Genomic DNA, 72,089 nt, shown 5'->3' with positions numbered 1-72,089 from the left:
TATTTTGGATTAATATTGGTCTACATTTTATGCCACGTCGTGAAACAGGAAAAGGGGCCATGTTTCTCTCAAGCCTGTTGTTTACAAATCGTTAAAAAGGTCAAAATGGTGAAATAGTAATGTTTCGTAGCAGACAAATAAAACAAAATGTCCAGTGCACCTCATGAGGCCTCAAGCAGGGCATGCTTCAGTGGGACAGCTACATGTGTAGTGCTTTAGACCAGAGGTGTTTAGGTCCCCAGGGGCTACAAGAGGGGGGCCCACAGAAAATCTGAAAGAAAAGTTTACACAAAATGTACTTTTTTAGCATTGTAAATGTCAATTAATAAAAAACTAAAATAACACAATATCATTTTATTGATCACAGTATTATTTTGTTGATACATTTTTTTTTAAATGTTAAAACCTGGGGGGAAATCATATGGTTGTATATTATTGAGATTAATTGAGATTTTTATTCAATTAACAAACCTAGATTTTAACAGTGAACAGTGATTTTAACAGTTTTTTTTTTCGAATTTACTATAATTACATAACGTATAAAAAATATATATCCTAAAACTTAAAGTTACATAACTTAAGTTAAACTTTTAATATCCAGGATTTCAATGGGGTCTCATAACATTGGTCCTCACTATATTTATGTAAAATAAAATGAAATATACAGACAAAGAGAAAAATAGACAACAGTGGGTAGCTCTTAATGATTTTTTGGGACGTATGAACAGTCAGCAGTGCACATCGAGGTAGGTAACCCAACATAGAGCCACTGACCAAACAAAACTTGTTGCACATGATAGCAGTGAGCACTGGCCCCTTAACCGCTGCCCTTATAAGAAACATATGGAGAATTATGATGATGGGAAAAACAGTGGTGTTTGTTAGTGAGCCATGCTGCAGTGGGGAGGGTGAGCGGGTTTGTCCAGGTGTGAGTCTCTCTATTTCATAGAGCTCAAGAGACTTTTTAGTGAACAGGCTGATTTGATCCTTGCACGGAAAGCAGAGGACAAGGCTCTGTTATAGTGCACTCCTATTCCATTTCCATTTTTGAAAAATACAGTCCACACACGAGAATGGTGATAAAAAGAAGACAGAATGAAGTACAGATTAAGAGGATGTAGTGATAAATGTGGTCACCGAGGTGGGGGTGCAGACATCACATTGCATTCATAAATCCATAGTCAGAGTCACTGACCACTCTATGGACCAGCTGCAATAGCACTCGTTCAAAATTAAACACTTAAACACATACAACAACAATTATAACTTGTGTACTGAAATGTATGCACAGAAATGATCTATGTTCGGAATGGAGTACTAACTTGTAGCTTGAAAATTGCACATGTACATGCAAAGCGCAAAATAAAAGTAGCCTATACCTGTGATGTTGAGAATCTGCTCTCTAAAGTATCTGTGTAGTCTGGCTTCCTATTTAAGTCTACTCTATATCACACAGGCCTTCATGGCAAAAGTGCAAGCAATGATTTTCAGTAATCTAGTTCTACCAAAATTGAACCTATGCTCTTTTTGTTAATCTACCCGAGTCATTCGTGTAAAAATATAATTAGAATGGAAACTCCACTTTTAAGTTTGTTTGACTGTATTTTGGTTTTCGGTCAAAGCAGGAGGAGACCCCGGGGAAGACTTAGGACCCGGCCCCAAGCGGAAGAAGATGGATGGATGGATGGATGGATGTATTTTGGTTTTCGGTCAAAATGCCTTTTGAATGGGAGCGCTAGGGGCACAACAATGAGAGCATCAAAATCGCTATTTTTAAACTAAGGCGGCTCGAAACAACACGAAACTGTGCTTGAGGTATCACCAGGGGATCTACATCTACACATGAACTCGAGCATTGAGAAAATTGTTTGTGTACACAGAGTTTGCTAAAAAGAACGATTTTGAACAACTCACTGTTTCCGTCCGCCGGCATTTTTGTCAGTCAAAAGTAGTCGATCTCCGAATGCAACGTAATGAACTGACTCCATATGAGGAAATGTCATGCACTTGTAATTCCAATGAAAAGGATGATAGCTCATGGCAATATCTAATGGAAACAATCTGAGCTTTCCATCTTTACTCTCCTCATGTTACGTTGCATTCGGAGATCGACTACTTTTGACTGACAAAATTCCAGCCACCGGAAACACTAACTAATAAAGTGAGTCGAACAAAACCTTTCTTTTTAGCAATATTTGTGTACACAAACAATGTTGTCAATGCTCGAGTTCATATGTAGAGCCTCTGGTAATACTTCAAGCACAGTTTCATGTTGTTTCGAGCTGCCTTAGTGTTTAAAAAAATGCGATTTTGATGCTCTCATTGTAGTGCCCCTAGCACTCCCATTCAAAAGGCATTTTGACCGAAAACGAAAATACGGTCAAACTTAAAAGTGGAGTTTCCAGTCTAATTATGAAATAATTAGAAATAAAAAACAAATTTAGTATTTACCAAGTAGGCTAATACACTGAAAGTGTTAAGCAGCAAAGAGTAAAAGGCAAAAAACACACACACACAAAACCCCCACACACTCAATGACTGTATAAATCATTCAGTATTCACCACGCTACATCACACAGATTAAATAACACTTGTACATTTTATTGGAATTAAGCGCATTTAAACGAGTAGCCTATTAAACACTACACTGCAGAAAAACTTTATTTTTTTCTAAAATCATACAGAAACGAATCAGCTATTATAATATAAACAAAGAAGAAGAAACACAAAACAGTGGCGGTTATAGTCTTTTGTAGAATGTCTGTTTATTCATGTTCTTGGTTATACTTTTTTCCCCCACATGAAATAATCAAAGTATCTTAATGGTAATTCTCTTGCTCTAGACACTGCAAACCACACACAACATGTATTACAGATGACAATTCAAGGCACTTAAAAGCTTTATGGTCTCATAATAAAACAGCCCTATCAAATTTAGTGTACTACTAAGGCTCCATGTTGTGGTTACTGATGCTAATTTTAGAGTTCGTGGTTTGTTTCGGGTCCATTTTTCCCAGCATTAGATTTAGAGCTGTGCAAAAGAATCAAATTGTTTTGGTTTTGCTTGTTGTTATAGGTTAAAGATTACGAGCTTTCATTTACACTGACCACAGCAGAGAGAGAGAGAGAGAGAGAGAGAGAGAGAGAGAGAGAGAGAGAGAGAGAGAGAGAGAGAGAGAGAGAGAGAGAGAGAGAGAGAGAGAGAGAGAGAGAGAGAGAGAGAGAGAGAGAAATTGACCATTCACATGCACATCATTTCCTAATTAAGTTCCATACTCTGGTTAAACCTTTCTTCTAAAAACATAGAAGCTCCACAGCTACTGAATTATGGAGATGCATAATCTTCCCTTTTATTGTGATACTTTATAGCATTTTTAAGAAAGAATTTAATATCTCTTAATTCTCATTCATGTATTTAAATATTAACACAAGCATATGTCCAAAAGAAACCAAAATATTGATTTAACCTGTTTTTTGCCATGATTTTAATGCACTTGGATATATTTAAGCGACCATATGAGCCTATTCTGTTTCTGATTCATATTAGAATTTTATTGTGCATGTAAACGCAGTTCCTGGGAATGAAAGTGAGAGAAGACAGAATTATTCCATAAATTTTAGTTACTGGGCCTGTTGACCTCTATGGCAGAGATGCGTAGAGTCCACATCCACAATTATCTTATGGGAAAATCAAGCGAAGACGTGAATAATTCTTTAAGCATATCTCACCTTCATAGTGATTCAATGTATGTATTAAATATTTATTAACTCATTTATTGCTTCATTTTGGAAATGAATAATAATGTAAATAATGCAATAATGCACTGAAGGTGTACATTTTATCAACTTGTGTATTCCCTTGGAGTTGAACCCTTTACCTTAGCATCAGTAAATGCTCCTCACTCATATCTAGGAAACATTATTAGTTTCATGGCTGAGCAGATAAAGAGAGTGAGTTTTCTGGAGCAGAATCAAACTAAAGGCATTTCCTTAGCAGGACTGGGAGCCCATCTGTGAGGTTATTGACATCCCATAGTGGAGTGTGAGCAGGGCGTTCAGGGAACATTAGTGGGACGTTGGAGAAATTTTTCCACTCTATGGGTTTACACAGAAGCACTAGAGTTTGTATATTGTATATCCAAACACTAACACTTGATGGCAGTGTAACTCCATGACAAATCCATGCATCTGCTCTAGACAATTAGACACACACACACACACACACACACGCACACGCACACGCACACACACACACACACGCACACACACACACACACACACACACACACACACACACACACACACACACACACACACACACACACACACACACACACACACACACACACACACACACACACAAAACATTTGTCTAGTTTTGTTTTGTGTAACCTGTTGGTGAGTCTCATGGAACCACTTTGTGTCATGTCGTGTCGGTGCCCGTGTCCGTGAAATCAGCGTTTCTGAAGGATCATGTGACACTAAAGATTGCTAAAAATTCTGCTTTGCCATCACAGGAATAAATTACATTTTAACATTATATAAATATATTAAAAATAGAAAACAATTATTTGAATTTGTAATTATATTGTCACATTTAGGTATAGTAGCCTAGCTGTGTTTATTGGTTGACTGTCTTGATTGTGTGTGTGATATTTTGAAGAATGTGGCTAACCAAACAGTTGCTGGTCCTCGCCATTGACTTTGAAAATATATATGGAAGTCACTGGGGACCAGCAACTGTTTGGTCAGCCACATTCTTCAAAATATCATCTTTTCAACAGAAGAAAGAAACATATCTGGGGTTAAAACAACTTGAGTGAATGACGGCAATTTTCATTTTTGGGGGAATTATCCCTTTAATGTTAATGAAACAACAAAAAAACAAAGAAAATCAATCACTGCTCTGAGAACTTTAATAGTAATTTTAATTTTATAAAGTATCAATGTATAATTCATAGTGAAGTCTACGTAGTGTTTTATTTTTATATTTGTTTCTTTCTTGAATGCTTATTATGCTTATTACATTGCTGAAATAATAATATAATAACAGATTTTTATCTTCGTCACTTTGGCCTAAATATCTGCCATTCTTTTTGTATTTTATATTTTGCTACCTTGTGAGGCTTTGTTTTTAAAATAGGGACATTAGTTGGGCTGTAATGCTCAGTCACTTGCAAAAGAGTAAAACCAACATGAAAAAGAATTGTGATAAAATCGTGATTTTCGTTAAAAATCGCATGATATTTTTGCCATTTCGCCCACCAGTACAAGTGATGGATTTCTCTCGCTCTTGTCACCATATCTCATGGCACTTCTCTTGGAGTGCTCAAACATGAGGTATCTGCTGGCTGACAAGGGCTGAACCCAGAGGGCAACCGGATGCGCATCATGTTTTTAGAGCCATGATAATTTATCTATTTAAGTATCGATAAATGGCAAGCGGAGGTATTAAACCACATCTAGGACACTTCCTATGTCATTTCCTGTCAAATACAATTACAGCTTCTGACTAAACTGATCAAACTGAGTCACCAAAGACCCCAGAAACATCAAACAGAGGTTTTGCAGATTCACAGAGGGAATCTGTTTTATTGTGAGCAGAATGAGCATAAAATCTGTTTCTCAATGGTGATTACTAATGCTGACATAGTTTGAATAGTCTAGCATGGTCTGGAGAGAGTACAAAAAAAAAAGTCTAATTTTGTCTTTTATTGTCGGTCTGAAATAGATTTCTACGAAAATGGCCCCTCGGGCCCTTAAAAAAGGGGGGTGACATGTGATAAGGAAAAAATATTTTCTTCATCTCTCACATCTGCAGTTAGACATAAAGAATAGGGTTGTAAATCCCTACTCTCCCCTGTGAAACAAGGACCATTCTTTGTTTGGCCCTTCAAAACAATCCCAGTCTTCCCCACATGTAACCCCTGTTAAACTAAATGCAGTCCAACTATTGCTTAGAGGGGAAAATAGCAAAACTTATCAACACATCTGTTCGTGCCATAAATACTCTATTTAGCCATAAATACTCTATTTCTACTAGGCTAAATATGACTTTATATGAACACTTTGGAAGCCGTGTGTTTGTAATGGAGGGCCACTGTGACACCTTAATGAGTATTTTGAAATGGTAAATACAGTACTGAGCATCCTCACAACCTTAGTGTGGGATTGTTTTTGGCTCATGTAGCTGAATAGAGCCACCTCTGCTTTTAAGTTAGCCTTCAGACTAACAGCCCACAAGAGCTCTGGAAATAGAAGCATTTAAAAGAATTTGGAGGCTGTCAGATGAGGCCAAAGGCAAAGATCACTTGTAGGTTTGTCACGGTGTCCAGCACTCCCAGAGGAAAGGGAAGACTAATGTTTCTGTTAGCATGGCATCCGCTGATGGTCTCCATTGGGACTCACGGTCAGTGGTCATGATCGATGCTCACAAGTTTTGACTATATCAACAAGGCCCTTGACGGGAACCCATTGCCATATTGGAGAACTGTTTTGGAGATCAGAATGATTGCATTGCAAAGAGTGTATGTTGCTTAGAAACAACAGAGGCTGTTGCTGTGTAAAACCTTAGGCACACTTTGTTTGAGATCCAAAGAGAGAGGTGGCCAAAATACATATTATCATCATGTGTGTTTTTATGTGTCAATGTATGTTTTTTGTCTGTGTATGATTGGACAGTTTATTACTCACCAATTGTCTGTTTTCCTTTTGACCTCTTGGGGCTTGTAAGGAGTGGGATGGAGTTTCAATTAATCTTTGGATAGACTTAATAGTAGAAACCAAGACAGAAAGTCCAATCAAATTCTCTTCAATTCAAACTCTCTTCTAGAAAAAAACTCTTCTGGTTTACAGACACTCAAAAAAACAAAAAATGACAGATTACTTATGCAGACACAGACAGACATGTTGCTGATGTTTTCATAGCTGCAGAATCCATGTGTGTGCATGTCACCAAGATGAATGGCCTATTCAGCTGAGTACTGTGCTTGCACCTCGCACATGTTTCCATGTGCGAGAGAAGGTAATAAGGGTGTAATAAAGATTTTATTATTTTATCTTGGAATCTTTTGTATTGATTGTTGTACAGGGCAGGGGAATAACGATCACACAAGAAGCTTAAAAAATAGGTGTTTTAAAGCATTTTTGTAGTGTTATTGAAGTTAAAATGTATGTTGCAGAATGAGAATTTATAGAACATAATATAGAACATAAAATATTCTAGTGATCTATATGCCATGCAAGTCTAAAAGTCTTTCAAGACTCTCAGTATTTAAAGTTTTATTTAAAGTGCAATGTAATGCTTTGCATAAGCCAATCCTATAACCTTTAGAGCCACGTAATGCACAGTGATGACTTGAGAAACAAAAAAAATGGTCAATGAGCCCTTGTCTGCATAATCAACAATGTGGATTTTTAATAAAAACTGAATGATTGACTTTTTCTGGGCGCTCTCTGCACTTGTCAATCACACAAACACATTCAGACTCTAACTCTCAGGCTCACGGTCAACTGTAAGGGCCTTGAAGTTGTGTAACTAAACTAGACTAAACTAAAAATACGTTTCCATTAAAGGCACAATATGTAAGAATTTTGTATCAAAATATCCAAAAATTATCTTTCAATTATGTACTTACATTATCCCAAATGTTTCTAAGAATTTGTAAATTCAGAGATATTCACAATTTTAAATAGTGCCCGTCCCTTGTCACTTGTTGCCTGTGAATCACGAAATATCCACGTTATCCCTGGTTTCTGCTTGTACTGCCATTGTAACCATGGCGACAGATGTGGACAACTGCATAATGTTTAGCGGCACGCTGTTGCTGTTTCGTTCAAACATTATGGATCATGGCAAGCAGACTTTGGGACAAAAGGAGAACTAAAACGAGGATCAATATACGCGTGGCGTTTTCGAGATGCCGAGAGCTTCGGGACAAACTTCGACTTGACAGAGCTTCACAACTTGATAGAAAATCCGCTCTGGCATGTAGTTTATTAGACAGGTGAGCAAATGTACATAAAACAAATCAATGTTATATAGCTCAAAATTATGACATGTTAGAATATGATCAGTGTTATTCTAATGTTGATCTAGCTTACTGCTAGTCTCATATAGCCAACAAACTAACACTTAATAACATTATAACTTTCAACATATAATATATTCCACCATTTAAACATTATTCAAATAGGCTACTGAGTTACTAAAACAATCTTTGTCAAATAATACACTTGTTTCTTCACAGTTTGAACGTTCTTGTTTCCATTTGTTTCATTTCAAGATCTGAAAATTATCATTTCTTTTACAGCTACAAAGCTGGAGCACCAAATTATATTCAAAGTCACATGACACGCTGTTAACATTAAATAAAGCACATTAAAGGAGAACTCCGGTCAATTTTAACATTGAGCTCAATTTTTAGTAAATTTGGAGTGCTGTCAATACAGAGAACAACGACACAAATCGGTGTTGCCTACACCGTGTTATCCTATTTTTAAAAATTACACCCTATTGACTTGAATGGGGCAAGTTTTAAACTTAACCAGTTCTTAGTCTTATCATCCTTGATGTGTCATTACAAGTGCCCAGCCATGTTGAGTGATTCCTTCAGAGTGAACACGAGTGAATCTGACTGCAGTAGATGTGAAAGATATGAATAAAAATGATGTTATATCAGCCAGCGCACAGACCTGTATTTAGTTCCTGTTTTCGGTCGAAGTCCAAAGTAGTCGATTGTCGAGTTCACGCGCATAGGTTTAGTTACTATGATCACGCGCGTGAACTCGACAATCGACTACTTTGGACTTCCACCGAAAACAGGAACTAAATACAGGTATTTGCGCTGGCTGAATTAACATAATTTTTATTCATATCTTTCACATCTACTGCAGTCAGATTCACTCGTGTTCACTCTGAAGGAATCACTCACATGGCTGGGCACTTGTAATGACACATCAAAGATGTTAAGAGGATAAAAGCAGGTTTAAAACTTGCCCCATTCAAGTCAATAGGGTGCAAATTTTAAAAATAGGATAACACAGTGTAGGCAACACCGATTTTTGTCGTTGTTCTCTGTATTGACTCCAAATTTACTAAAAATTGAGCTCAATGTTAAAATTGACCGGAGTTCTCCTTTAACAGTAGCTAAGATTATCATTGCCACACTTTTGTGTTAGTTGTTCCAGCGCGACGTCACAGAAAAATAGGAACCGTTTCTAAAATCGAGTCATGGAAAAGATACCTTTTATCGTGCGTCGCGGCATCGCGCGTAGTTAGGACACGGTGTTAGTTTTCAGCTTTGAATTAAATCTCAATCTCTCTCTCTCTCTCTCTCTCTCTCTCTCTGTATATCTAATTGAAGACATTTTTATGCTCAGTAAATATTCTCAATTCCCCTGCCATTGTTTGAAGTGGCAAAAAGGTAATTTTGGACTCTGCTTGCCATGTCATGACAAGAACACAACACACTTCTGAATAGATGGATTATTGCATTCCAGTCACATGAACTCATTGTGTAAAGTTCACTGGACTGGGTCTGATCCCAGATCTGATTTTGACCCTGTGCTTCAGTGCAGCAGCAGGCCCAGAGCCTGAACACAAACACACGGATGGGTGGATCTTGTTTTCACTGGCCCGCTGTAGGACAGAACAGAACCAGAATTCAGAACAACACAAAACACTTGCAAAGCTGCAAGACCAGTTACTATGACAACCAAACAGCCCCACTTCTGGCAGTAACAATAAAACCTCTATAAAGAATCTGCACAATTTTCCTTCTAATTTTGTTAAATATCAAGTATCAGAGATTGTTAATATCCAGGAAAGTGTTTTTACTGGAGTCTTTGTTCTTCACACAAGCACACACATTACACAGAGATGCAGTGCCAGTAATGATTGAATTCCTTCCTTGTTAACTATATGCTGTGTTATGGGTAGAAATATCCTAGGGTTGTCAACTGTTCCATATAAATCGAATATCAGATGGTATTTTATTTGGATTATTTCTCATGAATGGAATATGAAAATGTAAATTGTTCATATCACATGTAATTGTATGTTGTTATGTGATTACATGGTCTGTTTTAAACAAAAACATATTATTTCATTTGTATAAGTAGCCCTTTTGTCTTTTTAATCAAACCAAGGATATTTGGATACAAGGATATAAACATTTGTTTATATCCAGAAATGACATACACCATATGGTACAGTATTATTTTTTGGTGTCCCTCATAGTGTCTCTTATTTTCCTATAAAGAGCCAAGACAGTCCCTTATTTCAAGACTTATTATTGGCAACCCTAATCCTACTTTGGAGGTCACATCCTTTTCCTGTGACTTCAACATGAAATAGCAGATGATTCTGCCAAAACTCTCCTCACTTCACTGCATCTGGGACACTATTGTATTAGCTCTATTATACACAACTAAAACTCTTCCACCTAGAGTCTGTTCCTTTGGAAATAACCTTGCTGATGTCACTGTATATTTAATTCAAAACTGCAAACTGGAGAGAAAAACTGTAAGTCTACTTAAAGCTGCACTTTATGTGGGTTTCTATTCAACTTTAAAGGTATAGTTAGATGTCCCAAAAAGATAATTCTTTATAAATCATTATTTTTTCACCAACATTATGTTCCATCCAAACCCATATGCTGTATGGTCTGAACTTCAGGTCTGAAACTGCTGGCCTGAAACTGCTCTCATGTATGGAATTGCAGAACCAATGTCTGGTCGGAAAACTGTTCTGCAGAACCAATGTCTTGTTTGAAACTGCTGTTAAATATGGTTCTGCAGAACCAACTTCAGGTCTGAAACTGCTGGCTAGTGCCATATGACTATATGTTATAGTTTAACATATAGAGACAAATTGTGTTATAAATTCTAAAAAGAACTACAAATAATAATAAACATGCGTTAGTGGACACATGTAATGCATTATTGACCTTCATGACCTAAGATAGTTGTCTTTTACATGTCTCATAAAGCTATCATGAGAAGATAATAAAGTTCAAACTAACAATTCTCTTTCTAAAAAAATGTAGCAAATTAATTAATACACAATACATATTTATTCTCTGGAAGGCGGGCTAAATGAGTAAACACTGTTACTGCATTCCTGACATGGGGTCAGACCCTCAATCTCCTCTCAGATACCAAATACAGACATTGCATATAGATATACATAGATATACACTGAAAACGATTTCCAATTCATTAAAGAAGAGGGATTGTAAGACTCCCTTCACACAAAACAATACAATTCATCAAATACATTGCTAATACTTACTGATGTAATTGTGTTGTTGTTTTCCTACCAAAATGATGTCACATCCTGGAGAATGATGTCATTAAGGATATGGCTTTGGTTAAAGGGATTTTACAAATGACTAACAGGATGGGAAATAAAATTAAGGACATATAAAACCACTGTAACTGATTATTAATTCAAACAAAGTGAAAAACATTAAGAATAGTTACCTGTAATATTTCAATTTCTTTTCATGAAAAGGTTGAAGGAGACTGCAAATGAGAGTAAAAATTAAAATAAAAGTTCTTCAAATTCAAATTTGACAATACACAATCAAATTCAGTAGTTAATGTAAACAGCAACGACATAAATAAATCAAGGTAAGTGCACAGTTGATCCTGTAGAGGTCGCGCATGAGCCACTAGAATCACAAGAAGAGAGTCAGTGCAGCAGCAGTTCAGCACTCAGGGCGACACTGCAACAAACTGCAGTGGAGTAAACATTCCCTGTATGTGTTCAGAGGAAGTTCAGAAGATTGCAATCTACTATTCTTACAGAAGTGGAGAGATGATTATGTGTGCTTCAAATGATTACATGTCTCAAAATAGTATGTGTGAGCGCAAGTGAAGATCTTGTATTTAACTGGAACGTATTTCTCAATGTGTGTGATTCATTGACATTGAAATAAACAATTAGTGGTGACTTTTTAAGTCAGAATATTTCCTAACACAGTAATTAGTTTTGATGACAACATGTCTGAAAAATCCATTAGAAGCAATGCTAAATGAGTCATAGCATAAGATGCTCATGAGTAAATACTGCAGTATCAACAGACATTATGGACAGTAATCCACATTGACTCACAAATGAGAGAAACTGAAGCATTCAAAAATGACAATTCATGTTTTTTTTTTTAATGAAATATTGTAGTATTTATTATTAAATATTTATCAATGCACATTTTCTAACAATCTATGTGCTGGATCAACCTGTCTCCAACTCACATGAGATCACAGCAATAGCAAACCACACCAATCCAATAAATTTATGATGGACAAAATCAAGTCCCACACATTTTGTCTTGTTCAAGAATCTGTTTCTCTTCATCACTATAGGGACTTTAAATGGAGATGTATTTTCTGCAAGTACCAGAGTAGAACAGCAGACGACTCTAATTGCGGTTCATTAGAAGCCTAGACACAGCAGCTCAGTGCCACATACCTGCCCTTGCAGAGCTGACTGGATGTGTGAAGAAGCTTTGAGCTGTTTCACTGAGCAGACACCTTAAGAACAGCAGATTAAATATAAATACAGAGGAGACCTGAACATTCTTGTGAGAAGATGTCATTACCTTGTTATAAAGGTTTGTCGTGGCACATGCTACCCATAATAAGGTCACAAGGCTGCTAAGACCATCCATATGTTGTTGTTTTTTGTAACTATACGAGTCAGTTTGGGGAAAAGTGAACAAATGGCGAATATCTCTGATATCTCATGAAAACCATGATTGCACCTCTGAAAAAACTGAGGCTTCAACAGGATTAGCAATATCTGTAACAAAAAATGGCATGTCCATATAAACAAAGAAGGTTATTTACAAAATTCAAGGATTGATCTGAACTTACTAAATGAAAAACAGAGGATTGCTGCAGAGGAAAATAATAAAACTGCATAATAACACATCAATATCTAAGTTATATAACACTGTAAGCAGTCTCAGGAGGTTTAGCACACATAAGATGGAAGAAATCTTGGAAACAGAAGCTTTTCACAATTCCGTTTCACGACTCCGTTTCCCTCAGAGTTAATAGGCAGAGCTGCTCTCTGAACTTCAGAGCCCTCACAAAAATGCACTTTGTAAAGGTTTAAAGCCAATTCCTTTGTTTGTTTTTTTGTGCACTTCTGGGAACTAGGACAACAAATGCCAAAAAAGCATTACTGGAAGGTTCAGCGCTTCCTACATGTCACATGGTTCAGGTCCGAACACTGATTGCTTGTCCGTGCAGTGCTATGAAATTACAGTTCAAAGTCGGCACACATTCAAATTTAGGATTATAGGTTTTTAATGTCTGGTGTAGAATACACACATAACAGCCCTCTGATCTTTGTTCTAATGCATGTGTGTGATGATTTGACTTGACTCTGCAAATATGGCACTTCCACCTTGAGTAGAAGAGATTGAATGATAGTAGGCCTATCTGTGATTTTATGCTGGTTAAAATGTAATTGCTTCTTTAAAGTGCACAGTTGCACTGGCATGCAATGTTCCTCCATCTGTACTCAGGAAACAAGACCTTTTCTCTCATCAAACTTCCTCTCTCTCCCTTTCATTCATTGCACTATGACAGCTCTCAGTCTGACGCATGGCTTGCTCTCAGCCTTGAGACTGAATCATTCTGCTTCGCTGTTTCGTTCATCCAGAAGAGGGGAATAATGAGCCAGCTTTTCTTCATTCATTCATACATCTGACTTCACTTTTATCTATCAGTAAACACCCATGGTAATCTTGAAAGGACATTTTACAAGAAAACTTCAATTATGGGATGCCACTTTTTTGATGTACACGTTACATCATATAATGTTAATGTTAATAACATTGTTATACCTACTTATTTTAGCTATTAAACCGTTATACCATTGTAACCCTTAAGTCTTAAATTTGCCTCTAGTGACTGTGGTCATTGACACTAAATAATATATATTTTATGTTTCATATTAGTAGTTCTCTTTTTATGATAAATGTCTAAAAGCAAACTTTTTTTTTACACAAGTTAATATATTTTTGTAAAAGTATTGTCTATTTGTCATCCATTTTACTTACATTTTTTGGGAATCCCTTTGTAACCTTTTTTTAATATTTTCAGTAAATTAACTTATTCATTATTTTATAAATGTATTGTCTTTTTAAATATATATTTTATGCAATAATGATAAATTACAGTTAATTATTTAGTCGGAATATTTTTTGCCATTTTACATTACCGGTCATTTTAAAATGCTGAGAATGTTTACAGTATATGGCCATATAGTCAGACTTCAGTGCAGACTTCAGACACATAAAAGTATGTACACAGTAACTGTATAATTTGAACCATTAGATTCTACCCAGAAACTACAGACTGTCTCCCTGTGCAGCTAATTATGCACAATCATGATAATTACAAACATTTACTGGACTCCTAAAACATTGGCCTCTGATTCATAGGATTTTTTTTATTATCAAAATCAATTTCCTTGTAATAATCAAACAGATTCCGTGCTTAACGATGCATGCTTCCAAAAATATTCTTTTGGCGCTTTGATTGGTCTAAATTTCAAATGAAGATTACTGAAATGATGAGTTTGATTGCAGCAGTGCCATTACTAGCTAAATGTAACTGCACTGAGTCATGTTACTCAATGAATCACACGCAACTGGAGAGACACCAGGCTAAACCGGCAGTGTCCGATGCAAAAACTCACTTTCCAGGCCTATATACGACCTCTTGCTGGGAAGGAATCATGTTTATTTCCTGATGTAACAGGTATAGAAAGTGTACTGTTAAATATGTATTGTTAATTAGAATTCTCACAAAATTGTTCATTTACATACACCTAATGACTGCCTAAGTGAAGTGATTACCTTTCCCCTTTAATTGATGTGACGTCATGAGTCAATATAATTTCCTGTTCTGTCCCCTCCTCTTCCTCTTGGCATTGTTAATGCACTGGAGAGGTGAGTTATTTTGGGCTCTGGTTAATCTTAATTAATCTTTATTTTAATTGTTGCTTTTATGTCTGTATTTTCACTCTAATTTATGTATATAATATTATTTGATCTATCTCTGTGGTTATTTTTGTCATTTCATCTTGTTTAAGTTATATTTTTGCATCTGGGCCTAAATGTGATATGAGAGCACATGTGATAAGTGTACATCACATTTGTTTTATAGAGTAACCGAGGGTGATTCTCACTAAGAGGCTGATTTTGTTTTGTTTGTACATCAGGTATGTTTTCTGTTACATGTATTTTATTCAATGTGATTTATTCCTCTTGGCATTGTTAATGCACTGGAGAGAGTAACCGAGGGTGATTCTCACTAAGAGGCTGATTTTGTTTTGTTTGTACATCAGATAAAAGATCCAGCAAAACTGCCGCCTGCTGTCCCGTGTCTGTCTCGACAAAGCTACAACGCAGACAATTGCATAACTGGTGTCGCGAGCCACCGGTTACACTGAGAAACTTCCTTATTTCAGCTTTATTTCTCAAAAACATTTGTAATTATTTTCTTAGTTAGCCAGAGAAGGACTGAGGGGTATCATCAGCTCAGTGCTGATCAACGAAGAGACATTTTCTTAAATGAAGCAAGATCATCTGTGGAGGGAACAAAATCATGAATGAGCACAGAGAAAGTAAAGAAAAAAAAGACACTATGAAAGATCAGAGATGTAGGAACAACCTGGGATCATTTCAACAATTTTTGCTTTTGTTTCAGAAAATGTTTTGAGATTTGAACTTAAATGTCTTATGCATGTTAGCGGAAATTACATTTATAATTTAACTAAGTATTTATTAGTATTCAGAAATACAATTTAAAGACATTGATTAAGGACAAAGTTACATTCATAACATCCACTGTATAAAGGCAAAATTGCTTTGTGATCACTTTAAATGAAAAAACTATATTTATATTATGTTAACTATATAGTCCAAACTGATGTTAGTCAAGACACAACATCTTCAAACACTTGCCATATCTATTTAATTATTGAAGGATGTGCTTTAACAGTGAGTGATGATAAGGGAAACTAGACACTGTCTTGGATGGATGCTACTGTATGGGATACATCAGTGTATCTTGTGTCTGAAGCATGTGTGAAAACACTCCAATCTGATTGGTTGGCCACAGCCCATGACGTTATTAGCGGAGCGCCCGGAAGTATAAGAGGGTGCACGTGGCACACGTCATTAACTTCATTGTTTGAAGGAGACGTGCAGTCAGACCCAAGGTCATGGCAATGAGAGACAGTGTTTCGTACGTTCCCTTTGCGAACGGGAACTCTAGATTGCATCTTGGATTGACGCTATGTGGGTATAACAAATACCCACTCCGCCATGCCGCGGGGCATGAAAATATGCACAAACATTGCATACATTGACTCAACAGATTACTTATCCAGAGTCAGTGTCCATGTGGTGCACATAGACAGACCGTCTGGTAGCATTCCCTTAGCCATTATCTTCCTTAAAAATAGAAGATCCCTTAGCTTCAATGTCTCTATTGCAGGGGAAGTCCCAGCCTCACTGGAACCTTCCTACTTTATCCCAAAGGCAGAGCTCTACGGAAAAATTGCCAGGCTGTGACAGCCTTTTCTCATCTGACACACTTCCGGGAAACGCCTGCTACAGGGAGTCTTTTTTTGTATTCCACTATCAATCTAGGCAGTACCACTACTTCTGTGGAAAATGCACCTCAATTTTCATATAGTAGGCAATACCTCTCCTCACAAACCTGGATAACTGAGATAAAGGAGGGCAAGGCACCCTTAATTACCCAAAATAGATGGGGAGGGACAACTCATTCAATCCCATGGCTCCAAAGGCAGCTTATAAGATAAGCCCCTTTCACACAGAGATTCCGGAAAATACACGGATAAAGTGACCCGGGTTCGTTTGAAAATGGTTCATTCACACTGCCAGTGATTTGCCGGAATCAGAGAGCGCGTTCACACACAACCCAGGTATGTCCCGGATAGACGCGTGACGTTATGATGTGACGTATAAGGTGGCGAACGATCTCAGCTTCGGCGCGGATTGCAAGGAGCTCTCGGGTCTCTGCTTCAGTCCAGTTTGCAGACATCTTTTCGTTCTTTCTTGTATCGATGACGAACACAAACTTTCTTCTAACAGAGTAACAGAGTCGCACGATAACTACGTCATTGCGAAGGCTCGTGCATCATCACTACGACACACCCCTTACGGCATTTGTCCTGGCTTTTGTTCACACAGCGCGCGTTCCGGGTCTGAACACGGCAATGTTACTAGGTCCCCAACCCGGCATCGATCCCGGCATTAAACCCGGGTCGTGTTTGCGTTCACACAGAAGGCGTACCGGCAATTTGCCGGCAATTTGCCGGGTTCAAAGTGCTGTGTGAATGGGGCTTAAGAGATAGATAACAAGGAGGGTGCCCCCCCTTAGACGAACTTCAAACAAACGGAAGTATAAAAGAAACAAATCTGTTAAGCTCTCTCTCTCACACACACACACACACGCATAAAAACAATTTCCAGAGAAACCTTACTGTCCCTGACTCGCTCTGTCGCAGGTGTTCTTTCATTTCATGTGTGCAAAGACGTCACACATGCCCCTTGTGCGCGTGAACACACAGTTTATTGCTGTTGATGTATCAGCATTTTAGGCACATAAAGGACTTTCTGTAAACCAGGATTTTCATTTCTCATCATTTCGATCGCTTAGTGAATCTATTATTCTCTCTTTTCATTCCCTCGTCTGTTCTCTGCCCAAAGCCTTTTGTGTCTTTGTACAAAATTGCCATGTCCTATCTTTTTAGTCACAGAAGAGGAAAATAAAAACATGCACGTCAGCAACAAAAAGTAGAATAATAATTAAAATGAACACAGTGAAAAAACAAACAATTAAAACAGCTGGTAAAGTTGTGTTTCATTTATTGAGGAAAGGAAAATAAACCAAAATAATCTCCAGTTCCTATGAGAAACCTTTTTGGTTCTGCTATGATAAAGTGCACTTACAGTTATCACACTTTCCATTAGAGTTTGAGTCCTGGTATTTCTCTCTCAGACACACAAACACACATTGTACATTTCTTTTGCGGACCTAAAAAAAAAAATACACACAATAAAAGAGGACAAAACAGACAAGTGTGTTTTTGCATACAAGGTGTGTAACTGTGAAAAGTGACAGTCTAATAGGTTCTCAACGTATCCAGATGTTCATGTATGTGTGTGTGGGGATTCAATCCACAGTAGTAAGGAGTTACAGTACTTAGTTTAGTCTACTCTACAGAACAAACTTAAAAATGATCCAGGTCTCCAAAAGGGACCTGGTTGAAATCATAAAATCTCCCAACAAACCGTAATCGGCTTGGAATTTCTTCATTTGCAACCATGACTTCCCCATGCGAATAATAGGTCCTTTTTAATAGAATCATTTAGTGTTTTAAAAATATAATTTATTTCTAACCAATATGTCTACATAATAGTTATGTACAGTTTCAAGACAGAGATATCTCTTTCGTTTTTCAGTTTAAAGGACTGTGAGAGTTTCCCATAACAATTTTGGCACATTTCTGTTCATTTTGATCCCTAATGAACCAAAAGAACAGGCATGGGACAAGAAACATGGTCTCAGTACCACTAAAACATCTTCAAACAACCACATATGCTCCTCTTTTTGAGAAACAGCATTCTGCTAGTGTCACTGGGGAACTGCGTATGAAAAATCTACCAGCCAAATAATCACTCTGCATCTGTCGTGCCGCGGGAAACAACAGGGCAAGCACAAACACTGCATAGTCAATCTCACATTGTGTTGTTACAGTGTTCATACAACTATATTGCATGTAGTGTGGCATTAACATATAATTACATATTATAATGATATTTGAGGAGTGTGAAAGTACAAGTACCACAGATGTAGAATGGGCAGAACACATGTGAAGCTATGGATGAATCTAGATAACACTAGAAAACCTTTTTTTTTCTAATCACTTATTCTACTATTACACTGAACGAGCTTTAAACGGACAGAAAAAGGCAAATCATGTATTTTAGTTGTGGACTGCTTTTCCTCAGAGAACCATCTTACAGTATTTCTCAGAGAATAAAACAGTAAATGACTATAAAACATGAATCTAAATCAAACAAAAACATTAAAAAGCTATACACTGAAGAAGCGGGAGTACCGATCAGTTGTTAGTGTTTCTGTGAACTAGAGTAGTAGAAATGTCGGTGTAAAACGAGCGTGGAATGTTCATCTTGTCCCTGTATTGCACCTTGTTTCCCTTCGGTGACTGAAGTCACTCTCTCCCATTTATATACAAAATTAAGGATTATCAGTACATTTCCCTACTGTCTTCGATAAAGTTTCCCATTTATTCGAAGACAGATGCTCTTGTAAGTATATTAAATAGTAAAAGCCCTCTCAGATAAAATGCCACTCACCACAAAGTTGAAATAATTGTGCGCATTGTCTTATCGTAACAGCGACGTCGTATCAGATCCTTCGATAAAAGCTAAAGCTGAACTTTACAGGTCACAATGAAATAATATCAAGGCTGCTGCTGTTGCATTTCATATCTGTGGCCCAGACTTTCATGTATTAACACCTCAAAGTAATGATAAAATGAAATGCCACGTCATCCAACTTCTAATAAATGACCAGGGACCAAGTTATCTATTTAGGAGAAAAAAGATGGAGTTAAATCATGAATTCAACCAAACTGACTAAATCAGGAATTAAATCTATGTAAGGCCATTACCTACAACGGAAGTTAGGTAACAACAGTGTTCGATAAGAATGCAAGGGAGACAAAAGCAGCATTTCAGCCTTGCAATTCTGCCCTTTTTTTTGTTACTGGAAGAGATTTCAACAGGACGACTTTTGAAAACTCTCTTGGTAACAAGACTGCAACTATTTCTGGATGAAAAGCAAAGTCACTTCAGAGCAGCTGCCTGCATTTACTGTCTAAATGCACACACACACAAATACACTCACTCATGTAACAGACTGCTCAGAATCATAATCCCACAACATGGTGAAATCCATGGAGTACAAGGACTCATTGCTCCGTTTGTAGCTTTTTGATTCCTTCAAGTTTTCACAAGTATTGTAGTATATGTTGTGATTTTTTCATTGTGTTGCTTTTGTGTTACTTATTGTTGTTTTTGTTTATAAAGTGCCTTCCAGATGCAGGTGACTGACTTGAGGGTCAGATTTGAAGATGTGTTTTATTCCCCCAGTGTGCAGCGAGTTTGGGAGAAAGGGACTTCTGGAAAATGTCATATTGGCAAATGGGACTACAGAGGGCTTTTGGCACTCAGTCTCAGCTGGAGACCCTGAGTATGAGATGAGGAAAAGGAGAAGGATGTGGAAAAGTAATCTAGTGGACGTCATCTTCATGTATACCCTTCCTTTTGATTTCTTCTCGTGTTCCTCCTCTGCTCTTCATTTGTCCCCCCTCTGCTCTTTCATTCTCTGGACTGATAGAACAGGATGTATCCCGACTCCGAGTTCTTGGAAATGTCAGAGGTCAAACCGTAAAACTCCTCTATCGCCTGTGCATCAATTTTCTGTGAGAGAAATTAAATGAATTTGAATAGAGAAAATGTGGTGAGAGAGAGCAGGAAAGAGGAACGTTATATTCTGCATGTATTAGGGTTTATATTTTGCATTTACCCGTATATACCCGAATATAAGACAAGGTTTTTGTCCTAAAAATAGGCTGAAAAATGGGGGGTCGTCTTATATTCGCGATATAGACAAAATCACGGGGGGAAAGGGAGAAAGAACAACGGAATTAATATGAAATAGTGACTGAAACGCGACCCATTAACACAAAACCAGCTTTCCCTTCCAAGATGTTAATCTGCACAAAAATCCTGATAATAGAGCCGTCGTCTGATGAAATCAAATACACATAAGATAAAAACAATATCTGTGCTGTGATTTCGGCTATCCTTGCATGTAAAATTAGAGAAGCAACATAATATGTGTTTAACTGAATTAAGACGCGCGCGAGAGAGAGAGAGAGAGAGAGAGAGAGAGAGAGAGAGAGAGAGAGAGAGAGAGAGAGAGAGAGAGAGAGAGAGAGAGAGAGAGAGAGAGAGAGAGAGAGAGAGAGAGAGAGAGAGAGAGAGATGCACGCGCGTGCTGGAAGAGAGAGAATTAATTATCAGTGCAATTTTCAAATAAAATTATTTTCTTCAAAAATCGTCTTATATTCAGGGTCGTCTTATATTCGGGTATATACGGTGTACAAAAGGCCCGGATGCCCTTAAATGTCCCGTATTATCCTGGCCAATCACAGCGCACATTGTTACCATGGCATCACCTGCGTTAAAGCAGAACCGCGTTGGGATACAGAAAAGGAATGCAGCGCATGACAGAGAGCAAAGTTTGGGCAGCTCCATTAGTTCATCCATAGTTGTTCGAGTATTATTCAGTTGGAGTATATATTGAGTTGCTGTGTGCGTACATGTCAAGTAAGTTGATATTTCCTGATGATATCAAGAGACTCGTAGTTTGTTTATCAGCCTAGACAGTAACCGATTAGCATCATTCTGACTGGATTACTCTTTCTAGTCAGTGTATTTTGGACTGACTTTTTTCTGTTATTACTACTGTTATTTTGAAGTTAGAAGTTTATGTATTGGACATTATTATTAATGAATGCACGCGCTAATTTAGAGACTATTATCACACGGTGATCAGCTGTTTATCACATGCGTAATGCATGCCCAGTTGAGCGGCATTTATGTGCGACTAGCGCCTTCTTGTGGCGATGTCCAGAATAATTCTTCAACATTGTCCAATATTGCTTTATTGATGTGATTGTTGTATAAGCCTAAATACTGATAATTGTTGAAATGTTATGTTGTAGAATATATATATATACATATATATTAATGTTTATTTCTCTTGTATAATTTGTTATAGAACCATGCATGCAACTCAACCAGCCCTTCAGTAAATTAAGTGAAACTTATACCCTGCTTGGTGTGTCATTTCAACTAAGAGTCAACTCATACAGTTCTGACCGACTGCCTGCTGTGTTTCACATCCATCCAAATTAGTCTACATTCGAACCTCTTCATTTTAAATGGTCCTTCGAGCCGGATTGTGAATCACAGCAGAGAGATGACATCCCATTCTGAGCCAGATCCTACTGTTGTCCGGCCCCGACGACAAATAAGGCTACCTGCACATCTAGCAGATTATCAAGTTTCTGATTCAAACCAAGTGAAGAGAACATTATCTCTGTTTCCGCCCACGGCGGAGAGCGTGTCACGATCATCTTCTCCAGAAAGTCAGTCGCCGTATGATGATGATCTACTACTACAAGATGTATGGCCAGATCCAGCTGGAAATGTGTCGCCAGAGTATAATGAGCTCCACCTCCAAGACCAGCAGCTGTTTGATATTAAATCTATGTGGACTGAAATGAAAAGAAACAGCAATGAGCTTAACAGTCATATTCTACCTGAGATTCTGTCAACACTGCGAGGGCTCCAGGCAGAGAATGCTATGTTAAAGCAGGAGATTCAGCAGATAGCCACAGGAAGAGAGACTCCTCATCAACCAGTAACACCAGTTCCAGCCCCTCGCACCCATGTGCCACCGTCCGTCCATAGACAGAGAGATTCTGCAGTGTATGCTGGTGAGGTTCTCCAGGACCGAAATGTCCAGTGTGAGCAGCTGACAAAGCAGATGGGAGACTTCACGTTTTCGCCCAGGCCAGAGCACCCATATGCGGAAAAGAGTCGCCACTATACCTGTTCAGGTCGGCCTGTAGCAGCAGTACAGTATGATGATGAAACACCTATTCCCAGACGCAGTCGTCGTCAGAGCGATAGAGACTTCGGTCTGTCCCCATGCCCAGAATTGGCACCTAGAGCGGAAATGCAGCATGTCCATGAGCCGATATACCGAGGCCCTAAGCCTACCATCCCACGTCTGACAGCAGCTGATCCCAGACAGTTTTCAAGACTACGGATGGCGCTAGAGAACCTTCTGCCTGTGAATGCGAGCGAACGTTTCAAGTATCAGATCCTGACTGATCATTTAGAGCTAGAAGAGGCCCTACTAGTAGCAGATTCCTACTGTAACTCTGTGAGACCCTATACAGACACTATGCGAGCCCTTGTTAAGATGTATGGCCAACCCCACAAGCTTGTGCTGCGGAATATCGCTGAAGTACTAGAAGGTCCTAATCTCAAGCCAGGTGACGTTAAAGCATTCAAGTTCTTCGCTCTCCGTGTACGCTCATTAGTGAGTATGTTGGAACAGTTGGGGTCTGAGGGAGCATCTGAATTAGAATGCGGCTCACATGTGTCCAGACTCCAAGGCAAGCTTCCCCACGAGCTCCAGATCAGCTTTAAGAGATATGTCCATCCGTCCAGAATCACAGTCCCCACCCTTATCGACTTTGCAGACTGGTTAGAGTATGAGCTCCAGGTCCAGGACGACACCGCCAGGACATCTACGTATGCTCCACCCTTAACTACCAAGAAGCGAGATGGTCGTTACGACCCCAATCCTCCCGGGAGATCTACGAGTTTCCTGTTGGGTACAGAGAAGCCTGCTGTAGACAGTGAACGCAGAGTGTCCGCTCCAGAGTCCCGGTCCAGCTCCGCCAGGTACAAAGAGAAGTTGCGTGCCTACTGCCCTTATTGTGATAATGCCAGTCATTTCCTTAATGGATGCCATAACTTCAAAGAGTTGACTAAGGACCAGAAAGAGGCCTGGATTCGTAATAATAATCGATGTTGGAGATGCGGTCGTAATCATCACGCTTCCAGATGCACACTGAAAGCCTTGTGTAAGACCTGCAACAGGAAACACCTCCTTATATTGCACGATCTGAACGAGAGAGCTGTGACTGCCAGTACAGCGCCCAAACCCCCAGAGAACTGTCTTGTGAGTACCACGAAAGATATCCTGTACGTTGACCGTTCTTTCAGCAGCCGTAGAGTCATGCTAAAAGTGAGTAAGGTGATAATCACGAATGGAGATGCATCGTTAGAGACATATGCAGTGCTCGATGACGGGTCTGAGAGGACAATCCTCCTTCAAGCAGCCGCACAGCAACTGGACCTCAGAGGACAGCCAGAAGACTTGATACTGAGAACAGTAAGACAGGATCAGCAGGTGCTTCATGGGGCGGCCGTCTCCTTCACAGTATCATCTGTGTCTCATCCCCACAAGAAATACCTCATCCAACATGCCTTTACAGCTGAAAGACTAGGTCTTGCTGAACACACCTACTCTGTGGCTTCCTTAAAGAAGAGATACCGACACCTAACTGGCCTTCCGTTGCAGCAAATGAACAAAGTGCAGCCGATGTTGCTGATCGGGTCAGATTGCCCACACCTCATCACGCCTGTTGAACCTGTCCGGTTAGGTCCACCAGGTGGACCCGCAGCAGTCAAGACCCGCCTGGGATGGACTCTTCAAGGCCCTACGCATGAGATTCGTCATGAGATTAACACGCACCAGTGTTTTTTCACATCTATCCTTCCCAACGCAGACCTGTTTGCTCACGTTGAAAGATTATGGCAGATGGATGTGATTCCATACCGCAACGAAAAGGTAGTGACGAGATCCAAGCTAGACCAAGAAGCTGTAAGATTCCTGCAGGAGAAGACTATGAGAGTGGAGGTAGAAGGGACGATGCGGTATGCTACGCCGCTCCTTCGGAGGCAGAGCATGCCACAGCTGACCATGACCAAAGAAGCCGTTCTCCCTCAGCTAAGGAGTGTTGAGAGGAGACTGCTTAAGAATCCAGATCAGGCTTCGGCTTACCAGGCTGAGATCACTAGGCTGAAGGAAGCTGGATACATAGCCAAGCTGGAACCGAGAGAGGTTGAGAGCTCTACAGAGTCATGGTACATTCCCCACCATATGGTGCAGCATAATAACAAGAATCGGGTCGTCTATAATTGCTCCTTCCAATATGAAGGTCACAGCCTCAACGAGTTCCTTCTTCCAGGACCCACGCTAGGCTCATCACTGCTAGCAGCTCTGCTCCGCTTCCGAGAGCACCCGGTAGCCATAAGCAGTGATATTCGAGGTATGTTTCACCAGGTGAGGCTGCTCCCTGATGACATGCCCTTACTCAGATTCCTGTGGCGTGACCTAAAGCCGGAGCAACCTCCTGACGTGTATCAGTGGCAAGTTCTCCCCTTTGGTACCACATGCAGCCCCTGCTGTGCCACTTACGCCCTTCAGAGGCACGTCATAGACCACAGCCAGTCTGGAGACCCAGTCAGAGAGGTAATCGAGAAATCATTCTATGTTGATAATTGTCTACATAGTCTTCACTCCCCCCGAGAGGCCCGTGACCTAGTTGATCAACTATGTTCTCTCTTAACCACCGGAGGCTTTGAGCTTCGACAATGGGCCAGCAATTGCCCGTCAGTAATTACTCACCTCCCTTCTGAATCGAGATCTAATACCTGCGACCTCTGGCTTAGTCAAGGCCAGCAAGACGTCCATGAGTCTACACTCGGATTACACTGGCATTGTCAGTCCGACACCCTACGATACAAGCACAGAGCTAGTCGCTGCTCCACTGTGACAATGCGCAACATCTACCATGTACTGGCCAGCCAATATGACCCCCTCGGTTATATTGTCCCTTTTACCACCAGAGCGAAGATATTGGTACAGCGTTTATGGGATAAGAAGCGCGACTGGGATGATCCGCAGTTACCTGAGGAACTCCTTACTTCATGGTCTGAGTGGGAGAAAGAGTTGAGTGGATTAGAGAAGATATCTCTACCCCGATGCTATACCAGCTCACAGATGGATCACCCATCCTGTAGATATGATGTCCACGTTTTCTGTGACGCATCGGAGCAGGCATACGGTTCGGTGGCATATCTTCGGACAGAAGACAAAGAAGGTCAAGTAGAAGTCATCTTTATTGCCGCCAGATCCCGCGTTGCGCCCCGTAAGCAACAATCTATACCCCGACTAGAGCTGTGTGCCGCTCTTACTGGAGCGCAACTCTCCCAGCTCCTGACTACAGAGCTTACAATTCCTATTCACTCCACCACACTCTGGTCAGACTCCACCACCGTGCTCACTTGGCTGACTTCCAGTTCATGTCGTTACAAGGTGTTCGTAGGAACACGAGTAGCCGAGATCCAAGAGATAACAGCTTCAGCAACCTGGTGCTATGTCAGATCCGCAGACAATCCAGCGGATGACATCACGCGAGGCAAGCCTCTGAGTGACCTTGCTACAGGGAGCCGGTGGAGTCAGGGACCAACATTCCTCAAGCTGCCACCAGATAGTTGGCCTGGACAGCCCCCTCTATCAGTTGAAGAGTCAAGCAGTGAATTAAGACAGTCAGTGTTCTCCGGGTTAGTGACCACAACTGCACTCCCACTTCAGCCACCGTACTACAAATCACTGTCAGAGTGCTTGAATGCCTATGGGCAAGAGCTTCATGGGGCGGCCTACACTTCCAGTGCTGACCTCCAAAGAGATGTTCAACAAGCAGTCCTTCGACAAGCTCAAGCAGAGTCCTTTCCCGAAGAGCTGAAACTTCTGAAGTCAGACAAACCGGTGGCAGCCACAAGCAGACTGGTTTCACTCTCCCCTGAGCTTGACGCTGCTACTGGATTGATTCGTGTAGGAGGCCGTCTACGTTACTGTGAGGTAATAGAAGCAGAAGCTGTGCATCCAGTTGTCCTCGATCCTCGACATCCGATCACAGAACTGATCATCAAGGATTATGATGAGAGGCTGCATCACCCTGGTGCAGAGAGACTGTTCGCCGAGATCAGAAGGACATACTGGATTATGAGAGGCCGTGAAGCTGTCCGTCGACATCAGCGCCAGTGTGTAGAGTGTAGAAAATGGAGAGGCCGGCCAGAAGTTCCCCTCATGGCCGACCTACCTCTTACCAGACAGAGATACTTCCGTCCAGCCTTCTACTCGACTGGCATGGACTGTTTTGGCCCCTTCTTAGTTAAAATTGGGCGTCGTAACGAGAAGAGGTGGGGCATAGTCTTTAAGTGTATGACTACCAGGGCAGTCCATCTCGACCTTCTCACCAGTATTGACTCTGATTCATTCCTGATGGCCTTACGACGGTTCATTGCACGACGAGGAAAGCCGTATGAGTTATTGAGCGACCAAGGCACCAACTTTAAGGGAGGAGAACGTGAATTGAATGACTCGTTCGCCACCCTCCAAGATGAACTACAGAGTCACCTTGCCAGCCAGCAGATAAAGTTTGTTTTCAACCCACCAGGTGCTCCTCACTTCGGCGGTTGCTGGGAGAGAGAGATCCGTTCGATCAAGACAGCCCTCCGAGTGACCATTGGGGCTCAGACTGTCACTGAGGAAGTTTTAAGAACAGTTCTGGTCGAGGTCGAAGGTATTCTCAACTCAAAGCCCCTTGGGTATACTTCTTCTGACGTAGCTGACCCTGATCCAATCACCCCGAACTGCTTCCTGATTGGCCGCCGAGACGCATCCTTACCTCAGGTAGTCTACCAAGAGTCTGAGATCCTGAGTCGCAGACGCTGGCGTCACAGCCAACTGTTGGCAGAGCACTTCTGGAGACATTTCCTCAAGTATTATTCACCCAGTCTCCAAGCTCGCCAGAAGTGGAAGACAGAAAAGAAGTCACTAGAGAGCGGGGATGTGGTCATGATTGTCGATCCCCAACTTCCTCGTGCCCTCTGGCCAGTAGGCAGAATCACCCAGGTGTTCCCAGGCACAGATGGGCGGGTCCGGTCAGTCAGTGTAAATGTCAAGGGTAAAACCTACACGCGAGTTGTAGCTCGACTCATCCAGCTTCCAGCCCTACCTGAAGATGATCAGGATAAGATATAGACCTTTGTGAGATGATCGAATTCAGTTCTTGAATTCGGGGCGGCTGTACAAAAGGCCCGGATGCCCTTAAATGTCCCGTATTATCCTGGCCAATCACAGCGCACATTGTTACCATGGCATCACCTGCGTTAAAGCAGAACCGCGTTGGGATACAGAAAAGGAATGCAGCGCATGACAGAGAGCAAAGTTTGGGCAGCTCCATTAGTTCATCCATAGTTGTTCGAGTATTATTCAGTTGGAGTATATATTGAGTTGCTGTGTGCGTACATGTCAAGTAAGTTGATATTTCCTGATGATATCAAGAGACTCGTAGTTTGTTTATCAGCCTAGACAGTAACCGATTAGCATCATTCTGACTGGATTACTCTTTCTAGTCAGTGTATTTTGGACTGACTTTTTTCTGTTATTACTACTGTTATTTTGAAGTTAGAAGTTTATGTATTGGACATTATTATTAATGAATGCACGCGCTAATTTAGAGACTATTATCACACGGTGATCAGCTGTTTATCACATGCGTAATGCATGCCCAGTTGAGCGGCATTTATGTGCGACTAGCGCCTTCTTGTGGCGATGTCCAGAATAATTCTTCAACATTGTCCAATATTGCTTTATTGATGTGATTGTTGTATAAGCCTAAATACTGATAATTGTTGAAATGTTATGTTGTAGAATATATATATATACATATATATTAATGTTTATTTCTCTTGTATAATTTGTTATAGAACCATGCATGCAACTCAACCAGCCCTTCAGTAAATTAAGTGAAACTTATACCCTGCTTGGTGTGTCATTTCAACTAAGAGTCAACTCATACAGTTCTGACCGACTGCCTGCTGTGTTTCACATCCATCCAAATTAGTCTACATTCGAACCTCTTCATTTTATACGGTATTTATGTTTTTTGAAAAAAGTATCTTATGTTCACCAAGGCTCTATTTATTTGATTAAACATACAGTAAAAACATAACATTTTTACAATAATATAATTTTTATTTTAATATATTTTTTCCTGTGCTGACAAAGCTGAATTTTCAGCAGCCATTACACCAGTCTTCAGTGTCACAGGATCATCATGCTTATATTATTATATATTTGATAATACTTTATTTTAGTGGCCTTGTTACATGTACTTACTGTAGTAATAACAGTGAATTGTGCATAATTACACGGAAATAACCCTAAACCAAAAGTGTGTGTGGGTGTAAATGTATATGTGTATATGTATATTGTATATATATATATATAAAGAAGGTGCATACCTCCACAATGTCATCATCAAACAGCAGCCAGAAGCCGTGACTCTTCACGATGCTGATGTAATGCCCTCTGTTTGGACCACTAATACAAAGAGTTACAGAGGCAGTGTTTACATTTTTCAAGGAAATCAAATCCAATTTGAAATATTTAGAAACGGAATAATTTTCAATATTTTAGCATAATAACAGCATAAAACACCCAAAATTGAAGTCCAAATTCATATATATTTTTTCTTACATTTATCTCTTCTGATAAATACATTATTCTTGTAGAAAAACCATTACCATAATGGTGTACTTTTTAGACTACGACAAATTCGCAAATATTAGCAGCATACTGCATTGAGGCTCCAACTGCTTATAATCTCAATATTTATCAAAGGTGACTGTGTTAAGTCAGTCTGTTTAATATGTTGCAGATGTGCATGTTTGACAGTTCTCATACCTGCCACAGTGGACCACCACAGCGACCAGGTCATACATGCGGTCGAGGTTGACCGCGTCTACAGAGGTGTTGAAGAGGCGGAGCTCCAGTGGAAAGACCACACGATAGCTCAGTTTAGTGTACCGATGCAGCTGCTCCATGTACTTAAAGCGCTTCAGATGAAGAGCCAAGATCATGGGCAGCTTCTTCACACGCATACTGCAACATATACAAGCCCAATCACACAAAAAATCACATTACAGTATCTAGAGCAGCACCACTGCTTTTCCCCCCACACTGCTGACACAGACAGGCCACAATTATACTTTATATTACAAAAACTTCATTATTAAAACAAATGACACACAAACTTATTCTGGAATGGAAAACTAGCATACTGTACTTTTTACATAATATAATTAACAGTAATGATAAATGTTGCATACAGTATATGCTACATTTTTGTCACATGACATCACAATTTTGCACATAATTCTCCAAACGCGAAAATAAATTATTCTTTTTTTTGTCCAAAAATGTCTACACTTGTCTGATCAAATGATGTTAAAATCATAGCTAATAATCATGTGCACAGTAAACATACTGCTAAAATACTATGGAGAATAAATTGTTCACTTAACAGTTACTCTAATTTTGCAGTATTTCAGCTTACTGAGTCCTTTGGTCTTAATAAACTACACAGTTTTTGGGGAAAGTGTGCAACATTTGCATTAGTTGATTCACATTATTTATTTAGTAAATCAGGTGATATGCTGCAATGTTTACACTCAAATTAACAGTATAAAGTATAGTAGTATTTCATTCTGAACAGTAGTTATATGCCCTACCACATAATATCAACACACATCCGCTGACGCTCACCGTTTCTGTGCCTCTTGTTTGCTACAGCACATCTCACAGTAGTATTTATACTCACTGCACAGGGTCTCTGTATTACTGAAGTCCCTGCAAAAGCCATCAGACAAAACACACATCTACTAAAAAGCATGAACACAGTGGGAAAGAACTGGTTGTGTCCATCAGCATGTGTGATTACTGTTATGTCATTGTGCGTGTATGCTTACCTGAGACAGTGTGTTATTGAAGTGTTCTGCTCAACATCTACAGACAAATCCAAAAAGTCTTCATCCTTGCTACTGACCTGTAAAAATGCATGGCACAAATCAGCTACATATTGAGGAAGAAGAGAAAACACATCCATGCCTCATTAACGAAACCTCTTCCGAAACTCTGATCTCCCTCGCCACAGAGACAATCTTAGTTTTCAAGCATCTTCGAGGGGTAGAGAGTTAGAGGGAACTGTTTATCACGCATTTTGGTGACGCTTTTCTACGGTTTCAGCTGTTTAAGGTGACTGGGCTGAACTCTGGAGACCCGATTGTCTCCTGTTGTCTTGCACTTATTGCAGAGCGAGGATGTCTTAAAGCACTGGAGTGTGACGGCGTGACAGCACTGTCGACTCGAGACGCAGTGTGTTAATGAGAAGAAAAAGTAGGTTAATCAACAGAGAACAGCTTCTTTCCTCGGGCAGCAAAGTTCAAGCGATTGACCGAATGTCGTTGTATACGAATGATCGCAACCTAACAAAAGAATTTACAAACACAGAAGAGAAAGAACAAAATACAAAACACACGTGGAACGTAACACACCACTCACAATGATTTTGCACAAAAAAAAAAATCCTTCTAAGGCTGTCTAACAGAAGAGTACGCTAATGTTTTTGAAAAACAAAATATAGCTCATACATTTACATATAATAATAATAATAATAATAATTAATTACATTTATATAGCGCCTTTCTGGACACTCAAAGCGCTTTACATAGAAGGGGGGAATCTCCTCAACCACCACCAATGTGCAGCATCCACCTGGATGATGCGACGGCAGCCATATTGCGCCAGAACGCCCACCACACACCAGCTTACTGGTGGAGAGGAGACAGAGTGATGAAGCCAATTAGTATATATAGGAGGATGATTAGGAGGCCATGATGGACAGAGGCCACTGGGCAAATTTGGCCAGGATGCCGGGGTTACACCCCTACTCTTTCGAAAGACATCCTGGGATTTTTAGTGACCACAGAGAGTCAGGACCTCGGTTTAACGTCTCATCCGAAGGACGGCGCTCTTTGTCAGTATAGTGTCCCCGTCACTACACTGGGGCGTTAGGACCCACACAGACCACAGGGTGAGCGCCCCCTGCTGGCCTCACTAACACCTCTTCCAGCAGCAACCTGGTTTTCTCAGGAGGTCTCCCATCCAAGTACTAACCAGGCTCAGCCCCGCTTAGCTTCAGTGGGAAACCAGTCTTGGGTTACAGGGTGATATGGCTGCTGTTACATATCAATTTTAGAATTTGAATGCTTTGCATTTTTAAATAATTTAAGTATATTTTTATTTTAAGTTTATTTATGTACATTAGTATTGCCCTGAAGAAGCTGCATACCAGATATTAGTATACATTTCACAAGACAAAACTTAATTTTAAACAAATTATCCAGAAAAATATTCTTTATATTGCTTACAGCCTTCTGTGATGTTTTGCATTAAAAAATATGGTACCTTATTTCTTTCTTGTGGAATACATAGAAACATCTGTAAAATAGCTCCAACAGCTGTATTAAATAAAAAACTAACTAAAATAAATAAAACAATAAAATACAAACTACTAATACATATTTACGAGATCCTATGAGATCTTATTATTATTATTAAATATATATATATATATATATATATATATATATATATATATATATATATATATATATTATACATATACACACACATTGCAGATTCTGCCAAGGTTATGTCAACTTTTTTTGCAGAACTGCACTTCAACAACATTTGCATCAGTGAATGAAGCAAACACTTCAGGTAACACAGCACTCATACCGTCTCACAGTTGAGACAGCGCGTCTCATTGGTCAGCGTGCCCTGGAAGATATCGTGAACCCAGGTGGGCTCGGCCTTGTTCTGTTCTGGCTCGGTGTCCGTGGCGATGGCAGTGCCGTTGTTCTTCAGCCGTCCATTCTGTTTCTCCTGTTTCTTCTCCTCTTGCAGAATGTCAGCCACGGTGTTCAGAAGGTAGTTCAGGAACTCGTGGGCATCCTGCTGCATGTAGTTATCAAACAGGTCTATAGGAAAAGCCAGAAAGTGTAACATAAGATATCAATCCATATCAGTTTACTTGGTGGATATTTTGGCGACCCCAGGCGACTATTCTATGCAGTCCATGAAAAAATCTACTTTCTAAATGGATGTTATTGATCTTACTGTAAAATACTAATCTATGCATACATTTCATTAAAAAAAAAAAATGTAGGTCTTAAAATTGCATAACTCGATCTTCCAGTGAATCCACGAACACCGCAGAGAATCAACCACCTCTCTGGTGATGTATTTGGGAAAAATGTGAAATGTAAAACTTAAATGGGAAAAAAATGTAAATCTCCAAAAGTTTGTTTTACAAGATTATGTTTCAATAGCATATTTCAGAAGTACCATCTGACAATTGCCTAGTAAATTAAGCTTCTTTAGCATAAATCATGTGTAAAAAATAAAAATAATTTGTTCCAAAAACTGTTCCAGTTAATGTCTATGTAAGTTCTAGAGAAAACAAACTCTATAAAATGACGATTGACTCTTGAAACAGAAAGGTGAAGGTAACATTTTGGACATGGTGTGATCACGTGAACAGAGGAACTCTACGGTCACTCATTTGAGCACAATGTCGGTACATGCCATAGCATGTGCAATCATATACCCAACTCTCTGTGAGTGTGTGTAGCTGGTGAAGTGACGTCTCTCTGATAGAGGTCTGTATTGTTAATTCATAGAGAGGGCCTTTTCTGGAATGAGACCGAAGAACAAATCCTCTTTTATACTACATATTATCCCTCCCCTCTCACTCAAAACACACACACACCTGATCTGTTACACCTGCCTCTCATTCAGCATATCACACAGAGGCTTACTGTTAGTGCACAGATTTGATTTTTCACATAGTCCCCTGTCTGAACGCCAGCAACAGCTCTATTAGTTGGAAAACAATCATGTTAATATCTTTACCATCAAACACTTTATATTGGAAACACGGGCAGATGTAAAATTTCTCATGAACATGTTTTTCTGCAAATATTAACAACATCAAAGTGTATCTGAGGATATTTTAGCAGTTTTGTGGGATTCTGGCTTGACAACAGATGGCTTAGTCATAGTAGACACCATATTAATCTTGATGTGAAAGAAAACAGGGACAGTACAGTCTGTTCAATGTCTTTCTTTTGTGAATGTGTCAATCATTCAGTCAACATTGGAAATATTTTGTCTCACGAATTTCCAGGGACACAAAATTGGATGCATAGAGCCAAATATGGCCTGTATTCTGATTAAGACCGAACAGATTGCAGTTCAAATGATGAAGATGTTGTGCTATTCATTTAGGAAAGTTGTTTTGGTTGCAGCTGAAGCTTCTTGATTCTTGATTCAAGGAGGTCTATACCTGGAAAGCACAATCCATTACCATTCATCTCAATGGAAGCTGCCCAAAGCAAGTTTGTGATTTCAAAATCTGGCTATTTGTTTATGAGCACTTAGTTGTAGATATAGGTTTTGAGCCAATCACCTAAGCTGTAAATGCATTGCGATTAATCATTTGAAGAATTGGGGCCCTATGATTTGCAAGATGCAGAAAACGTGGACATTTTGATGATTACAATTTAATTAAATCATATAAACAGAATCCAGAAAAATTTAAATGGAAAACAAAAAATATGGGAAAAAAAGAAAATCCTTCACTAGTGACTGCACGTGTGTGTGTGTGTGTGTGTGTGTGTGTGTGTGTGTAAAAATAATATTATATTATATGTTGCAATTTCACAGCTACTTTTAAATGGACGTCAAAGGAGATCTGCCTTAAATGGACGTCACATTCAGATGCTTTCGTCTTCATAATGCTGTAGTTACATTATCTACCAGCAGGGGTTAACTAAGCCATGCTAACCAGCAAAACCTCGACCCCTCACCATTCTCCTTCCTCAGACGTGAGATGAACTTCTTGGGGGGGATCACGCCCACCTTCTTCTTCTGCGTGGCAATGCTGTGGAAGAGGTCGGCCAGACAGGTGAGAAGGTTCTCCTTTTTCTTCTGCTGGACTTTATACGCCAACACATTCTCCCTGAACGGCCGGCAGAAATACAGAGCCTGCAACACTGAGTTACAGTAACATGTGTTCCCAAACTAGAGAAAAAGACACAGAGAGAGGAATTCATTTAGGTTCAGTTGATCAATTCTTTAGCGGGAAGCAAACAAAGAACACTAGGGACGCAAATTAAATCTGATCTGTGAAACCGAGAGATGAAATCTGGAACTGTCTATGCTGGAGGTGCACCAGGGAAGAAGCATGCATGGGTTAAACAAACGTGGATCTAGATGAGACATTTACAATCAAGAAAGACATAGAAAAACTCCCTGCTCACCGCTAAAAGCAAATCAAAGGGCTGAAAAACGAATGGTGGAATCAAATGCTTTTAAAAACATGACCTGCATGGGCTGACAGAGCAGCACTTGCTGTTACTGTGACAACAGAGCATTGTTTCCCTACCAAAAGCCCTTTCCTGTCCACACACACTGACAATGATGTGGTTTTAGGGGCTTTTTGCCGTTTTTATTGACAGTGAAAGCAGAGATATGACAGAAAATAATAGGAAGAAGAGGGTCAGAATCATGTCATGAGTACTCGGAAGTGACAGCAATAAATGATCATGAGAACACAATAATAAACAAAAATGTTTTCACACCAATCGAAATGTAATTATTTGGAAATGAGCTGAACCTCAAAGATGTGTTTTCAAGTCACATTTTTTCAAACAACTGTAATTAACTTGACACATTTTTAGTGCACGATTAATATTTTATAATGCAAGTTTTTTTCTTTGTAATAGTATGATTTCATTAAAATCATTTATTTGTTAATATAGCACATCTTTTTTTTCTCACCTTCATGGACAAAAATCACAGATTAAGGGCCAGATTTACTAACAGCTTGTGTCAGTGCAAACTCTCTTTTGGCGTTAAAAAAAATACTGTCAGGATTAACTAAAGACATGCTGTGAAAAATTAGCGGCGATTTTTTTTCCAGCTGATCTTATTGCATATGCATTTGTAGGAGTTTACATTTCAGACACAAAATATATGGGAGGAGAGTATTTAAATGAATCATGCAAGGTGATTTACTAAGTTTGCGCTGGTCAATTTACTATTTTTTACACCATTATTTACAAAAAAAGCATGTCTTAAACCAGACGCTAATTTGCGTTGCTCTTGGTAGATTGCGTTGGTCAATCTTTTTTTTGGCTTTTAGTATGAATATGTTAGACTTGCTGTTATCTATAAGCTAGTGTGTTTCAAAACAATGACAAAATGTGCATTTAGAAGATATAAGCGTTCAAACGTACAGTCTCTCACTTCCGCAAATATGGATCAATGCTTTTGATGACATCACTCTGCACTTCAGCTTCTCATCAGATTTTCTGTCAAATCAAATGCTCAAATGCAAATCAAATGAATCTAAAGTCTGGTTTCACATTAGTGTCACGCGAACCACCGCAGCGTGCACACGGTCTGCTCCGGTCCAGAGACATGATAGCACAGAGCGGATCATATGCGCAAGTCGGCGCATACCAGAAAACGTATCAAACCCATTTGAATTCTGCACAGAATGCTATATTTTACAGTGATATGAAGGATATTCGGAGGACAAACGGTTAGACATTAGGAGGAAACTGCGGCTTTAGCAAGCTCAATGGCTCTGGCCAAACTGTGATATAAATGAAATGCTATTGGCAATTTTATAAAAGGTGAGGAGCTGTTCGATATGTCCCGCCCTGTCTTCCTAAATAATGACATATCTAAAAGTTTTTCCTGTGAAAAAAAATTAGTCATGCCTTGAAACAGCTTGAATGCAATTCTACACCTTTGCTTCATTTAGTATACAGGTAAAACCTCAAAAATGTGAATATCGTGCAAAAGTTCATTTATTTCAGTAATTCAACTTAAAAGGTGAAACTAATATATTCGATAGACTCATTACATGCAAAGTGAGACATTTCAAGCCTTTATTTGTAATAATTTATATGATTATGGCTTACAGCTATGAAAACCTTTCCACAATATTCTAATTTTGAATTTGGGGTTTTCATAAGCTATAATCATCAACATTATAACAAATAAATACTTGAAATATCTCACTTTGCATGTAATGAGTCTATATAATATATTAGTTATGTATAAACATATAAGTATAAACAACATTAAAAACTTAAAGCAGTTCCTTCCTTTTGCAATTCTCATCAGATCAGGGTGACAATTTTCCTTCTAATTTAAAAAAAGGAACAATAATAATAATAACAACTGTGACCTATTTTTGTGGATCTCCTTCTAATCTTAATAAGTTAATAGCAAGAAAAATAATAACTGTGACCTGATTTCTGTGGATCTCCTTACTGAATTTACTGTTCTGCCAAAACAAGAGGCAGCTTGACCTGAAAGATTCAGCTTCCAAGCTGAACAGTGATGTTCATTAATCATACCAGCTGCGCTAATGGCAGCAGGAATAAATACGTTGTCAAGCTGCCCTGTTCTGCAGGGAAAATCACATGCTAATATATTTTGCAGAAGGGTACAAACTAACGGCTCCCTTCTCTTAAAAATAACAAAAAAGTGGGTTGCCAAGGTTGTGAACTGTGCTTTTTCACCAGTTCAACACTTAAGCTGGTTGTTTTGCCTCAATGTTGTTGTGTCCCCAATTTACAACAAATAGTACTAAGCAATAGAACATGGCATGATAACACACACAGATGAGAAAGGCTCTGTTCACTAAAAAAATATGCAAAAAGTTACCATATGTATATTTTGTGCTTCCTAACCAGGTTTTCACAACAATAGCTCATGCGTGTGAAGCCATGTGTTTGTTTTAGGGTTAATCTGGCGCTGTGTGATACTTACGTTGACCAATCCAAAGTAGTGTTCATTAATGGGAAACTGCTCTGGACCAATGTCTTTCTCCAGAGCAGAGGCATTGGTGCCCTGAAATGACAGAAGGAGAGAGGGAAAAAAAGTAAAATATCTGTTAATTATATTGAATATTCATTCACATTAAATATTCCTTGCATTAAGGAACCAAAATGGAAATATTAGGAACAAAATCACAATGTGGCTTCACATTTTTATGACAGATGCAGTTTAAAAGATAGAATGACTCATTTTGTATATGATGCTGCAAGTGGCACAATGTCCTGTTCTGTTTGTTTTGTGTGGCAAACGGTATTTTAGTATAATTTATACTACTATAACTTTTATTTTCATTTTAAATTTAGCAATTTTATTGTGGTAAATTTTACAATTTAGAATCTGATCTAGTTACAGAATCATCTAGAAAAAAGTTCTCATACATAATACAACTCCTTATATCATTCACAATATGCAGTTATGTATTTGATTTGGGTTCTTACACTGAAACCAGTGACAGACTAGTTTTAAAATTGGATGCCATGTAATATTAACCCTTTACATTTTTTCCCCAAAGAACTGTACACAATGCCATTCAAAATTTTGGGGTCAGTAAAATGTTTTTATATACTTTGATAATTTTATTTAGTAAGAACGCATTAAATTGCTCAAAAGACATTTATGTTACAAATCATTTATTTTTCAAATAAATGCTGTTCTTTTGAACTTTCTATTCATCACAAAATCCTGAAAAACTGTAATCAACATTGATAATGAGCACCAATTTTTTTACAATGATTTCTGAAGGATCATATGACACTGAACACTGCTGAAATTCAGCTTTACACAACAGAAATAAGTTCTCTTAAAGTTTAAATCTTTAAATCTTAAAGTTAACATAGATTCAAATAGAAAACAGTTATTTTAAATTATATTATTATTTCACATTCACAATATTTCTGTGACAGGTTTTTTTGATCAAATAAGCACAGCCTTGGCGAGCTTGGTTTCAAAAACATAAACAAATATTACCGACCCTAAACTTTCGAACAGTATTGTAAATGGCTGCCCTTTTATAACCCAACATATCTCTGACTCTGAATGAGCAGATCAGGTAATGACTAAACACCACAATTGGATCCAGACATCAAAGTCATACATCAGTTAAGTCAAGACCATGACTGACAGCTGAAAGATGGGAAATAGCCCCTCTCTATATCTGTGCATTGTCTAGTGTAGTGTTATTAACCTGACTGAGACAGCATCCTTTTATCTGTAGGAAATATGAATCCGCAAAGTCCTTCATTTCCAGCACTAATAGATCTTTATTGCCTATTGAAATAGAAATGAGGCATTGTGCAAGATTTTTTTTTTTTGCCAACATTTGACTTTAAATAGGGGTCATTTTCTCATTGTCTACACACAATTATCTGCTAAGCCATCTTATGTTTCTGCTTAGAAACACAAGCACACACAAATATATAAGGTAATATGTTGCCAGACGCATGTTCTCAAACTAAAGTACACATAATAGAGTGGTGCACGCATGACAAACACTTTGGTTTCTTTTTGAATGGGGTTTTGGTTAAGGCGAGACACGGCAGGCAAAAACATCTTTTTTTTTTATTGAATTTGAATTCGTGGGGCCGTGGTGTAGTTTGTTTATAGCCTATAGGCTTCAAAATTCATAAAAATTGTGTTCATCTGTGATTATCTTGATGGACAAAAGTGCAAGTATTATAAACTTTTGTTATAATAGTTGAAAATTGACAGAGTGTGTTAAAGATATAAAAGATTGGATGACGCGTAATTTTCTTTTATTAAATCCAGACAAGACAGAGGTACTACTTATCGGTACAAAAAACCACCCACAAAACCTCTCACAATACAACTTTAACATAGGATGTCCTGCTACTTTATCCTCTACAGTCTACAGTAAAATATCTGGGTGTCATACTAGGCTGCAACCTGTCTTTTAAAAATCATATTTCATATGTTACAAAAACTGCCTTTTTCCACCTTAGAAACATTGCTAAGCTACGTAACATGCTATCAGTTTCTGATGCAGAAAAGTTAGTTCATGCATTCATGACCTCGAGACTAGATTACTGTAATGCTCTATTAGCTGGTTGTCCTGCATCCTCAATAAACAAGCTACAGTTAGTCCAAAATGCAGCCGCTAGAGTTCTTACTAGATCAAGAAAATATGATCATATAACACCGATCTTATCATCACTACATTGGTTACCTATAAAGTTCCGTATTAATTATAAGGTATTGTTACTGACTTATAAAGCCTTAAACGGCTTAGCTCCAGTCTATTTAACGGATCTTCTATCGCCCTATAATCCATCGCGCTCTTTAAGATCACTAAATTCGAGGCTTTTGGTTATACCCAGGATATCTAAGTCCACCAAAGGAGGGAGAGCATTTTCACATTTAGCTCCAAAACTCTGGAATAGCCTTCCTGATACTGTTCGTTGCTCAGATTCGCTCTCCCAGTTCAAAACTAGACTAAAGACGCATCTCTTCAGCCAGGCATTCATATACATTTTTTAATATTACAGTTAAATCCGGCCTCTAGTTCATAACCGCCAGAGGAGAATTGGCCCCCGACTGAGCCTGGGTTCTCCCAAGTTTTTTTTTTTCTCCATTAGGTCACCTGATGGAGTTTTTCGTTTCCTTGCCACTGTTGCCTTTGGCTTGCTCAGTTGGGGATATTCAATTTAATTAATCAATGAATAATACTATTGATTAGCATTACCAAACATGGACGTTTATTATTATTTTAATTTAATACTGTGAAGCTGCTTTGATACAATCTGTATTGTGAAAAGCGCTATACAAATATTCTTGACTTGACTTATTCACAGAGCTTGTTTTTAGCGATAATCCAAAAGCCTAAGGGGATATCCTATTGGGTTTCTTGTCAAGGGAACCAGCGTGATGCTAACTGCCGATTGGCCGATTGACGTCATACCTTCACCACTCTATAGACTCATGTTTTCAAACTTGACAGATCTGCGGTTGTGCACACCAAACACACACTAATCGAGGTCATTTAAGCAGGAAAGAACAATGGAAGACATAAATAAGAACATTTCATTAGCTTGCCTTCAATGCCTTGTATCCATGGTCAATGAGCCACTACAAGACGTGGCCCCAAACACATGCCGATGAACAAATGAACCCTGTCCATCCATTAGTTACATAACTAGCACTAAACAGCAGTCAGACGTTAAGTCTGAGCCCCCTCATGCTGGAAATAATTCACTCTTCTTCGGGTTCCTAACCACATCTAGCCCTGGCTGACGCAGCACCTGCAATTATCTGAGGATGAACAACTGACAGTGGTTAGAGGTTCAGGCCAGTTTCAGGCAATGAAATAATATACTCAAATTAGCCTTCTTAAAGCCCTTTTTAAAAATGGCTCTACAGAAACCACTACATGGGAGGATTAGTGAGATAAAATAAAACACAAATATTAGATGAAAATCAGAAACTAAAAAAAAAAAAAAAAACACCTTAATCCAAAAATTGCCTATGAAATGTTGCCTAACCTGCCTTGGCAACTAGCCTAACTGAAAAGTGTAACTGCTTTTATTTTAAAGCCTTAAAGGGATGGTTTGAGTAATTTCAACCTAGGGTCCTTTGCACCATGACCTCGAGCCAAACACCCCACCTGAAGCTTTTTTTCCCTTTGTCAAAATTATTAAAGTTAGAGCTTATTTAGAGATATCAGCCAAATGGCTTAGTGCAGGCGCTAATGGATCCGAAGGTTGCATCTCGTAAATTACCCCACTAATAATGTCCAGAATAGCACCAAACTTCTACAGTAGTACAAATAGGTTCTGTACTCATAAAACGAGGCATTGGAAAGTTTGTAAGTACATCAGGAGTTTATTTAAAAAAACACTTGCCTGGTGGATTATGCTACCGCTAACATGGACGTCGAGGTCACTTCTGTGATTTGGGAAAAGTCCGTAAAAGTCAATTCGAGGTCATGGTGCAAAGGACCCTAGGTTGAAATTACTCCGAACCAACCCTTTAACTGCAGAACATAAGGAAACTGCAAGGAAACATCTAGGCTAGATCTTTCTTTTGAACCAGTAAAAAGATCCTTAACTTTGAAAACTAATTTAACATTCCTATGGCAAATTGCAATTTGTATATCCTCTTTCTTCACAGTGAAAAACTTCTAAAGTGAGCATGATCTGCTGTATGCTTGATGCGTCAAGTCACACGGACCGCACCAATCAAAACCCTCAGCGTGCATCTGAAGTGGTTCAACCGGAGGAAATAATCCATAATTTATCTGGTATTTTCTTATTTCCTTAGATCCTCTCAGTACTAAATTGTAGCCTATTCTTTTTCACTGCTCATTGACCCTAAACAGTCAAATACACACAAAATAATGTCAAAATGCCAGTCTTGGCAAGTATTCATGTAAACTGTCAGATAAGTTTTAAGTGAACAGTTGAAAACAGTTGAAACAGTTGAAAGAAAACGCATGTGTAACAGTATAATGGATCCATGTGTCAGGTCTTAAAGTGACAGCAGCCTAATACCTTCTGCCAATGAGATAATATTACAAATATCTAGGCCTATATGGCAGTTTTTCCCCATGGTATCAATGTCAAAATTGTGGCCAGTGAAAAGGCTAAATGGCTAATAACTTTGGAAAACAACTAGCTACAGTGGATGGTGAGCAAAAAAATGTATGTCAAGCCCTGCATCCCAATAAATAAAACTAAAATAAAATCTAGTTCATATACAAAGATAAATTAGACAGTCTCAATCCCTTGATGTCGTTCCAGCGGTTAACAGCTCAAAAAGGTTTAGTTATAGTTTATATAAAAAGTATATAGTTTCAGAAGTCAATATTGGCTACTTTTATGGTGCCGTTTCAACCTTTCTCAATTTTGAAAGTGCAGTCTCCATTCATTCTAACTGCATAGAATGAAGTGACCTGTACATTACAAAAATTTTAATTTTGGGTGAACTATTCTTTTAAGATCAGCTCTTTAAAACGCAATCATCTTTCAACACGTTTTTTTAGCTTAATTTGTCAAAATGGCATTACAGCAAAAGAGGGTACATGTCTGTGCAAAGCACATACTCATTTACATTTTAGGAAGCAAAAATTATAGATACCTATTAAAAACAGACTAGCATACTATTTTATCACTGAGACTGTTGTATTTAAAAATCCAAGATAAAAACAAAGACACTAACCTGAGCTATCAAAACATAAAGGGGTATACTGCTATTTTCCTTTAGGTAAAGACATTCTATGCAATTTCTTAAACTTTCAGGTCATTATTTGAGCATGTAAATGTTTCTAGTTATGATAGATATGTTCATTACAGCGGTGATCCATGCATACATCAGCTCATAAATGAGGTCATGCACCTGATTGCGAGGAAAGCCATTCAACCATCATTACGTAAGAGCTAGCAAGCGCAGTATCCACTCACTTACCATATTACAAATGGAGGCGATGTTTCTGACAGTCATTTAGTTTATAAGGTGCCCCTCGTTGCCATCTTTATGAATTAAACATGATAGTAACAGCAGTACACTGACAGGCCAAGCTGCAATCCCAACCGAGGACAGCAATCAGTGACCATTCAATTCCCGCTGGTGCTCATGCAAAGTGCAAACAAAGCGAGAGATAAACGTCTACGGCTATTTGTTTTCTTCATGGCCACTGCAACTAAGAATAAAAATACAGAATATATTTATTGTAAACATCTTTGCCAGTTGTACGTACTAAACGAAACATTCACATCCTGGATTAGCGATTAAACACCGCCCACTGAGACGCGATTGGTGCATTTGTTGTATACGACATGAAACGCTGCTCAGTTGATTGACAGGATGATTTACCAATGAATATCGAAAACATTCGTTCGAACTTTCGTTGTGGCCAATAGAATTAGGATTAGATAGTGTGGTCTTCTGCGGGTTGTCCATATAATGGGGTTGTCCCACAGTTCACAACTTTACAGTACATTCAAAATGCATAGTGAATTATGAAGAAACTATAAAGGTAAATTATACATTTCTTCGAAACGGTAACATGAGGTGTGTTGTACACCACATACACTAATACATACATACAAATATCAGGCGCAATAGTTTAAATGCGAATGTATAAAAAGGGAATTTCTTGAGAAATAGTTTGAGAATATGACCCTGTTGTTTTAAAGACGGTCTCATTCTCTGCTGACTGTCATTCATTTACTTTACCGCTGGATTTCGAGATCTGATTCGTGAATTGTAGTTCTTTTGAGTCGGATCTTTTCTCGTCCAAACGATTCTTGGAATCGTTTTGTCTACATGAACCGTTTAAATGAACTGAATCGCGGAAATGAAATGGAGGCGGTCTCTTTAAATATCCCATAATTCCACGCAGCAGTCACACGTGCTCATTTCGCAGAGAGCTCACTCAGGATCGGACGCAACATGGGCGCTGGTAAGTGTCTGCATTAATTCACAGATATTTGTACTGGAATACTTTTTTCCTTATATGTCTGAGGTTATGCTTCATTTTACATTTACATTTAAATTGTGCAGTAAATAGTCTGTTTACTAGAACAGTTACAATTAGATTAGCATCGAAAATACACAGAAAATAAGTGAAATGGGCAGTAGAAAAACAGGAAAGGCTTAATAAAACATGTTGTACATCTTGATATTAAACCATGATCACAATGTGGAAGGGTTAAGTTGATGTGCAGGAAGGTCACGTGTGGCTCGAGGACGCACGTGGTGAATGCGCGGCCTGTGGCCTGTGTCCCCGCTGATGCATATTACATTCATGCGTTTTCTTTCTTTTAAATAGTTTGTCTGTCTGAACCCCCTGACTGAAGAGAAACGTGCAAGTTTCGATGATGTTCACCATAACGGTAAATATGTGTTTCTCAACTTTTAATTTAAGGTCCTCAGTGACGAACAAAAGGGGAAAATATTTATCTTATTACTCCAGATCTTGCTCAAGGGAAGCTCTACTCTAAAACATAATATTAGTTTGTGTATTTTTTTTTACTGATGTCCTTTTTTTTTCTTCCAATCCTCATGTCTAGGCTCCTATATAGGTTCGGCCCTGAGCCAAGGCCACACTCGTGCTGAAGAATTCTTCGGTAAGTTATATACATGTTTTTCTAGTTGTTAGCCCCTTTCATTGCACACTCAAGTCCTGCATGTCTTGAGTGATCAACACGGAGGGGTAGAGGAATTCTCTCATAAACCTGAAGTATTGGCTTAACAATCCTTGCTTCGGATCCTGTCGGGAGAAACAATTTTTGTAGTAGTTAGTCGTGCATTTTTTTACTAATGTCCTTTTTTTTTTTTTTTTTTTTTTTTTTTTTTAAATCATGTCTAGGCTCCTATATAGGTTCGGCCCTGAGCCAAGGCCACACTCGTGCTGAAGAATCCTTCTCTAAAAATTCTTCGGTAAGTTATATACATGTTTTTCTAGTTGTTAGCCCCTTTCATTGCACACTCAAGTCCTGTATGTCTTGAGTGATCAACACGGAGGGGTAGATGAATTCTCTCATAAACCTGAAGTATTGGCTTAACAATCCTTGCTTCGGATCCTGTCGGGAGAAACAATTTTTGTAGTTGTGCTAATTCTGTGATAAGATGCCTGCTCATGTCTGTATTTATTTTGTAGCTAATAAATCGCGAAGGCAGAACACAGGAGAACCACAGTCATTGGGTGAGTATTTCTACAACCAGTCTGAAACGTTCCCTCCTTTGCTTTGCCCTCTGGAGGCTGTCCGTGTCTCTAGTGGCCATAATAGGGGGGTACAGTAAGCTACTCTTGCTAAAACCTAGGTCAGAGGTCACTTCTCTGTTCCTGGATCCTGTCGCAAGAAACATTTATATCCGAATTCAATCTGTAATCTGATTTGTCTTGATTTTGAAAGTGGAATAAGGGTGTTCCTCTGTTTCTCAACAGATCCCATTGATGGCTTCATTCCTGGGGCACATGTGTTCAGTGATCGTGGTGGCATGTTCCTCATGGTAGTGATGCAGTATGAGTGGAGCTAATTTTATCACTGTGTTTGGAGCATCCCTGAAATGAGTGGTGGTGTTACTATTGTAAACTGTATTTATATACGTTTATAAACGTATGGCTTGTAAACAATAAAGAGATGCTTTATGATTCATCTGTATTTGGGTCTGTGCATTTATTTTCTTGGCGAGACTAGCAAATTTTAATTTTGCGAATCCTAAAAGATTCCTTTGATCCTAGGCTAAAATCTGAAGTCTTTAAGTTTTACATGCTTAATGACCATTGTGATAAGTTTGACCTATGCAACTCTGGCAGTGTCAAGATTAGACTCAGTCCTGCGGTATAACTTCTCTAGTAATGACCATCAAAGTTATCTTGGTTGTTCAAGACAAGCCATGCACATGACCAAAAACTTACATTAGAGATGCTTTTATCTTCCAGATGGGAGCTGGAAGACAGCATCTCTAATGTTAGTTTTGGTTGTGCTGTGATTTGAATATTAAATGTTGAAATTCAAAGGATATTTACCAGAATTTGCAATGAATTTAGTAACTTCCTTGAATATAATTATCAGTCTTGAAATATAAGTGATTCTGCAAGGTAACAATTCAATACAAACATATTAATATTACGATGCATTACATAGCCTAAACAATATGCAGAAATGTGTTTGGTTTCTACATTTGAGTTTCTGATTTCATGCTTGTTGCATAAGTACCATTCAAAACATGCCGTTTGTGTCTTCACATCATATTTATCATTGGACTTAAATATGTAATTAATGAAATCGGGGACATTTTCCTTTAACTTACATTCTCTGTTCATTGTGTTTGGGAGATAGAGGGGTCACTCACTTTGTATTGGCATCTTTCTGATTTACTGCAAAGGATATTGTTAGCATTTCCCTGTTGTCTGTGGCCATCAGAACAGACCTGCGATCCATTTTTGGATCATGAGGAACCACTATATAGACAATGATGTAAGTTTGAATGCAGATGTTGCAATAAAAGGATTACTGTGATTACAGCATCTGATAAGGGGGTAAAATAAACTAGCTGAGCTAACAAACAAAGGGCCCCAGAGCTGCACAGCCACTTACTTTTACCACACATGGAAAGGGCCTGTCACTCTTGTACAACACAGAGCTCTGACACATGGCCATATAGGTCTGTCCCCTCAGTGCAGTGGTTCTCAACCAAGATGACTTAAAATTGGTTAAATTATGAAGAAACAAGCATGAAAATTAAGACAATAAAAAAAAAAATCAAGATATGAATCTAAAAGATTTGGTCAGTTAGAAATGTCTTACTAATCTTTAGAAAGATACATGGTGAATATATATTTTTTTAGCTTTTTTTTCCCCTGGAAATGGACATTGTTTGGAATAAAATGTCTGACTCTTTTGCCTAGCTAATTTCTTCACTAGCATTTGATAAATTATAAATAGACTATACATTTTTTTTTATAAGCTATTAACTCAAGTTTAAAAAAATATATAAATCGTATGAGATCATTTGTTTAGCAAGATTTTAAAAAGTCCGATGAATATATTTTCAGTTTAAATGACGTTTTTAAGTTGTAATAGGTGAAATTTTTTTGTTTTACAGTGCACAAATATTTTTAAACACTTTAGATGTGAAAATATGAACATTGAAAAATATGTATATAAATTTTCTAATTTTATTCCATACCTTTCACTGTTTCCTTGGTAAACAAGTACACTTTGGCCATATATACTGTATATAGTAGTCAACATTTGAAGTGGATCAAAAAAGTTGTCATAAGACAAGAACGGATATTGTTGTATAACTTTAATGAAAGGTTTTGATCCACTTCAAATGTTGACTACTGCATATACAGTATATATGGCCAAAGTGTACATATATATATATATATATATATATATACATAGGATTGTCATATTTTAAAACCAAAATATATCAGTAAATAACTGGCATTTGAAAAGTAGCGAAATTAAATGATAGGACAAAAGGTTCCCTTTATATAACAAAAAGATAAAACATTTATTGTAAGTTTTAATAAAACCAACTCCTGGGATATAAAAGTGCCTGAAATAAAAGAAACACTCATAAATAAGAAGGCATAACATCAATGCTCAATAAATCTGATTATAAACGCAACATAATGCATTTAATTCTGTGTTGACGTAAGTTTAGAGCGAGGTCTGACCGTCGACATAGAAAATGACATTAAGACAGATTCTTAAAACAGTAGTTTGAAACAGTAAAACTTGAAACAGGAGTTAGGTTATCTAACATTCAGGGCGAAGTAAAATGTATAGGCACAGAAGTGATTAATGGTTTCATTACACAAACTGTGTCCTTAGTTACAGTTTCTATGCATTGTGAATTTCATTGTGATTGAAGGAACAGACAGGATGAAGAGGAAACTGAATTTCATACATTATGGTAATAGATATATTACATGATTTTTTAAAAAGGGAGAGAACAATTACTTTCCTTTCAGAAAGAAAGCACAGGCTTTACAGGAATAAAATTTCAAGGGAATTTTTTTTTTTCTATGCCTGAATCAAGTATTGGACCATAATTATAAACCGTTGTGGCTTTTGTTCTTCTAAATATTGTGAATGTAGCTCATATTAATTATTTTGCCAATTCAGCACTTTGCTACCAAGAGGAACCAGGATTCTGCTTCCTTGATAGCTTTATTCATTCTTTTACTTGTAAGGAATACATGGTAACAATTTACAATAAGCTAATGCATTAAACTAACATGAACTCTTTCCCTGCCAATGTTTTAGAGAAACTTTGCCAGCCAGCGCCAGCATTTGTAATCATTTTCACAAGTTTCATGACCCCCAGAATATTTTGTTGTATGCATATCTGAACATACAATATATATAAAAAAGACCCTCTGCTTAAATAAAAAATAGTTTTTTTTCTACCTTCATGCATTTTTTTGTACCAACACTTAAAAAAGCAACATTTTGAACAAAAAGCTGAGAAAATCAAATTTTTGCCAAAGACTACATTCAGATTGGATTCAGAACAATGATCAGAACACAGATGGAGTAAATCGAGTCTATCAACTCAAAGCTTGAGTTGAGTTATTCACCCAAAGCTTCACAGTCCTGTACCTCTTCCTCAGTCATTCGGCATTTGTCAGTTTTGATTTATATTCTGTTTAATGATCACATATATAAAGTTTTGTGAAGTATTTTTCATGTAATTACATTATTTAAGGCATAAGAATCAACTGGACAAAAATATATTTTTTGAAAAAATATATATTATTCATATGTTATGCTAACATACCAGGACTTGTGAACAAAAAGACATGACATGACATAGGCAAAAATAATGGGATTTTTTTTCATTCACCAATACATTTTTAGGTTTCAGGATTTCATTTACCGGTAACTAAACCTTGTATAATGTTGATTCTCTCAACTATGAAAGATACAACAGAATGAATTGATTCAACTACAATTTTACTTTATGCAATATGTGGGGGAAATTACCATAATAGGTTTCCCCATTCAATACAATATATCTATACACAGTATCACATTAGCAGATTAATGACATGGCAACATGTAATGAAAAAAGAAGTGCAATATGGGAGTAACAACATTTTCATAATAATATCTAATATATCATAGGAATATTGATAAATAATTTAAAAAAGTCTCCCAAAAGGCCTGATAAAAACATGATGTAAGTCCTGGTGTCCTCTACAGTGGACATGTATGAAATCAATGCCCTGTTTTGTAACACAAAGTCATATTTTGATTAGAAACCCCAAAACATTTTCTTGAGATGTTGATTTATGACAAACAATTTGAAAATGAGTCAGATTTAAATGGTAATTACAAATATTTCCATAAGAGTGCTAAATTTGATCACTAAATTAATGCCAGATATCTTTAAAGACCAATAAGTTGTTGTCATGGTGAAACCTCCAAAGTCAGTAACTACACTGGGGTGCGTTTCCCAAAGCGTTATGGTCGTAAGTTCTGTCGTTACCAATAGAGTTCAATGGCACTTGCCACCATAGTTGGCTAACAATTCTTTTTGGAAACGCACCCCTGATTAGTTGTATCTATTTTTATTCAGTAAAAAGAACTCTTAAGTCTCAGAGTCATTCATTCTGGATGTTGGTGCTGGTGTTGCGGTGCCATTGAATAAGTGAAGGAAAGTCTGCCAGAGTATTTAAGTTCAGTGTTTTATCGGCATTGGCAGAAGAATACACATGCACATATAGCTTCGTACTCTGAGCGTAACAAACAACCTCTATGTCATGAAATTTAAACCCAAACAAGAACATTTGCTCTATTTTTGGCCTGTACCATAGATGGGGGATGTTAGAGAGTTGGGCCATACTGAGACTGTGATTGGATCTGGACAAAGTGCCAGTCGGCTGTCTTCCAGAACCATGTCTGGTTACTTTGATGTGACCCAGATGTAAAATGTCGTACAGGATTGGACAGGATGGGCCACGTTCATGCAAGCTACATGTTTTTTGGCAGAGAGAACTCTTACTGAGGAAAGGGGTTTCAGGCTGAATGACTTGGACATTTTTCAGAGGGGAATAACAAGATGTGTTTGGAGAACACAGCAGTGAAAAACTACTACCCTTCATGAAGAGGTGCCATAACAAGTAGGCCCTATGTTTATATCTGAGGAGTGTCGAAAACAGTCTCTCACCTCCATTGTTTTTGATGATGTGGGATGCTTGTGTCCCAAATCATCTTAACCAGCGAGCCTCATGTGGTCAAGTTTCATCAGAAATAATTTTTTGCTGGCAAATAACATGGCTGGACCAACACCAAACCAGCTTGGACCAGCAAAGGCTATCACATAAATAATCTCTCTCAGTGTCTCTGATTCAGAAACATGCTTCCTCCTTTCCCGCTCGCTCTCCTTCTATCTGTCTCTTTGTGTTGCTCTCACATGAATGATGATCACTTTCATCCAGTGCAACCCACAGCTTTATATATTCTCTGTCAAACACACACACACACAAGCACTTTGAAGTTTGCTTGTAAATGGAGAAAAAAAAAAACGTCTTGACCTTCTCCAGGTCATCGATGGAACAAAGAGCTGAATTATGTAGGATCCTTTTACATTTTGCAGGAGGACAAAACAAAAATTCATCTCATGCAGAGGATCGCTGTCAGACATAACACACACTTCACCTCGTCCTGCTCTAGCAGAGGTTGAGATGTGGGCAGACAGGATATGTGTGTGGATAGATGCCATACTGTTCTTTAAACTGACTTGTTTCAGGCTGGTCTAAACCAGGTTTCTTCACATTTGGTATACTTCGACAATATTTGACACTTTGTATAGATGATGTAAGCCTATACAATATTGCTCTTCAAGAAGTTTAATGTAGAGAAGAGCACCTTACAAATGAGGTGAATGCATCATCACATCATATATATATATTATTTTTTTTCATGTGCAAAATGTTTGATAAGGCCACGTTGGGCCTTTTGAATCTCGGCCTAAGCTAAAATGCTAAAGCTACAAGCAACAACAAATGAGGGAATGTGGATTTATAATGTATGTTCCCTTAACCGGAAAACATTGAATGTTACCTTGTAACAAAAAAGAAGCTCCATTTGAGGTCATACCACTCTTTGAAAAATCACAAACTAGATGGCATAGCAGCGGGTCTCAAGCAGGGGTGCAGAGCGCATTATGTGGCCTTAGCAAACTTCCAAATAGGGCCACAGGATGTCTTATAGATTTTGTTTTTAATTTAATGAAATAATTGCAACTTAATTAAAATGCTAAAAAAATGCTAAAGAAATCCTATTTATTTATTTTTTCCCTTTCTTTTTCCTCAAGGGCTAATATTTTGGTTACACTTTATTTTACAGTTCATGTACTTACAGTGTACTTACCCAAGAAAGTACTGTAACTAGGGTTAAGATTAGGTTTATGGGTGGGTTCAGGGCTAGTTCCTATTATTATAACCAAGTTATTGCAATTGCTATAATAAGTACATAGTATGCACATGAACTGTAAAATAAATTGCTACCCATTTTTATTGAAGAACATATGTAACATCTCCATTTCTAGTTGCAGTGCTGCGGGCGAGCTTTGAACCGGCGTTTTCTGCTATCAGAAGGAAGGCACCCTAACACGGGTCACGCAGCCTCCAACGTCTTTCGCGTGCGCCTCTTGAGATCAGGGGAGTGAGGTTTACCTGCACAGTTCTTACCAGCTGGTGTCCGTTTCACATACAGTTTTTGAAACTTGAATCTGGAATCACTCGGGTTGATTAAATATCAACACTCAATAAAAAGTAAAAGATACAAGCAGCTTTGTCTACAGAAATGAAGGTAAGAAGGTATCTTAACCAATATAATGGCGGACCTTCAAAAATTGTGTTAGACGATAACCTTTGAGTCAGAAAGTTTTAGAAACACTGGTGTATTGTGTGAAGTGCAGTGTATGTGTGATGTATTTTCTGGCATATCTTTATATGAAAGAAATATGATCAATATGATAGTATGTTATTCTGAACTGAGCCACAGTGCATAACATACAATTAGGCCTAGCAGAGTTCATGTGACCAAGTCACTTAAAAATAAAGTGACCTAAAGGCCAATTTTTCTTTTGAATTGTAAGGTTAAAGCTTTTATGTCATAAAAGAGCCAAACATTGAGACTGATTTTGTTTAGTGTCTAGAGCTTTTGCCAGAATGAAAAGTCCAAAATGCAGGACATTAGTCAGCTCTGTCAATCATGAGAAATGCTGACAGACTTTGTGTATACTGAACATGTGCTTTTGATTTTATGTTCTGTACCTTCTCACAGACACTGATTGTTCAAAGGAGCAGAATAAAAGGAAAGCCACATTTAGTCATGAGAAATTTGTGTCTGGCGAGGGACATTGAGCACTGTTACTGTTTACATTAAAACCTTGGTTTCTGATTTAATTTGTTCACTATTATAAAATAACTATATTCATAGCTGTGATATTTAAAAACAACAACAAAAACAATGCTAAGACAATATTGGAAAGGCTTTGTGCCCATTTATCCTGTATCTGAGGTTATAGTTTAAACCAGTCCTTTAAAGGAACACGCCGACTTTTGGGGACTTTAGCTTATTCACCGTATCCCCTGAGTTAGATAAGTCCATCTTGTGATTTGTATAGTCACAGCGTGTACAAATAACAAGGTCACCTAAGACACAGCCATCTTCTAACCGTATACATACTGGGAACTATTCTCAGAAAGCGAAGCACTGCTACTTCTTCGGAGTGATTAGCTCGCAGCGCCTGAGAAGCCCCGTGGTGAGGAGCAGAGAGTTCGCTCAGAGTGTTGCGCTAATCACTCCGCAGAAGTAGCAGTGCTTCGCCTTCTGAAAATATAGTTCCCAGTATGTATACGGTTAGAAGATGGCTGTGTCTCATGTGACCTTGTTATTTGTACACGCTGTGACTATACAAATCACAACATGTAAATAGGAAAATGTTGGCGTTATTTTGTCACTTATTGGGAGCAGTATGCTAGCTGGAGCCGTTTACCTCCAGTCTTTGTGCTAAGCTAGGCTGGCGGTGGGTACGTCAGACAGAGTGACGTGCGGCACGCACGGAGATGAAAAGGGTATGGACTTATCTAAAGGTCCTTGCACCGAGAGTCCGAAATTCGCGTCCGAAATTTTCGTACGTTAAAAAATAAATACGACCTTACGTTATGTCAATCACGCTTGCACACTGCCTGCGAAACTTTTTTCTGCGTTTTTCGCATCCGTAGCAGCATTTTGAATGGTGTTTTGACAATTCAGAGCCACCGAATCACGAATACGAAAAAACGCATGCGAAAATTTCGGACTTTAGTAGTGTGCAAGGACCTTAACTCTGGGGGATAAGGTGAATAAGCTAAAGTCCCAAAAAGTCGGCGTGTTCCTTTAAGAGTCATGGATTTGATCCTTTTGTACACTGTATGTGTGTGTACAATATCTGTTTATGACTGAATAGCCTGAATAACAGCATACTAGAATCACGTTAATCAGGCTAATTGGCTCTGATTGGGCCCTCTGATGAAATTAAAGTCACTTAGAGCCCTTGTTTAGGCTGAGAAAAGGTCATTTATTAGCCCTATGTGTGTTATTTAAAAATGATTAGCATTAAATGTGGACCTCCAAATGTAAACTTTATGGGAAATAATAAATTAAATTTGACTACAATACAGGTTGAGCTGTGCTATAAAGCCTAATGCTTCATTTATTCACTTGATGAAATCAGGGCAAGGTACATTAACTATTAGGCAGTTAATTACTTTCACATAATTACATTTTAAATCATTCTGTTTTTTTGTCTTGAGGCTTTTATTTTACAAGCAAGTCAATACCAAATAAATAAATAAAAAACCGAGTGTATTCAATGCGTTTATTGAAGTAAATACATAAAAGGTGGTAGAGGCAAAGGTATAGGTATAACAAATAAAAAAAGTTGGGAGGCATGAAAAGTGCAAGGGAGAAATTAAAGGGTTACTTTGTGTGTATTGCAACCAGAAGACAAAGTGTTCCCAAGACCCATCTGCAATCCATCTGAACGTGCCCTGTTGAGTCTTATTATAAACACACTGCGTATTTGTGTATGCATGAATTCATGACCGCTGTGACACCCTTCAACCACCAAACTAACGGCAGAGAAAGTAAAATAGAGAGTGTCCTAATTTAAGTGTGATTTAAGAAACATTTAGCAGCAGTATTCTAATCTACTAATCTAATCTAAGCATTTGCTTGTTAGTGGACAGACACAGTAACCTGCTATTCAATGTCAGTTATACAAAAATTACATGTCACATCAGATGTGCATTTTTTTGTCACTGAATATACCCCCAGGAAATTGCAGTAGAAAAATGTGTTGCAAATGGCATTTCATGTTGTTTTTAAGTGCTTGAGTGAATTAAATCCAATAAGAGGGGAGGAAAATGGGATTAAGAGGAGTGCATGATTCCCATGGTGCACCTGAAATGTGACATATTAAGATTTAGTCATCTGAGAGTCAGAGTTGGCTGCCATAGCAACAGTATTACAAAGTGTTCAATGTGCGCCGGGGCACAGGGGTTCACCCTGACCATTTCACACCGAGAGTGTCACTGTATGTGTGTGCAGGTGTTGATGAAGACGAAGTATAGCAAATGATACTTTTATGCCTCAGCAATTTAAGTGTTAAAAATAAAGCTGGTACACACTTTACTGCGCTTCGCCTGAATGGATGAAGACCAATATAATTCTAGGTCTGTAAGCGTGCATGATGCATTTTGATTTTTCGTTTCAGTGACCTAGAAATAATATAGAGACGGTCCTCTAATGATTACGGATATATAAACAAATGTGCATGTGAGATGCGTTGCACGTTTTTGCCCAAAACCCTGTTGAAAGAAAACTATTGCAGGCTATTGTGTAGGTTCACCAGGTCTAACCAGCATGGAAATTCATAAGCTAGTCTGTTCAACAGGGAACACCTTATCAATAACAAGCTCGTTGCATTAAGGGCCACTATCCGTGCTTATTCATTCTATCGTTTACATCACACAACTTCAATTCAGTGATTCATCATGCTCTACCTTACAAAAACAGACTCACGACCTACTTTTACCAGTCAAACACGTGAACGGTGAAAGAATTGTAAGTGTCTGTAATATAGTGAGTTTAATCTGTTTGTTTATTTCTTCGATTCTATATATAATAGTAAAATGTTATTTTTTTCTATTACTTTAAATACTGCTAATCTCTTATTTGTGCTTTATGTTTAAAAAGGAGTGTGTGTTATGCACATTAATTCATTTAATTATTTTCGCTTGGCATACCAGCGTGATGACGTCACCGCACGCATCGCATAGTAACCCGTGACTGAGTTAGTGATGCTTCATTCGTAGTAAATGCAGAGACGAGAAGTCATCACAAATGCGTTCTTCTCTTCAATGTCTTCTTACTTACAGGTAATGGCAAAGTATGATGAGAAACACACTCCAGATTTAAGCATAAACACGGTTAATAATATGAATGAGTTGTGTGCGTGTTTAACGCAGTTGTTTTGCTATATGAATAGTGCGTCATGAGTTTGTCATGTTGAGCACATGGTTAGCATAAATGCTCCGCGATTAGCGCGAAAGTCCGCCACATAACTGGTTAAAGTATAAATACTATTCGAATCTATAAGGGATAATATTGTTTAGTGTTATAAATTATTCTTAGTTTACATACGTGGTTGTTAATCGGCGGTGATGTCTGTAAACTGTGTAATGCGTTACATTTGAGTGAATGTAGTTGAGTGAATTTCACGTGTCTCGTCATTCAATGAAATACTTCAGACAACGAATTTGTATGTGTTCTAAACTGAGAATAGAGAGTGGATTCTTAATGTATTTTACATTATCATTCTCATGTTATCATTTAGATAAAGGGTAAATGCTAGTTTAAGTGTTTTATGTATAAAAATGATCCATTAGGATACTTTGACAATTGTAAACCCTGAAAAGGTAAAAGAGGTAATGTTTATAATCAGGCATTAATATGAAAAAGTCATATGTGGGTTGACCATGTAATGTCCTGAACAGTTGACAGTTGTAATATGAATATGTTCATTCGTAGTAAATGCAGAGACGAGAAGTCATCACAAATGCGTTCTTCTCTTCAATGTCTTCTTACTTACAGGAGTACTACAAATTTGGAGGCACCGCTGGGATTGATGTTCGATGGAGTGACTCCTTGACTGGTAGAGCCCATTAAGCAACATCGTCCCCTTCTTAGTAAACCCGGATGAGCAGCAGTGTGAGGCGTGCAGGACGAGTGGTGGAAAAGACTGATTGAGCAGTGTGCACACGTGGAATTGTTGCCAGTAGTCACAAGGTCAAGTCAGTAAGGTAAACCCCATTCTCAACACCCTGTCTACACTGCAGCCCAAAATGGAGGAGCTTAAACGTCTTCAGGATGAAATTGGTGAGAAGTTATGTGCGCTTTCATGTGAAAAACTGGCAAAACTCAGTGTCTCTCTTCACCTAACACGAGAGGATGAGCCAACTGTGACTCGGTTGTCCCTGTTGAACTGCCTCAGTAACTATCTTCTGAGAACTGAGCTAGATGAGTTAGAAGATGGCGGCATGGCCGAACTTTTGACAATTAATGACAATTTGAGTCAGCTCATGGGAATTACAGTCAATGCGTCTGAACCAGGGTCACAGAGAGAGGAAAATAAACCTGGAGAGGTTAACACAGTACAGAGAAATATGCCAGAAAATGGAAAAAGTGCAGCTGAGTTGTTTTCTGCCATGCACATTAGCCCCATCGTACCACAGAATACAGGAAACAGACAGACATATGTAGACCATGGGCCAGTTTATTCTCCACCCGCATTACATAGACCAGTGAACTCAGCGTGGCAGAAAGACTTTAAAATTTCTGGTCTAATAGGAGACCCAGGACAGAAGGATCGTCTCTCATTTTCCAGTCTGGCCCGGCAGATAGAAAGTGGACTCAATAAGGGCTATCCAGAACAGGAAATAATAGATTCTGTCATCAGAGCCATCACACCAGGGCTTCAGCTGCGGAGCTATCTTGAGGGGAAGGCAGGGCTGACACTCCCAATGCTGAGACGAATACTTCGCTCTCATTATCAGGAGAAAAATGCTACTGAACTATATAAGCAGCTCACCACTGAAGCACAGCGAAATAGAGAGCCGCCACAAAGCTTCCTAATACGAGCCCTTGATCTTAGACAGAAAATTCTGTTTGCGTCTCAGGAAGATGACTCAGGTTTAAAATACGATCCTGCTTTAGTCCAGAATATGTTTCTGCACACAGTCTTGACCGGATTGCAAAATGATCGCATCCAGAGCGACCTTCAACAATGCTTGTCAGATCCCACTGTTCCAGATGAAGTGCTGCTGGAAAAACTCAATGTCGCTTGTTCCAATGAATCTGAAAGACAAAACAAGCGAAAATATGAAAAGAGTGGTACTGTTCATGCTGTACAGCTAAACGAACCTGTCCCTGAACAAAAATTCCAGCCCAAACCAGTTAAGTTCGATTTAATGTCACAACTGAAAAGCCTGAGTGATGATATCATGCAAATTAAAGAGACAATGCAACAACCCGTATCTGTTCCTCAGCAGTGTTTTGCAGCCTATAACCAAGAACCAACAGCAGCAATGTCCAAACAGACATCAGGATGGACCCCAGTCCAAGAGCATCAGAACTGGAAACCAGATACAGCTACATGTCCACAACAGGCAGGTCCATACACGCTGCCACACCAGTTCTCACAAAGTCAAAGACAGGTGAGGGAACAGAACATACCTCTTACACCTGCAAAGCCAGCTCAGTGCTCTTCTGTTCCACCAGAACATTATCTCCAGTCGAGTCAGCGTTATACAGTACCAGAGACTCACCAGGGACAGCCATATGTGTATCCTTCTCCTCAGCAGCATCCCATGTCCATCAATTATGCAACTCACCCTTCGAGTTTTGTAGCATCACAGTATTATCCCCAGCAGTATATGGTGTCACCACAACAGCACCCTTATCAGTTCCGCCAGCCCCGTCCTTCACGAGCCAGACAATGTTTCCACTGCCAGCAGCGTAAAGCAGAGGAACCTTGCACCCATTGTTACCACTGTGGCAGCAATGAGCACTTCTCAGCTGGCTGTAGGAGTAAAGGCACCAGGCCTCAGCCAGGAGCTCCGTTAAACCGGAGCGGGTTGCCCCCAAGGGACAGGGTGTGATCCGAGCGGTAGAGAAGTCCCAAAAACATGAGAAACGAAGCATTAACCATCATAGTCAGCTAGATTTTCAGTCCCTTGATAGTATTTTAACAGCCCCTTGCCAAGTTAACAAGCATTCCGCAGTCACGTCTTTAGTGGGCAAACAATGTCTTGTGACCTGCTATTTGCAAGGACATGAGACAGAGGCTTTATGGGACACAGGCTCCCAGGTGTGTATTATTGATGAGCAGTGGAAAGACAGCTACATACCAGAAGTCAGACTGAGAGATATTTCCGAAGCCACAGAAACGCCTGAACGTCTACACCTTGTGGCAGCCAATGGTACTGACATGCCGTATGGAGGATGGGTTGAGGTGACGTTTAAGTTGGCCTCCCCTGCTGAAAGAGTGAAAGAATTAGTCATTCCTGTGCTTGTTCTAAAGGGTCAGCAACTTCCTAAACCTATCATTGGATTTAATGTAATCGAGCAAGTGATGAAACAAAAAGATACAGACAATTCAGACAAAGTGACTAACAGGCAGCTGTACCAAACCGTTGTAAGCGCATTTCCCAACCTGAAAAGAGACAAAGTCCATACCTTCATCAATCTGGTGACAGCTGATGATCTCGGCGAGTATACAGTGAGTACTGCCCAGGGATCTGTGAACATACCAAAGCGCACAATCATGCAAATACAGTGCAAAGTTAAAATGCCACATGTGAGACAAGACAGTGTGTTGCTGTTTGAGCCATGCGTCAACCCTCAACACCCCGAGGGCCTAGAACTGTTTGACACTCTGCTGGAGGTGAAAAAAGGTGCCCGCCCGTCAGTCACTCTGAGCGTGCAGAACGAGACCGACCACGATATTATCCTAGGAGGTAGAGTGGAGCTGGGCATAGTGCAACCAGTTAAATCAGTCTTACCTGCGACTATGATCTCTCCAAGGGGAACAGGATCTGTGACTCAGGTTACGGTTGAGGAAATGCCAAGGGGAACAGAGGAAAACAGCCTGTGGGACCCACCGGTCGACTTGAGCCATCTAACTGCACGGCAACAACAACAAGTGAAGCAGATGTTAAGGGAGGAATGCCAAGCTTTCTCAAAATCCGACGACGACATTGGTTGCGCAAAGGGACTTCAAATGAGTCTTTCCTTGAACGACAATACACCTGTAGCTCGGACATACAATTCAGTTCCAAAGCCCTTGTATCAGGAGATGAAAGACTACCTACAGGACTTAATGGCTCAAGGGTGGGTAGAAAAGTCCAACTCCTCTTATTCTTCGCCAATTGTGTGTGTCCGGAAAAAGGATGGCAGCCTCAGACTGTGTATTGATTACAGGGACCTGAATCGGAAGACAGTACCTGACAGACAGCCGATTCCTCGAGTACAGGACATCTTAGATGGCCTGGGGGGCAATTCTTGGTTCTCTCTGCTCGACCAAGGGAAGGCGTATCACCAAGGCTTCATGACCCCAGAGAGCAGGCCCCTAACAGCATTCACAACCCCCTGGGGTTTATATGAATGGATTCGCATCCCCTTTGGCCTTATGAATGCTCCAGCAGCGTTCCAGCGGTTCATGGAGAAATGTTTGGAGGGAATGAGAGACGAGATCTGCGTGCCATATCTGGACGACATCTTGGTCTTCACAAAGTCATTTGATGACCAAGTGGAGGCAGTGAGGAGAGTACTGAGGCAACTATGTGCCCATGGGATTAAACTAAAACCACGGAAATGTGACATGTTCAAGAACGAAGTGAGATACCTGGGCAGAATTGTGTCTGCAGAGGGTAGTCGCCTGGACCCAGCGGATACGGCTGCTGTAACAGCTCTGAAGGAGAAGCGACCAGGCACTGTAGGCGAGCTACGTAAGATTTTGGGCCTGCTCAGCTACTATCGTCGGTACATAAAGGATTTTTCAAGAATCGCCAGTCCGCTGTATAACCTTTTGAAGGGCAAAGCCAATGATGGGGAAAGTCCAGCAAGGGCCAAGAAAAGGACGGAAAGGAACAAGAAGGGTTCTGGGGTGCCATCAAATCAGCGAATTGAATGGACAGCGGATCACCAAGAAGTCTTGGAGAAACTGATTGAGTGCTTGGTCCGACCACCCGTGTTAGGGTTTCCAGATTTCTCTGAACCATTCATCCTGCATACAGATGCATCAAATCAAGGTCTGGGGGCTGTTCTATATCAACGGCAAGGTGGAAAGTTGAGGGTGATTGCTTATGGGTCCAGAACATTGACAGCGGCTGAGAAGAACTACCACCTCCACAGCGGGAAGCTGGAATTCCTCGCCCTAAAGTGGGCTGTGACTGAAAAATTCAGGGACTATTTGTATTACGCCCCAACTTTCACTGTGTACAGCGATAATAATCCGTTGACCTATGTACTCTCGTCTGCAAAGCTCAATGCAACCGGGTGTCGATGGGTCGGTGAGTTAGCGGACTTCCACTTCACAATCCGCTACCGGCCAGGAAGAGAGAATGTGGATGCAGACACGTTGTCTAGAATGCCGTTGGACGTAGAGACTGTGATGAAAGCGTACACTGAGGAGCTTCCATCAGATTGCATCGGAGCAATGATACAAGCAGTTGAAATCCAGGACGAGCTGGGTCCCAACATGACTATCAGATGCGAGGATGTAATGGCATGGAGAGACACAGATAAAATACCACCAATGTCATTGTCAAAAGAGGAGATTCGACAGGCACAGAGTGACGATAAGGACATCAAAGTGATCGTCGAACACTTACAGTCGGGGTCCCGGCCAGGCTCAAAGCAGTGGCGAGCAGTCAACCCAAAGTTCAGGGGTTTAATCCGAGAATGGGACAAGTTACAGCTAAATGAACATGGTATACTGTACCGTAAAACGTCACAGCGGACTCAGCTTGTGTTACCGGCCAAGTTCAAGCATATCGTCCTGAGGGAACTACACGATGAGATGGGCCACCAAGGGCTGGATCGGACAACAAGCCTTATTAGAGACCGTTTTTTCTGGCCACAGATGCAGAAGGATATTGAGCATTATGTCCTAAGGGCGTGTCCGTGCATTAAGCAGAAAAAACCATGCCGGGAGATACGAGCACCGTTAAAGAGCATCAAGACAACTTACCCGTTTGAGCTGGTCTCGATTGATTTTCTCCATCTAGATAGGTGCAAAGGAGGATATGAGTACATTCTCGTCGTCATCGATCACTTTACACGATTTGTTCAAGCCTATGCTACCACATCAAAATCAGGCAAAACGGTGGCTGACAGACTGTTCAATGACTTTGCCCTTAAGTTCGGATTCCCTTCAAGAATCCACCATGACCAAGGTGGAGAATTTGAGAACCAGTTGTTTGACCAACTAAGGAAGTATAGTGGTATTACAGCATCAAGGACAACCCCTTACCATCCACAAGGAAATGGCCAGGTGGAAAGGTTCAATCGAACAATACTACAGATGCTCAAGACGCTGACAGAGAAAGAGAAATCCAATTGGAAGGAGGCACTTCACAAACTAGTCTTCGCATACAACTGCACTAAATGTGAGGTTACCGGCTTCTCGCCTTTTTACCTGTTGTTTGGTCGCTCCCCAAGACTCCCTGTTGATGCGCTGTTCGGACTTGACCAGGATCGTGGCACCACTAATCAGCGAGAGTATGTAGAACGCTGGACAAAAGGGATGCAAGAGGCTTACGAGATTGCACGGGACCACGCAAAAAAGTCTGCTGACAGGAACAAGCGAAACTACGACCACAAAGTAAGATGTGCTGACCTGTACCCTGGAAGCCGAGTTCTTGTGAAAAATCTCACTCCGCGAGGGGGTCCTGGTAAGCTAAGGAACTACTGGGAGGACGAAGTTCATGTTGTAATCCGTCAAGCCATGGAGGATGTTCCGATTTACGAGGTGAAACCTGAGCAGGGGAAAGGAAGGTCAAGAGTTTTACACAGAAATCTACTTCTACCATGCGATTACTTACCGTCATCCATTGCAGAGAAAAAGGACTCCACACCTAACCAACAGAGAAAAAAAAGGGGTCAGCTTGGGAGGAACAGAGAGTATGTGCCAGAGGCCAACAGTGAAAGTGATGAAGATGAGTACAGCTTCAGGGTGGAATGCCAACAAAGAGACAAAAGGACAGATGGACAACATGAGACAAATAGAGATGTGTTATCAAGGGAGTCAGACTTACCTGAATCATCAGTAGGTATCCATGAACTAGCTCATGAACAACATCCACAGTCTACCCAAGCTGAATTGGAAACTGAGCCTGGAGAAGAGAGACAAGTCAACGACGCAAGAGACAGGCAGGAAGCTCAGGAGATTGGATCAACTGCTGAGTCTGAGGAAATCGAGTTAGTTGAGAAAGGAGCACCGGCGACACAAGAACAGAGAAACATGCACTCAGGGGAACAAAACAAGTTAACAACGAGAATGCGACGACCTCCAAAAAAGTTCACTTACGACACCTTTGGGACACCAGTATGTCGCAACGTGCAGAGCATGAGTGGTGACTATTGTCAGGATTCCAGAGTCCCAAACACTTGGACAACAATACCCTTTTATTATCACCAAGCCCTGCCTTTTTGCTACTAACTGTGAACTACCATACATTAAAGTTAATCTACTGTTCTGTTTATACTACCCAAGTGCCTTTGGGGTGCAATTGATATGGACTGTTGATATATGCACTAAAGAGCCTGGAAAACATATATGAACAATGGAGTGTTACCCAGTATTAAGGACATGGACTGTTGTGCTGTCTTGAAACTGTGGACACTTTGAGTCACTTTGAGACTTTCTCTTTTGACACTTATTGAATCTTTTTCTTGCTTGAAGGATTTTTTTTTTTTTGTGTGCCATTTTGCCGGGACAAATTAATGGACTGTTTTTTCTAAAAGAGAGACTGTTTTTTCTAAAAGACTTTCATTTTTTTGACACTAAACCCTGAGACTATTACGAACAAGTGCCTTTTACCTATTAAGTAACGGACTCTTGTATGGTGAAGTGATTGTTTGCTGAAAAAAAAAAAAAAAAATGTTGTGAAAAAAACTAACATTTGTATATAACAACTTCTGGATGGAGTTAAATACTGTGAATTGAACATTGCTGTAACTGATTACTTAAGCAATATGATGTCGGGACGACATTTTATTTTGTGGGGGAGAGTGTAATATAGTGAGTTTAATCTGTTTGTTTATTTCTTCGATTCTATATATAATAGTAAAATGTTATTTTTTTCTATTACTTTAAATACTGCTAATCTCTTATTTGTGCTTTATGTTTAAAAAGGAGTGTGTGTTATGCACATTAATTCATTTAATTATTTTCGCTTGGCATACCAGCGTGATGACGTCACCGCACGCATCGCATAGTAACCCGTGACTGAGTTAGTGATGCTTCATTCGTAGTAAATGCAGAGACGAGAAGTCATCACAAATGCGTTCTTCTCTTCAATGTCTTCTTACTTACAGGTAATGGCAAAGTATGATGAGAAACACACTCCAGATTTAAGCATAAACACTGTTAATAATATGAATGAGTTGTGTGCGTGTTTAACGCAGTTGTTTTGCTATATGAATAGTGCGTCATGAGTTTGTCATGTTGAGCACATGGTTAGCATAAATGCTCCGCGATTAGCGCGAAAGTCCGCCACATAACTGGTTAAAGTATAAATACTATTCGAATCTATAAGGGATAATATTGTTTAGTGTTATAAATTATTCTTAGTTTACATACGTGGTTGTTAATCGGCGGTGATGTCTGTAAACTGTGTAATGCGTTACATTTGAGTGAATGTAGTTGAGTGAATTTCACGTGTCTCGTCATTCAATGAAATACTTCAGACAACGAATTTGTATGTGTTCTAAACTGAGAATAGAGAGTGGATTCTTAATGTATTTTACATTATCATTCTCATGTTATCATTTAGATAAAGGGTAAATGCTAGTTTAAGTGTTTTATGTATAAAAATGATCCATTAGGATACTTTGACAATTGTAAACCCTGAAAAGGTAAAAGAGGTAATGTTTATAATCAGGCATTAATATGAAAAAGTCATATGTGGGTTGACCATGTAATGTCCTGAACAGTTGACAGTTGTAATATGAATATGTTCATTCGTAGTAAATGCAGAGACGAGAAGTCATCACAAATGCGTTCTTCTCTTCAATGTCTTCTTACTTACAGGAGTACTACATGTCCACATTATTTCTATTGAAATACATGAATGTCACATTCCTTTCTTGGTGGAAACCTATCTCAAACTGTGTTCTGGACTGTGGTAGCCGTTCATAACAGCTTAAGCGGGTCAAGCTGGTCCTGTGCTTGACTTGAATCTCTTTCATCAGCACTTCACTGTCTTGATAGCACCTAATACATGTGCTTTTCATAACCCACTTACTATAACTTTGACCTCGTTTCTCTCTAAATCATCCGCTCTTGTTCTGTCTCTATTCTCGTCTCTGGCTGCCCTACTTCCTGCAAGCACTCCTAGCGAATTGTAGTATAATTTGTCAAATTTGAATTATTCAAGCATTATTGAATGAACAGTTATAAGGTCAAGAGGATTTTTCAATGTCTGGTTGTGCCACTCTCTGTTGGTTTCTCATTCACTGCAAAGGCTGCTACTTGTCAGGCTAAATTTCTAAATTTTTCTAATTTTTAAATCTCTCTGCAGTGTGTTCTCTTCCTCTGCGGCTTCAGTACGAGTTACAGGAAGATAGTTCATGCCGCCCATGCCATGCACAGATAATATGATAAAACAGGCTGATTTTGATGGTTCAGAAAATCACATGCAATGGCAGCTTTAGCAGCAGTGTCTTGAGCATCTCAATGATGTACAATGTGGCTCATGTCCTGTCCTGATGTGGTTTAAGGGGTACACCATGTTTTAACAGAGACATCTAATTCAGTTACAGTAACACAGTTGCCAAGGCTCTGATCAGCTTTTGACTTGCCCTTTATTACCTTCCTTTTCCTTGCATGCTCTCTCCTCTCCTTTCTCTTAATCATTATTTGATTCTGTAGTGAACCATTGAAAAAGCTAGTTTGTCAAGTTAATTTAAAATATCTCTATACTGTACCTTTTGAAGAAGTTGTTCATACTTATATTTGAAAAGTAAATGTCTACTTCAATAATAAGGATAAAGAAAATTAAAGTTTCACTAAAATGAATCAGAATGTTTCTAGCTACAAAATAGTTAAACTCTTTCCCGACCAGTGTTTTTTTAAAAGTTGCCAACGCCATAATTAAAAAATATATATTTTCACAATAAATAAAAAAAAGCTTTATTTTTTTTAAAAACAACACTTGAATGAGTGTAAGTTTAATAATAATAATAAAAAAAGTAACATTTTGAACAAAAAGCTGAGAAAATTACATTTTTATCAAAGACTATGTCCGGATTGGATTCAGAACAATGATCAGAACACAGATGGAGTAAATCAAGTCCATCAACACCACCAAAGCTTCACAGTCCTGTACCTCTTCCTGAGTCAACATTTCATTCTGTACAGTTTAACCATTTTGATTTATATGCTGTTTAATGTTTGATGATCGCCTTATTTTTACATGCACGTAAGCAATGCTTCTATCGCTTGTTTCTGCTTCTTCTCCGCCTGTGTTTTGACCCAGAGATTCTGTTCTCTTTAAAGGAACACACCGCCGTTTTTTGAAATAGGGGTTATTCACCATCTCCCCTACATTTAGATAGGTGGGCATTTAGATAGGTGGGCAAATGCATTTTTGTCTCAGTGCATGCATTGTCTTAGTCTGGCAGCGCCGGCGCCGCTAGCTTAGCTTAGCATAATGAATGCAATCCTTTGTTGCCGGGTAGCATGTCGTGAGTAAAAGTGATCCAAAAAATAAATAAAGAAATAAACAAATTACTTCTTGTGTTCCTTTAAGAAGATGCGTAATAGCGCCCCCTACTGTATAACAGTAAAAACATGGATGGCCGGAAAATTCCGTCAATAGCAGGGAAGGGTTGTGTGTCATACAGTAAATGATGGAAAATTCTGTCAATGACAGGAAAAGAGTTAATATGAACAGATTCAGAATGAATGAGGTCAGGGGAAAAACAATTTGGTTAGTATTTTGGAGAGGTACCTGCAGTTAAATTAATATAATTTAGGAAAGGACCCAGAGGGGCACACAAATCCCCTCAGTCTTTAAAACACGTAAACCACCAGTCATTGACTACCCAAGCACCCTATTATTTTAATGAAGATTATATTTATTTATATATAAAATGGCAAAACAAAATTCTGGTAGCCTACAATGTCAGGCATTTTCAATTGAACACTCATAAAAACCCTTTAAAATGACTCCCTCGAAACGCTGTGTGTGCAATAATAGTTATGATAACGATTATGCTGTGGTCGTCAGCTTAAGTCAGGTGACGTTACTGTAGAGTCCCAGTCCACGGAGGTGTGTTTGTAAGGGTTTCACACGCACCACAGGTTAACACAACTCTGTTATTCACCTACGCACAGCATACTTCCGATGACACACACGTGCAAACCCCCATTCAGAGAGTGACCTTGGCAGTCCATTCAGAAACACACACATCTCAGGCATCTCATCGACGTCAGTGCCACCCTTATGCTGAAAGAAGAGAGTTAGTGAATGCCAGTTGGTTATATAACTTATATTCTATTGAATGATTCAAAAAGTGCCTAGTTTTTGTATGAAGCTGTTTCCCATCTTATTTGACATAAAATGGTGAATCAAAGTAGTGGCCTACCACAACTGCTTATTGGACAAAAAGCGAATGACTTTTGAGAAGAATCAAGTCAAAATTTTACATATTTGATACAGCACTACAAAAAAAGTATATACGTTCAAATACTGACATGTACGGACAGCATGCGCTCTGAATGTTTGTATTGTAATGGCATGTCTGTCAGCATGAGTCTGTGTTTGAACACTATGTGCTAGAAAGAGAGTTTACGTTTCACTAACAGTTTTTGTCTGTCTAGTCCACATGTGTAGAAGCCGTTATGTGTGAGTGCCGCAGTCTTAGACGTAAGGTAAATGATATTGTCTGGTCTGAATGCCTGCTGAGTCTCCTTCATTGGCACACACATGCTTCTCAACATCTGAGAGTACCGGCTGGACTTCAGTACTTCAGCAGTGTCTATCTTCATACAAAAGAGTACATCGAGTTCAAATGAAGGATTTTATCTATTCAGATAAAACACTTAATGAGCAGATTTTTAGCTCTGTGTACAAATCGATGAATGGGTAGCAACGGGTAGTTTGGTTGTTAGGTTCATGCTGAGCTGTTGTTTGGATTAGTGTTGTTTCTTTAGAACTGCAGTGAATATATATTCAGGCCAGGCTGATTATTTGACTTCAGTCTATTATACCAGCCTGATCTCATGAAAATGCGTCTGTATAGCATGCATTGTGTTTATCGTGCAATTTATACACGAAAATTAGTTTTTACATGCATATGGTATGCAGTTTTCTCGTGCATTTGATACGCACTTCATTGCGTGTAATACACACGCATCCCACACCACTAATCCTAACCAAATGTATAGTACACACGCACCCAACACCACTACTAAACCTACCCTAACCTACCCATGCGTATCCACGTAAAAACTCATTTTCGCCTATAAATTGCATGATAAACACACTGCGTGCATGCTATAGAGACGCATTTAGTGTGACCGGGTTGATTATACAATCCAATGACCAATGATGAGGATTATGTGCTTGAAGAAACAGTAACAGCCCTCTCAAAATAAAAAGTTTTTTTGGAAAAGGTAAATTTGCACAAAATCAACTTCATTGCATCATTCTGATTGGCTTTTGCCAATTCATCTGAGCATTAAAATCAGTTCCTATATATATATATAAATATATACTGTACATACATAAGCTACAGGTCAAACGTTTGGGGCATGTAGTATTTTTTTAAGTCACTATGCTTACCATGGTTGCATTTATTTGATCAAAATACAGTAAAAAATATTAGAATAATCCAAAATAACTGTTTTCTATTCTAATATGACATTTAAAATGTAATTTATTCATGTGATGGCAAAGTTGAATTACTTACTATCTTCAGTCTTTCAATACATGCTTGCTGAATGAAAATAAAAAAAAATCTTACTGACCCAAACTTCTGAACTGTAGTGCGCGCACACACCCACACACGCACACACACTATAGCTGAATGAGACTCAACTGAAGGTTCATTTTGCCTCATCGCCAGTGCGGTAAATTCACAACTTTGCAGACACTGCTGTTTCCCATCATGACTTAGTTGGTCAGACCACCTGCATTTCTGGACCTACCAGCCACTGCATGGCCCCTGCTTTTCTTTCCCTGCCACAACGAGGGAAACTTTTTTTATTCCACATTCACCCCAATGACACTTTTCTTACCTTATGTTTCTTTATTTAAAGTAAAATCTTCTCTGAGGTGTGTCACCACATCCCACTGTGTCTGCCTTCAGTCCCGGCCACCCACATAGAAACTGCACTGTTAAAGACAAAGAATTAGACACAATTCACCATAGAGTGCTCGACAAGTGCAAACGACCTGAACGGAGAGAGATGTGGAGAAAACCACACTCAGTGGAGTTTAATTTGCCTCAATATCTGAGGAGAAATCACAAAGACCCGCGGGGAGCAGCTGGGATGTGCACTGCAGTTAAGCAAAATGAAGAAGACTGACTAATGGAAACCCTCCGACACTAATGTGCCATTAGATGCTTATGTGGCTGTAGGTCTCTCTGTTATAACAGCCAATTCTATGTGAATGAAGATATTTGACGCATGGATTTCACAAACAGCTGAAAAAACTATAACTAGAGAGAAACTGCTTTTGATGATCTAATGGACTTTATGCACAGCTGCACTACTTCCTGAACTTTAGCCTGCCATCACGTCTGCCATTATTGGACAAACTGATTAACCCAGGTGTGTCTGATTATTGTTGTTGGTCAGGCACACCTGGGTTAATCAGTTTGTCCAATAATGGCAGACAGGAAACAAAGGAGCTGGCTAAAGTTCAGGAAGTACAGCTGTACATAAAGTCCATTGGTTGGACAGACTCAAAAATAACACACACACACACACACACACACACACACACACACACACACACACACACACACACACACACACACACACACACACACACACACACACACACACACACACACACACACACACACACACACACACACACACACACACACACACACACACACACACACACACACACACACACACACACACACACACACACACACACACACACACACACACACACACACACACGGTTTCACTATCTTTGTGGGGAATCTCCATAGGCGTAATGATTTTATACTGTACAAACTTCTATCCCCTAACCCAACACATACACATTACAGAAAACTTTCTGCATTTTTACATTTTCAAAAAAACATAGTTTAGTTTGTTTATTAATCCATTTCCCTCATGGCTAGCTGACTGGTCCCCACAATGTGATCTCAGGTATACTATCCTTACATAATATAAACCTGCACGCACACACAAAATGTCCCCACAATATAATATAAACCTGCACACACACACACACACACACGCACGCACGCACGCACGCACACACACCTCAGTCTATGAACCTTTGAGTATTCTTTCACAATAAAGATACACAATGCATATAGGTCTTCATGCTCCCATCTGGAAAAGTTCATTTTGTACACAACTAGAAAATAAATAAATAAAACGAGAACAACCAATGTTTCAGAGGTGACTCAGTTCACTGCACTTTTTGAGAGTTCACATCTGTTTAACACAAAGGACACATCGAAGGATGTCAATCCTCGGAAAGCCTGTAGTCCATTTGCGACAAATGAATCATACATATGCATGATCACAGCAGACATTTTAGCATTTTTCTTTTATGGTCTTAACATACTGTGCCGAGGCTGATTTGTGTCTGACAGTGAGAGGAGGACTCCTGAGTCTCTGCGGTGTCTCTGCACTGTCTTTCTCTGACAAATGGGCTTCCTCTAGACACTCTCTCATGCACACAGCAGACAGTCATGAGTATTATGCTCATGTACTCCAACACACACAACCACACATACACACTCACAAGTCAAAGCCAGTCATGAGGAAGCATGGAAAAACACTTAATACACAGACATAACACACATGAATACCATGTGATTAGTTACACCTAGTCTGTTAGCTGTGTCACAGGTTGATGTGCAGGGCATAAGTCTTTGGATTATCAAAGTCAATTTTTGTGTGTGTATGAATGTAAACTTGTAAAAAACATTGTGAAGGTTTAACAAGGACCCATAACTACCATCAGCTATTAGAGTAAATAAAAAACTATTTTGCTTGTGATTTAGTTTTAGTCAACTGTCGTTTGGACTTAAATATTCACACATTATCCTGGAAACAATTTAGATTTATGATTAAAAAGCAAGCAAATGGTTGATTGTTGTTTCATAAATGTATATTCATAAAATGGCATGTCATTGGATTTGTGCAATAACAACAAATAATAGACAAATATGAATTATAATTAAGATTAAAAAGGAATCATGTGATAGTCATAGACCTTGACATACTACATTTATAAACATGGGCTCACAGACTATATGAGTATACATGTCACGCAATCTTGGTATTAGTATAGTAGCATGTCTGAAACGCATACAATGATAATTTTTTCAATTCGTAACTATTGGCAAATTTGTTAGATCTCATTTGTATGTTTTTCGTATGATCTGCTTACGCCCCACTAAGGGTTTAGGTTTAAGGATGAACCTTCAAACGTTTATGCCTTTTAGAAAATCATGCGAATTCATTCGAAATCACCAACATAAACAGTTACGTTTTCTCGTGAGACCAGGTTTGACGTCAGTATACCCACATGCAACTTCTGATGAATGATACTTGAAGCTCATAATAAGTGTTTACCTTACACACAGAACAGTAAGAGTGACACAGGGCACACAGACATACAGTGGAATGATATTTATATTAGCGTATTATATATTAGTTAGTAAGTTATATAATTACATACATATTATTTAGTATCTATAATTAATATTTGTGTATTTTTCAAGCTGCCTTTATATTAGCGTTCACTTTTATTCCTTTCTCTTCAACATCACTCCATCCTCCCCTCATCTCGCTCATTCCCTCTTGTTTATGACTATCTCTATCTCATTTTTAACCCACAACCCTCCACAATTAAATCTTCTTGCTCCGTCCCATCTCTGTCAGTGTCTGTCTCTCCGCAGCCGGAGCAGTAAAAGCTGGCTAGACGTGCAACTCCTGAGGGCTGAAGGAAACGACAAGGGTGTCTGACACAGACCTCAAATACGAGTCTCTCAAACCAAGCAGGCTTCATGTGTGGGTGAGTCTCAAGATGTGTAGCATCTTATCCATCATTCCCATTTACAAAGAGAACAAAAGTGAAAGAAATACAAAACAAAGTATGTCCAGAGTGTGTGTGTCTATAAGATCATGTGTGAATGTTAAGCCCATTGGCACAACATGCTGTCTCTGATCATATCTTAATGTGAGTCATACAGATAACCTATGACCGATCCTCACAACACTATCATGAATTTTCAAAACAGAGCTCTCAGGCTGAAAGTGCTTGATGCATATCATGGTTTTTGAGCGCAAAATGCCTTAAAGGGAAAAATCTGCAATCATTTATCTACTCACCCTCATTTTGTAATGGTATGTGTGACAAACAGATTACAGTCATTATGAGAAAATCATTCTTTTAAGTCATATATTTTCAATGTATCGGTTGATCTGGTTCACAAAACAAG

General features: G+C 39.1%; 1 protein-coding gene and 1 long non-coding RNA gene across 3 annotated transcripts; one reads left to right on the top strand and one right to left on the bottom strand.

Annotated features, from left to right (window-relative positions):
• Positions 1 to 17,904: 17,904 nt before the first annotated feature.
• usp46 (ubiquitin specific peptidase 46) lies at positions 17,905 to 43,387 on the bottom strand. 2 transcript variants are annotated; one of them, XR_013794425.1, is made up of 10 exons: positions 43,042 to 43,387; positions 37,558 to 37,638; positions 34,578 to 34,791; positions 32,446 to 32,687; positions 30,615 to 30,691; positions 30,412 to 30,495; positions 29,551 to 29,748; positions 29,109 to 29,187; positions 20,413 to 20,564; positions 20,276 to 20,381 (listed from the first exon to the last, which is right to left on the bottom strand). XR_013794425.1 is itself a non-coding variant. In XM_079584370.1 (9 exons), the coding sequence occupies exons 1-9, from the start codon at positions 43,075 to 43,077 to the stop codon at positions 20,463 to 20,465; spliced, it is 1,113 nt and encodes a 370-aa protein (XP_079440496.1). In that variant the 5' UTR covers positions 43,078 to 43,387; the 3' UTR covers positions 17,905 to 20,462. The 2 variants fall into 2 exon arrangements, 1 of the variants encoding a protein (XP_079440496.1); XM_079584370.1 differs by having other exon boundaries at positions 17,905 to 20,564.
• A 1,559-nt stretch (positions 43,388 to 44,946) lies between these two features.
• LOC306983477 lies at positions 44,947 to 45,742 on the top strand. Its single transcript, XR_013794368.1, has 3 exons — positions 44,947 to 45,018; positions 45,239 to 45,283; positions 45,527 to 45,742. It is a non-coding gene; the product is annotated as an uncharacterized lncRNA (long non-coding RNA).
• The last annotated feature ends 26,347 nt before the right edge of the window (positions 45,743 to 72,089 follow it).

This window comes from Phoxinus phoxinus, assembly GCF_949152265.1.
Source record: "Phoxinus phoxinus genome assembly, chromosome: 16".
Lineage (NCBI taxonomy): Eukaryota > Metazoa > Chordata > Actinopteri > Cypriniformes > Leuciscidae > Phoxinus > Phoxinus phoxinus.
The sequence above is the reverse complement of the archived record's forward strand: the minus strand, read 5'-3'. Positions and strand labels throughout refer to the sequence as shown.

Excerpts from the sequence above, each read along its gene's own strand:
- usp46 (XM_079584370.1), bottom strand. The coding sequence starts at position 43,077 with ATGACTGTCAGAAACATCGCCTCCATTTGTAATATG. Across the intron at positions 34,792-37,557 it reads ACTACTTTGGATTGGTCAAC|TTTGGGAACACATGTTACTG; the intron begins GTAAGTATCACA and ends CTTTTTCTCTAG. Across the intron at positions 32,688-34,577 it reads ACGTCTGAGGAAGGAGAATG|ACCTGTTTGATAACTACATG; the intron begins GTGAGGGGTCGA and ends CTTTTCCTATAG.